Source organism: Rousettus aegyptiacus, unplaced genomic scaffold, assembly GCF_014176215.1.
Source record: "Rousettus aegyptiacus isolate mRouAeg1 unplaced genomic scaffold, mRouAeg1.p scaffold_m13_p_2, whole genome shotgun sequence".
NCBI lineage: Eukaryota > Metazoa > Chordata > Mammalia > Chiroptera > Pteropodidae > Rousettus > Rousettus aegyptiacus.
Genome location: NW_023416295.1, coordinates 15,894,618 through 15,965,063, shown reverse-complemented (window position 1 = coordinate 15,965,063; position 70,446 = coordinate 15,894,618). Strand labels below are relative to the sequence as shown.

General features: G+C 49.6%; 2 protein-coding genes and 1 pseudogene across 2 annotated transcripts in view; 1 reads left to right on the top strand and 2 right to left on the bottom strand.

Moving 5' to 3' along the window:
• Window positions 1-14,395: 14,395 nt before the first annotated feature.
• LOC107516710 lies at window positions 14,396-14,679 on the bottom strand (annotated as a pseudogene).
• A 22,403-nt stretch (window positions 14,680-37,082) lies between these two features.
• On the top strand, window positions 37,083-61,231 carry IGFBP2 (insulin like growth factor binding protein 2). The gene is made up of 4 exons (XM_016156836.2): window positions 37,083-37,558; window positions 57,657-57,880; window positions 58,618-58,758; window positions 60,735-61,231. The coding sequence occupies exons 1-4, from the start codon at window positions 37,174-37,176 to the stop codon at window positions 60,882-60,884; spliced, it is 900 nt and encodes a 299-aa protein (XP_016012322.1). The 5' UTR covers window positions 37,083-37,173; the 3' UTR covers window positions 60,885-61,231.
• Window positions 61,232-64,669: 3,438 nt separating this feature from the next.
• The window catches only part of IGFBP5 (insulin like growth factor binding protein 5), a 19,433-nt gene continuing 13,656 nt past the window's right edge, over window positions 64,670-70,446 (bottom strand). The window contains exons 3-4 of the mRNA XM_016156833.2: window positions 70,187-70,306; window positions 64,670-69,346 (exon numbers count right to left, since the gene is read on the bottom strand). Coding sequence (XP_016012319.1) covers window positions 69,215-69,346; window positions 70,187-70,306 — 252 coding nt within the window. The 3' untranslated portion in view covers window positions 64,670-69,214. The remainder of the gene's footprint in view (window positions 69,347-70,186; window positions 70,307-70,446) is intronic.

The following is a 70,446-nucleotide window of genomic DNA, read 5'->3' as shown; positions in this document are numbered from 1 at the left end:
CACCCACCCTCAATCCAGGGACCCAGGGTACCCTGGCCTCAAGGTTACAATCTCTGGGACAGCTGGCCCAAGAGAAGCGGAGCCTTCCTTCCCCACTCCCTGCCAGGCCTCACGCATTATAAAGCCAGCCTTGAGTACTGAATAAGTAAGTGTGAGGTCTAACTGAATGTGTGTGCTGCCCATGTGAAAAAGCAAGAACCCAAAGGAGAAAATCAGAGTGTAGGGAAGCCTCGGGGCAGGAAAATCCACGCAGTTCTGGCAGGGTCACATGACCCACTCTCTGTGGGTCTCCATTTCTGCATTCATGAAATGAGGAGGATAAACCAAAGGAGGGGCCTGAGCCACTATCCCATCTGGTCTCTGGGAATAGAACCTATGGACTCTCTCCTCAGAAAAGTGCCCAGACCGTCGACATTTTGAACGGCACTTCAGAGCATCACAGCTTCTGCAGAAGCACAAGGATGCGTGGTGAGGACATCCTGGACGGGAAGTTCTCTGAAGCTCCTTCCGGCACCCCGGCCAGCGGGAAGGGCATGCACCCCACCTACAAAGGCTTGGGGGGGGGGTGGCAGGCTGCCAGAAATTTTCAAGCACCAAATGAGACCAAGAAGGAAAACTTTAAAAATGGTCAAGAGAGATCTATGAGTGAAGAAGATGGAGAATGCTTGGAGGCTACAGAAGCTTCCTGGGAAACCAGGCAGTCAATTTTAAAAAAGGAAAAGTGGAAATTAAACAAAGAGTCCATCCTCCTAGAGTAGAAATTGATGACTTAACAGAGAAAGACAAGGACGAGGCTTGAGGAGCCTGCAGGAAGCAGGAGGATCCGCGAAGCAGAGCTGACTCAGGAACTGTTTGCCCTAACGGGCCTCCGGGGGGCTTACCTACATTCCATGGTGGGAGTGACAGCTGCTAGCCTGGTCTCTGATGGGCCATTGATTGATTTCTAGGGCCAGCTGGCCAAAGCTCTGGAAAGAAAGAGTGGGTACACACTGTCTCCAAAGAAAGCAGCTCCAGAGCCTTGGGGAAAAGTTAAGAGGGAGGAGGAGAACAGACACTGGAAGTGAGCGAGGCAGCAAACGGCGTGGCAAAAGTGCTCCCGTTCCAAAAGGAAGACCGGTGTCCGGAGAAATGAGCAGAGAAATGACGCGTACAGCGGGGAAGAGGGCAGCCAAGGAAAGGGCAGAAACGAAAATGGGAATTTCTGATGTTCACGAGAGATGCGCTCGACGGTTTTGTTTGTGGGGGAAAACACGAATACTTGAGTTACACATTTCACAATTTAATTGCATCATTTGTAAAAAATTAACAACCCGTACAAAATAAGACCAAATGTTATTCATGGACACCTGGATCACAAAAGAAGACTCTTTGAGGAGTTGACCTGGCCGGACACATGGGCGGAGTTATTTCTCTAGCGTGTAGACCCCCTGGGAGTGAGAGCTATAGGTCAGGAAGGGCATTTAAAATCAGAACTGGGTTTAAATCTATCCTCTGCCACTATTAGCTCTGTGATTGTAGTTAAGTTATTTAAATTCCAGGTTCATTATTTGTCAATGGAAAAAGTAATATTTGTCATGCCTGGGCACAGGGTGGTTTATGGGCTCTATGGAAAAAAATGTGTGTGTAGTAGTTTCGTAAATTGTAAATCACTTCCAATGCAGGACTCTATTTCTCTGCTCGTTAATTTGTTTATTACCCATCCAAGTACACCCATTATCCCAGATAAACAAAAAGTTTTTGCACAAAGTTAATAACAGTCAAAATACTGTAATAATTCAGGCCACTTTGTCCTTCACTTTATTACTGTTATCAGTGAAATGCGGGCTGGAATGGGACGTTAAGCATTCTTTCACGTCTTTATTCTTGTATTGGATCCTTCGTTCATTCTACACGTGATGGTGAGACCCTGCTGAGGGCCAGACGTCTTACAGGTCAGCAGGGGATCGAATGTGACATTTTCTGCCTCTGGGAAGCTCATTTGACTAGTAGAGGTTTTAGGTCCCTGCCTCCCTTTACTTCCATTCACGTTGGAGCTCATCTATGTTTAACTTTTGACGAGCTAGAGACTCATTTGACTTCCGCTAGGGCCACTGCTGGCTTTTCTCATTTTCATTTTCCTGAGACCCTTCTCAGTTTTCTGCTTAAGGTGTCAATTAACCTCATCCTTGGAAAGCCCACTTTTTTGTTGTTTTTATCAATTTGTCACAGCTATAGAATACGACACCCTCTCTCCTCGAGCTACAAAATTCCTTAAGGACAAAAGGTTCTTTCTGCCACGGCTCAAAATCTGTTGAAGCTCTGGCCGCAGGGGGCTCCCATTGCTCTAGGGGAGCACAATACACAGGAAGGCGGACTGAGGTTTCTCCTGATCCTGCTCCTTCCTCTGGGTGACTTCCAGAGCCAGGGCTGGGAACGTGAAAAGCTGAGTTAGGACCAAGTTTGTGCCTTTTGGAGGTTGATCACAGCTGGATGGGGACGATCCCCAGGGCTGTGAAAGCGTCTGTCCCTGTGAGACGTGGGTACTGTCCCGTGGGAGGAAATGCCCCACACTGTAGAGACAACACTAAATTGTCAAGTCTCAATGTCCCTTCCAAATCTGGGAACTATTTGCTTAAAATGAGAATCAGTTGGTAACACGCCCCTCCACCAATAGCCCGCTCATCCCCAGTGTGTATCTCATCCAACTCAGCTCTTCCACACTCGTGCACACATGTACTCACCCGTACACACACACACACACACACACACACACACACACGTACACACACGTACACACACTCACACACAATGTTCCTTCATGTGGTTCTTCCTCCTCTCTAATCTTTCCATTATACCATGCTGAGATTTTGATTTCTTTTTTTTTTTTTAAGCAAAAACTCTCTTGCATCTGGTACTTTTTCCAGGCATGCTCAGGCCCATCTACACCTCAGCCTAACCCAAACGAATTTGTCTCAGATGCTCTTTTTACCCCGCAGATGACACCGTTATTCTCTCCTGAGAAAGGGGGACAGCTGATGTCTGGCTCCTCTGTGCTCTCAATCCTGTATTATTATTTCGCTGCCATGAACTAAATGTCTTTTCCTTGTTCTTGTTGTTGTTTATTGTGGTAAAATACATATAATATAAAAATGTACAATTTTGTCTATTTTTTCCCTTTATTTATGAGGATATAATTGACATATAACATTATATTCGTTTCAGGCATACCACAATGGTTTGATGTTTGTATATATTGAGAAACAATCACCACAATAAGTCTCGTTAATACCCGTTACCATATATGGTTACAAAAATATGTTTTTCTTGTGATGAGAGCTTTTAGGGTCCCTATCTATTTTAACTGAGTTGTTTGTTTGTTTTTGTTGAGTTGTAGGAGGTTTTTACATAAACTGAATATTAATTTCTTATCAGATATATGCCTTGAAAATATACCCCCCCATTCCGTGAGTTTCTTTTCCACTCTCTTCATAGTGTCTTATGATGCACAAAAGTTTTTAATTTTGATGTACAATTTATCTAGTTTTTCTTTTGTTTCCTGTGCTTTTAATGTCATATTCAAGAAATCATCACCAAATCTAACGTTCTGTAGATTTCTCTCCATATTCTCTTCTAAGAGTTTTATAGATTTTGCTTACTTTTAGTTCTTTGATTAATTTTGAGTTAATTTTGTAAGTTAATTAATTAATTTTTTTTTATGGTGACATTGGTTAACGAAATCCGGTAAGTTTCAGCTGTATCTTTGCGTTAATTCTTTATTATGGTATAAACTCAGGGTCCAGCTTCACTCTTTTACATGTGACCGCCCAGTTGTCCCAATAGCATTTGTTGAAAAGATGTCCCTCCCCCCGCCCCCCGAATGGTCTTAGAACCCCCATTAGAACCGCCCATATTAAACACCTCTTCTCCTGAAGTCTTGTTGCACCCACCTTTCCCACTTTGGTGCCTCATCATGTCACTAGCATCACCCCAAGGCAGCACCTCGGGGTCCCACTTTGGTCAAAGACTCTGCTGTCCACTTCAGATACCATTGCTGATGTAGGTGACGCCAATCAACTCAGACGACGCCTTCCAATACCGTTGAAGTGGGGCCTCTGAAAATCCCAGATAATAAGTCGCAATAGCCTTTAAAATTGAGTTAGTAGATGTCGCAGAGGCCACAAGTAGGACACCAACGGTGCGGGACCAGGACCGAGGTTCTCCACCCGCAGTGTGCAGACCAGGTCGATGCATCATTTCTGAGCGTGGCCGTCATGTGATCCCTCGTGTGTAATTCCTCACCCTGACCCCATGCCTAAATACTCCCCCAACCCCAAGCGAGGCACAAACCTATTAGAGAGTCAGACTTGTATCTTCTTGTCATGTCTTAACAGTGCAGGAAGTTGTAGAAAAGTCGCGTGGGTTTCTGGGGTCCTATGAAACTGAGCAGGTCAGTTTTCAAGACTCATGGGCTGTAGGTTTATTCTCAAAAGTATGACCTGCATCTTCACTGTGTCTAACCAAATTCCTCATTCCTTAGGGTTAAATTATCAAAAGCAAACATTTCTTCCACACACCATCTCTGCAACATCCATTCTGATGATCTATCTATTGTTTCGATCTACGACGGCACCAAGGAGTCATTTGCTGAAGGTGGAGTGTGGCCTTTAGATCATTCTCTGCAGTCTTCATCAATCTCCCCCACCCCAAATCTAAGGGGGAAAAAAACGTTGCTTTCTTTGCAAACACAGCTGCAAGATACATCGACAAGACGCCCCTCCCAGCCTCCACGCTCCCACGTGAGAGTGCCGGAGCCACTTCTACCCTGATGGCAGAGCCACACCACCTCCTTCTGCTTAAGGCCATAGCTTGGTTCCACGGTCACCCGCCAGGCAGCTGCTCCAGCTTCGGTCATGTTCTGATTACACTCCCTTAACCCTCTCGCTTCCCCCCATCTGCCGTTTCGACCTTTCATAACTGCTGGGATCTGTCCCAAGGGAAAACAGCCGAAGGCAATGGTGGGGCATGTGGGTTGTAATTCTGGCACTGCAATCCACTAGCCGGGCCACGTCGTCCAAGTCACTTGCCCTCTCTGTTCTCTCAGCTCCTTCATCGATTGAATGCGGGCAGTAGAACCAACAATCTTCCATTGCCAGCTTTCACGGTCCATGGTGCTATTAACATTTGCATCCCCATGTCATGTCTAGATGCTGCAGCGGCCAACCTATTGCTGGGTCTCCAGCACTCAGAATGTTTTCATCCCCTGACTTTCTGATGACTTTCCTCTTTTATTGCCTATCCTGGCCAGAGCTGATCCCGACCATCTGCATTCCTTGGTCTCATCTCTCAGATGGTGAAATGTTTCTAGAATCTGATCAGCAGCAATTTTGCTTGGTTAGATCATTACAGATTCGTACTCTTTAATCTGGGCTGACTTTCACTGTTGCTAAGGACTACCTTTATGTATCCCTGAAGAACCGTTATTACACACTTCACCTTGTCTGTTTCACACATTTTTCCTCGACACAAGTTCTTGTCTCTAGCAGATGCTCTTGGTGCTGGAACCATATCTTCTCAGCTGGTATCCTCTCCATGCATGCTTCCGGATGCCCCGCACGCAGCTGCCGGAGCCTGCTATGCCCTCTCTGCCAGTGTGCATGGCACTGTTCACTAATGTGTCGGCAGGATGTGTCTCTTGGAAGCATCCCTAAACCAATGACCGAAAGGAGCTGGTAGATAAATTCCCTAGCTCCCTCACTTTTCTTGCAGGTTCTGAGAAGTGTATTCTGTGCTGGTTCCCAGAGCTCTCCACTGTTTGAGGCTCCCACAGTGACCACTGGCCTGAGAGTGCATCCATTACTGGCTGCCTTCCCTCCCTGTCTCACTCATCTGCTCCCTTACTGCTGCTTTCTGGAATCGGCTCCCAAATAAGCTTCTTGTCTCATATCCTTGTCTCAGAGTCTGCTTCTAGGGACACTCAAACCAAAACACAAAAAAATCTCTCCTTCCATCTCCCTCACAGCCAATAACCTCAAATCCTCTTTTGTGGAGGACATTGAGGCCAGCTGAGTTTATGCTGAGAACTGTATAACCTCACCCACTTGCCTTTATAGCCAAACCTTCAAACTTTCAAATATATCCATATGTCTTAGTTTTGGAAGGGAAGGGTGAGGGAAAGGATGGGTAAACCTTGTCTGCCTTTCCCTAGGTGTCCTTCTACCACTGTTCTTCTTCTAGCACCTTCTCTCTCCTGATTTTTTTCTGTCTTTAACCTATTGGGAAAAATAATACAATCTTCCTTGAACCTGCCTGACCATCTATAGACCTTTTCTTCACTCTGAAGCTTCTCACTAGAATTGTAATACTCTTCCTTCTCATTTCAACACTGCCTACCTTTTTCTCCTTCCTTTGTGACTTGGTTTCCACCTAGGTCACTCTAGAACTGCCATTGCAAGGTCATCAATGGTGCTTTATTTTCCAGATCTATTGATTTTTGCTTGTCTTTGTCGTATTTTTTCTTGACTATTCATTTCTTCTCGACTCTAACCTGTTTGTCATTCTTGGCTCCAGGTAATATTGTAAAGCCCTGTTGTGATCCCATTACTCCTCCTCAAAATTCTTTGAGGATAAAAAACAAAACAAAACAAAGCAAAACAAAACAAAACAAAACAAAACGTTTTTCTAATTCTTGTACTTCAAGTCTTCCACAACTGACCTCTGATTTTCCAGATTATCTTGCAAAGCCTCCGCTACAGGCAACTGGTCTAAATAGTTTTGAAATAGGTCCATTCATGCCTATTATTGCCTTCTAGAACTCTCTCAGTCCAGGATGCCTTTATTTCCTCTTCTTTCCTGTTTGAGACATTTCTTTGAGTTCCCATACAGAGCCATTCAATCCTAATTTATAGTCTTTCCCATTTTTCTCCCAGCCCTGCTTCCTTATCTAATAGCCCCATGGGCATTGGTCTATGCTGCTTTTCTTGGCTCTTTCTTTCCTGTGCATGCCATGTCTCCCCAATGAGGCCGGGACTGTGGGTAACTCTAGAGCCAGGTAAGTGGCATTCCACAAATGTTTGCTGATGTTGACAAAGATGAAATAGGATCTCTGAGTCAGTCCCGAGGAAGTCAGACACTTGCCATCCTGCAGCTCTATCTCTGGCAGGTGAGAGGACTGGAGACTCCTTTCCCATAGAGAGGGCTGGCACACAGTTGTGGGACCTCCTCCTTCTTCACTTCTTGGGCACCATCCTAGGCTGCCACCCTAGCTTTATTCCAGCAGAATCTGGTCTCAGCCTATTTTGTATGACATTCCTCGGGGGACTCCTGGAAATTTTGAGCCCTATATAATCTCTTGATGGGTAAGAGCAGGAAGGCCTCAAGAGGAAAAATAATTTGTCCAAAACCACTATGCTTATAAATGACAGAGTCAGGATGAGAATTCATGTCTCTCACATCCCCATTCAGGATGCTCTCTTGAAGGCCTGGGTGAAAGTTCAAAGTGTAACCCACGCAAGAGGAAATGCGAGACCCACGGTATCTAGGAAAAGACCACGGCTTTGGAGACACCTGGATCTGTTGCTACTAACTCTTTGACCTTGGACAAATCATTTATTTTTTTTGAACATCAGTTTCCTCATGTATAAAAATAGGCATAATAGCATCTCCCTCGAAGAGTTACCATGAGAATTAAATTAGATGACATATAGAACATTACACTGAGAAGAGTGTTGAGAGCACAAGCTTGATTTCGAATCCTGACTATAATTTTTTGGTGGTACAGCTGAAGGGGAGTTACTTGACCTCTGAGCTAAGAACCTAGATTTTCCTACTTGTAAAACGAGGATAATAACCATCCTTGCTTCACAGAATTAAAGGAGCATATGCGGAGATGGCGTGGAGCCTTCTGCTATTATAGACAATCACCCCCGTGTCTGGCGCACACCAAACATCCCAGGAACGTTAGTTTCCTTCTTTCCTTCACAGGCAAATACTGTAAACATGATAATGGGAACCACATTTTAACTATTAGAGAGAGAAAGAGAGAGAGAAGCATTTTCTGGGACTGTGGAACATTTTAGGCAACACTGTTACTAATTACCAGCCTCGCTCCATTTCCGGTGTCTCCTGTACTAACCTGCGAGTGGCTCCAGGGTGGGGTCATGTGTCTGCCTCTTTACGTTCCCAAAACAGAGGACAGTATTGGACACCCAGCAGGTGATCAAAAACATTTGCTCACTCGCTGCCATAAATCGGCTGGTTAAGAAGAAGAAAAATGGTGGGATAGAAATATAAAATAATAAAATCCTAGAGTACATTCTGTATCAGGTAGTTCTGAGTATGTGGTGATGTGTTGCCACAAACCTTATGAGATGTGTACTGTTATTGTGTCCATTTTATGGAGGAAGAAACCAAGGCACAGAGAGGCTAAGAAACTTGCTGGAGGTTATGTAACCATCAGTAGTAGAACTGGGATTAGAATCCAGGCAGCTTGGCTATAGAGTCTTCTATCGACTACCTCCCCTCACAATATGCCCTGAGCAGCGGTGAGGATTGAATGACTATAAAGTACACACAGCAGATGCCCACTATTAGATCTCTGCGAGTCCCACCTACCCATATAACTCAGGCCATCACAGATGTGTACTTGGCAATCTAGTAAAACCAGAGAGATTGCTTTTGTCAGATGTATTTGCACGATAGTAATAGAATTTCCTTTTTTAAAAAGCATTTTTTCCTGACTAGTTAACTGAACTCCCCTTATACCTTCTATTTGCATCTCTGTGCCCGTGACCTGCAAGGTGCGGCTACGTTCTTTGCATCCACATCTGTGTCCCTGGTTGGCGGGACCAGCTACTTGAGAAAAGAGACCTGATCTGTCTCACTGGCGTCTCCATTTCCTGCCGTGCCTAGGACAGTGCCTGGCACAGAACAAGCGTTCCATAAATAGTTGTGGAATCTTTGAACTAAATTAAGTCTTCACGGTGGAAAAACAAAAATGAAATAGTCCATGAAAAAGCAGAGAGTAATCTGTAACATCACAGGACCGATGATTTACAAGATGTTATGCCTCTTTTTCATTAATAATAATACGTGTTCATGGTAGAAAAGTGGGAAAATATATATAAGCAGAGAAAGATCTTGAAATTGTCTATGATGCCATGATTTACATTGTAATTTATTCCGTTTCTCCTGTTGGCTTTGTCTCTTCCCACTCCTAATCTTACATACAATTTGCATAGCAATGACCTATTTTCTGGCCATTTTTCTCCTTAACTCAATTTTATACAAGTTTTACTTTGAGCACACTAGTTTAATGGGGCATCTTTACCATTAACATTTATCATGAAAATTTGGGAAATCAGAAAGCTGGGAATACAAAAAACAGAAATAAAACAAAATCTCAACACCCAGAATTAATGTCTGGGTCTCCTCTCCTCTCTCTCTCTTAATCTCTCCCCACCCCCTTATACACACACATACACAATACATAAAAAAACTGAAATTATAAACATGTCTTTTTATCTCATTTGTTTTTGAAACAGAACTCTTACATTTATTCAGTGAATATTTTCCTACGGTTTCCAGTGTTATTCCATTAGTTGGATGTTACCTTATATATTTTTATATAGTGATAGGCAAATTCTTAAAAACTTTAAGTTCAAAAGATGATTCCTTTATGGGCAAATATTTTTTCTTTTTTAACAACTTTATTGAAATAAGATTTGCATACCATTATGTTCACCCCTTAGTAACTTCGATGACTTTTAGTAAATTTATGAAGTTGTATTACCATCACCACAATTCAGTTTTCAAATATTTCCATCTCCCTTAATGGGAAAATTTAAAGCACTTTAGATAGGCTTAATAGGAGAGAGATCTGGAGACCGGGACCAACTTTCTGCCGATCCAGACCCCACATGGGTAGTCACCTCTCTTCCCCAGCAAAGTAGGGCACCGTGTGCCAAGACTGGGAGTCAGGATGGCTGTCTCTTCCCTTCCTACATCATCTTGGGTTTCCATCAAGGAGACAGAGCTTCCCATGCCCTGACTTGTCAGGTAATTTTAATTTTCGCATGCGGCATTCATTTCTTTTCCCTCTCCTCTTTCTTATCCTTCACCAGTTCCCTCCCCCATCCACCTGAGACAGTTTGCAGCAGCTCATCGATCAGGCATCTCTGAGCATCTTATCATTTAGACGCCAGCTCCATTTTTTTCTACTCTTGCCTCCTTGCAATAGGTCTTCACTGTGGCACCAGAGGGATCCTGGGGCAAAACTAATCAGAGCAGACCACCTCCCTGCTCAAAGCCCTCCCATGGCTCCCTATTCTTCCTAGCACACTGGTCTTGCTGGTCCTAGAATATGCCGTACTTGTTCCCGCCCAAGGGCCTTCGCACTTACTCTTCCTCCTTTCTCATTTCCTTGCTTCCTCATTTCATGTGGTCTCCGTTCAAATGTCACCTCCTCGCAGAGGCCTTTCCTGATTGCTTTATTTTAAGACACCCCTGCTCCCCTCCCTCCATCATTCCCTATCCCTTTCTTTACCTTGCTTGCTGTATTCCTCAGTTTAGCATGGCTTGCAGTTACATTTTAAGCTCAAACATTCATCGAATGAATTAATGCTTAAATAACACACAATTTACTTTGACACCCCCATAAAAAGTGTGATCTAGAGGACTTGAATATGTGATGAAGTGTGTAAGAAGAAATCTGGGAACCCTTGTTGGAGGGAGGTAGTTTTTATGTCTCACTGTCTGGCTTCAAATTCACCACCTATTAGTTATTTTCATCTGTAATTAGGGACTATATATAAAGCCTACTTCTGGGGCAATTGTGAAGACTAAATGCCTTAAGGTATGTAAAGAACCACATGTAGAACTTGTTTTAACAAGTTAGCTGTTATCTTCATTACTGGCATCATCTCATCATCATCATCATCATCATCATCATCATCATCATCATTATCACTCTACTTGTCTAATTAGGGACCTAGAATATTGACAATGCCTCCTGAGAAGATGCTGCAGCATCACCCAGGAGATTGTTAGAAATGCAATTCCTCAGAACCTGGGCAGGACTTCTGGAATAAGAAACCCTGGGGTGGGGCCTGGCAAGCTGTGTTTCATCAAGCAAGCCTGATGCGTGCTTAAGTTTGAGAACCATTGAATGAAATGGAAAACTGGTACCCACAGGCTGGAGTCAGGCTTGCGAATGTTTTTGCTTGGCCTGTATATTGGTAGAAATTTTTGAAATTAGGTACCAGCATCTAAAATTTTGGAGATTTTACGTAAAACTTCAGGTTTCTTTCATTGGCAGGAGTAGAGCAGAACCTGCTCCTTGAGACAGAGTAAGTGTTCTCCCATTTGCCCCATCCCATTCCATCCCGTCCCACTCTCTGCTGTATTATTCCTGGCAACCTTTGCTCATTCCCTTTACCTTTGTCAACCCTGTGTAACACCTGTAACAGAATAGTTTATCTATGAAGGATGTTGGATGTCATTCGATAGACGCCCCACCTTGTACAAATGAGAGACCAACCCCAAACAGAGTGCAAGGTGATTGGACTCTCAGACCTGCTTCCTTGCAGGTACTGAGGCCAAGGGATGAGGCAAAGGGATTGGCTAATAGAATTAGTGTCTCCCAGATCCCTTTGTTCTGCCAGCCCAGCCTAGGACTCTAATGTTAAGCCACTAAGATGCTTTCAAGGATGAGACTCTGGATGATACAGACCATTTCCCTTCTTCTAGGGGTTTGGGTGTGAGGAAGATCTGGGGAGCTGCTGGAGAGGGTCTGTTAATTTCCTCTGTTCTCAACCTGATGACAACACTGGATGGGAGAAGACAGATGGGTAGGGGGCTGTGCCAGAGAGAGCCCTGGACTTATACAGGGGCCCAGTCTGGACATCAGGCTTTGTTGTGCCTAGTGGGCATCCATTAGCACTATCAGAGCTAAAACTGGAATGAACAGAGCCACAGGGGCCAGTGGCTAAAGTCATCATGGGTGCAGGTAAGTTGGATTAACCCTAAGTAATCAGAGGTTATTTACTTCACTTAGCAGAGGGGAGGAGGCAGTGTGGGGGTGGGGTGGGGAACCATGCAAAGTCAGAAATGGTTTTCAGGCCTCCGGGGGAACCCCTTTCTGCAGAGTCAGGGCAGCCTTGCGAAGCTGAGCCCTGTCCGCACAGAGACGCAGTTTTGAGCCTTTTCCAGTGTTCCCTTTGCCTGCCCCACATGTCAACTCTCTCCTCGAGCTGGCCTTTTTTAGAGCACTCTGACCCCTTACTGTTTTAGAGACCCCCCTTCCAGGCATCCCTTACCTTTTTATCTTCCAGATCAACCCTGCTCCCGCAGGAATGTTTTTTTTTTTTCCTTCAGAAGTGACCCTAAACCCTACCTTTACTCTCCTCGTTATTTAACCCAAAGCCAGCTTCCTTCGGTTTCTTCTGCACGTTCTAACTGTAAAATATCAGACTTACTCCCTCTCTGCCCCCTGTCTCGTCCCAGCCCCAGGGACTGCCCGTATGTAGACCACCCCACTGTCTTCCAGTTGTCTACACCCACAAGGGGCGAGGATCCAACAGTGGAAGGGACAGACAATTTAGGCATCAGAGAGGGAGAGTAAGGCAGGGTCTCTGGGGTTCCAAGGAGAAAGAGAAGGGAAAGGAAGGGGTGAATGTGTGTCAGAGGAAGAGAGAAAGTAGTGTTTGTTTGGGGGTCGGAAGGAGTGAAAGCGTTAAGGGTGGAATTTATGAAGAATGGTGATTTAACCTAAAACAGTGATTTCAAACTTTTCGTAAATGTAAGAAATACATTTTACTGATGCTGGGAAAACTGGAAAGCCACCTATAAAAGAATGAAACTAGACTGTTGTCCATCACCACATGCCAAAATTAACTCAAAATGGATTAAAGTCCTGAATATAAGACCTGAAACAATAAAATGCATAGAAGAAAATATAAGAACTAAACACAAGGACCTTGGACTTAAAAAGGATTTTATGAATTTGACCTCAAAGGCAAGGAAAGTAAAAGCAGAAATAAATGAATGGGACTACATCAAACTAACAAGCTTCTGCTCAGCAAAGGAAACCATCAACAAGGTAAAGAGACAATCATCCCAATGGGAAAATAAATTTGCAAGCAATGCCTCCAATAAGGGCCTAATATCCAAAACATACAAAGAACTCGTATGACTCAATAACAACAAAAAAACAAACGATCCAATCAAAAAATGGGCAGAGGACTTGAACAGACAGACACTTCTCCCTTGAGGCCAACAAATATATGAAAAGATGCTCAACATCACTAGCTATTAGGGAAATGCAAATCAAAACCACAATGAGATACCATCTCACACCTGTTAGAATGGCTATAATCAACAGGACAAGCAATAAATGTTAGAGAGGATGTTGAGAAATAGGAACCCTCATACACTGCTGGTGGGACTGCAAATTGGTACAGCCATGATGGAAAACAGTATGGAGGTTCCTCAAAAAACTAAGAATTGATCTACTATATGACCCAGGAATCCCTCTACTGGGCATTTACCCCAAAGACTTGAAAACATATCGGAAAAGATATTTGCACACCGATGTTCATAGCAGTATTATTCACAGTGGCCAGGACATGGAAGCAACCAGAATGTCCTACGATATATGATGTGGTACATATATGTAATGGAATATTACTCAGCCATAAGAAGAGATGAAATACTGCCATTTGCAACAACATGGATGGACCTCGAAATAATCATACTAAGCAAAATAAGCCAGACAGAAATGGTTGAAAATCACATGATATCACTTATATGTAGGATATAAACCCAAAAGCAACAAATGAGCAGGACAAACAAATAGAGACTCATGGACATGGACAATGGACTCGTGGTTACCAGAGGGGAGAGGGGAGGGGGAAAAATAAAAATAAAAATGTTAAAAAATATATATTTTACATCTCAACATTGTATACATACACATACACCCATTCACTCCCTTACACACAACTGAATCTTAGTTTCACAGAGCAATCCTTACCCTTGCTACATACAATACACTAATATTTTCTATTATTTTCCTTTTTTCCTACATACTTGTCTTTTGTTGATTGATTATAATATATATTTAAAGTTCTGTAATATTGTGATTTATAAAAAATATATATTTAATCATTATTTCTCATGTGTATTTAGTCTTTTTTATATAATTTTCTTTTCTTTCTTTTTCTTTTTTTTTTTCTTTTTTTTTTTTTTTAGGTGAGGCAACCCTCAGTTGACCTCACAGATTTCAAGGACCCTTATTTATTTATTTACTTTTTAAATTTTTTCAAATTTATTTTTTATTTATTTTATTTTTTAAAGCTTCACATATTTATTACTGATCCAACCTACTAGTGTAGAAGCATATTACACAAAGAAGAAAATCATTTTTCCAATAATTTCTCAGTAAAACACGCCCAACTCTCCAGATAGTAGTGCTCCTCTCAGTACTTTGGTAAGATCCAAGCAACCCGGATACAGCAGAAATATGTGTGCCATCTCATGTGTGATTTCTTATAGACCCAGTTTGATTCTTCTCCAGTGTCTCCTCTTGGAGTTGTACCTGATTTTGTCATCAACTTTCATCCAAATCCATTGGGGAATGGGCCGATTTTGCTTTTGTTTCTTGGCCAGGAACCACTACTTGATCCTGAAAGTCTTGTGAGAAGACATGGCGAGAAACACTCAACAGCATGTACGGTGATGGTGGAGAAAGACTATTTTTTATGCCTGCAGCACCTGGTCTTCCTAAGTGGTCTCCCATCCAAGTACTAACCAGGTCTGACCCTGCTTAACTTCCGAGATTGGGCTTATTCAAGGTGGCATGGCTATAGACTGTATTTAGTCTTTTTGTCTGTAGTTTCTGGCTCATAGTTCCGGAAACCCTAGGAATTTTGCAAGTGTTGAAAGTGATAAAATGTCTCTTGTTATGCAAATGAGATGACTTTGGGAGCACCCCAGGGCGGGATCTGGTTGCCAGGAGAACCAACATTGTGATTTGAGGGTTGAAACTTTTAGTAACCCCCACACACAGACACACACCTCCAAGGAGGGGAGAAGGGATGGAGATTGAATCATTTGCCAATGGCCAGTGATTAAATCGATCATGTCTATGCAATTGCAGCCTCCATAAAACCCCAAGAGGACGAGTTGTAGAGAACTACTGGGTTGGTGAACGGGTGGAGATGCGGGGAGATGGTGAGCTGGGAGAGGGCCTGAAGCCCCACAACCCTTTGGCACAGGTTGTCCTATGCCTGTCTTCTATCAGGTTGTTCCTGAGTTACATCCTTTTACAATTACAGTGATCTTGTAGGTAACATGATTCTCTGAGTTCTGTGAGCCAGGGCCATTGTAGCAAATTAATCAAACCCAAGAAAGGAATTGTGGGAACCTCTGATTTATTACCAGTTGCTCAGAAATATAGGCAACAACCTGGACTAGTGATTGTCATTCTGAGTGGGAGGGAGTCATCAGAACCTCTAATCTATAGCTGATTAGTCAGAAGCAGAAGCACAGGTAAGAGTGGGCTTGCAGCTGGTGGCTGAAGTGTGGGGGTGTGTAGTGGCAATCTTATAGGACTGAACCCTTAGCTTGTAGAGTCTGATGCTGGCTCTGGGTAGAGTATCAGAATTCAGTTGAATTCTTAGACACCTGGTTGATGTTCAAGAATTGTTTGTTAGTACAGGGGGCCCATATGTTGAAATTGGGTAGGTCTATGGAACCCTTTCTAATTGTATTATACCTATTAAAGTGATTTCATAACACACTAGCTATTCATAACCCAAAGACTGAAAAAACAATGACCTGAAGATAGGTAGTTGAGAGCAAATTTATTATTGGTTTCTAAATCTATGAATGGGATTAATAAATAATGACAGCTAACAGATACAGGTCTAAGCACGTTTATAGGCACTATGCTATTCAGCCTAACAAATCCATGAGATATTATCACTTCCGTTTTACAAATGAAGAAACACTCTAAGAGTTTATACAACTTTATTTGAGCTGGTCATTGGCAGAGCCAGGATTCAACCCCAGCAGCCTGACACCAGAGCCAGTTCGAAGTTTCTGCTCCTCCTACACAGGGCGATGGGTAAACATGCAAGACATTCGTTCATAGCTTTGAGCTTGGTGCTCCAGGGTTATACATGACTAGATGTGGTTCCTACCACTGCTTAGGGGCTGTCAGAAGTAACTAGACATGGAACCAAGAAGTACCAACACAACGGGACAAAAGAAATCACAGAGCACTAGCAGAGAACACTGAGGCCTCAAGACCCACAGAGCTGGAGGCAGAGCTCGTTGGGAGCCCAAGAACTGCGGGCAACTCAATCTGCTCTCTTCCTCCAATGTCCTCCCTCTAGAGTTATGAGAAGCCAAGAAGAGTGAGCAAATATCTGTGGTCTCTGAGGATTCTTATAAGCAACTTCCTGAGCTCCTGGAGAAAGGAGCATGTGTCCAATTCTATTCTGCCGTCCCCAGCGCTGAGTACCAGGCTGGGCACAGTACATACCTATTGTAGGTATCCCCTAGACCACCTATTTCCTATTTATCGTGAGTGAGCTGCCTTGCCATTTCTCTGCTAGTCTCACATTTGTCATTTATGTCTCGTGTTTCAGTTCATTCCCATTGCATTATATAACCCCCAAATGACTAGAACCTTACGTACTCCAAGTATGTGGAATGTGTCTAACTTACTACCATATACTCCATTGCTGTGGATAGTGCCTATCTCATAAGTAGATGTTGCATAAAGGAATGACTAGATCAGGGGCCCAGCTACAAGGTGAGAATCATATCTTTCACGTCCCAACTAAAACCCTCCTAGATTCCTAGCTTGAAGCTGTACACATATGTGCTCTTGTCTGCTGCCTTAGCAGCAAGCAGTAATGCCTCACCTACAGATGGCTCACGGATTGAGAGAGTTGAAACCGAGGGTCCCTATGACTTTGATTAAAATTAGCCTTAAATCCTGGCTCTAGAAATCACCTCCCCCCCCTTCTCTCCCCATCACAGAACTAGCCTTTCCCCTGGGTAATCAGCAACCCCGAGGCAGCAGAAGATGGTAGTCTGGACATCACTAATGGTCACAGGGTCCCACCTCTGCAGGCTAAAGATAACATCTTGACCTAAGTTATGTTTCCACTCCTGAGCCCTCCTGGGCTACTTTCCCATGAAACCAGACAGAGGGACGTCAAAGGAGACCTTAGAGCTGTCCTCAATACCTAAAGAAGTGATTTATTACCCTCACCTCACCTGCGACCAATCAGCTCCCCAGCTCCTAGCATGACCCCAAAGCCCCTAACCCAGGTGTCTTGTGAGTTTGTGCTATATAATCTGTAACCTAACACCATTGTGTGGAGTTTGGCTTTTGAGCATTAATGGATGGTGCTGTTCATCAGTGAAATAGCCAGTCTTTCTCCACTGCGGTTCTCAGTGTTTAGTGTTTGGCTCTGCTAGCATCAGGTGGGTGAACACTTTCTGATGGATAGCAGAGTGGGAGTGAAGGGTTCAGAACAGGCCTCCCTAAGAGGTGCCATCCTGGATTGTTTTGAGCTAAAGACAATGAAGACCCTTTGAGTTCAAGAAATTTTTACCTCCCCCTTAAAGAATTCAAATTGAGGGCTTTGCCCATAAGAGTTACTACCAAAAATAACTTTTTATGACCTATGTCTGCAAGGCAAGCATCTAATTACTGAACATCTGCTCTTATTATCCTCCTACAAATGACCCCCCTCCCCTCTGAAGTCTCAGGTGTCTTACCTCATCCTTAGCTCAGAATGCCATATATACCTCATTTTACCTTTCTGTCTCTGAACCTCTCGTGGTGTGGTTCCTGTACCTATACCTGTAAGTAAATTAGGTTATTTTGTCTTGTCAACCTGTCTCATTTAGATTTAATCAATAGACCAGCTGAAAGACCCTATAAGGGTAGAGGGAAATTCCTCCCCTGAAGGAGCAAAGACCTGGATGACCTGACTGAGGCATGGGCTTCATTTCAGCCGTGGGTAAGACAAAATTGTGGTCACTGGGCCTGGCAAGTCTGACCTCCGGGGTCATTTAAAATAACTTCACGTCTGCTCTTTGATCCTTTGCCTGCCCCTGCATTTCTGAGGCTCCTTTGCCCTCAGGCTTCTCTGGAGCTCTGGCTGCTGGGAGGAGCAGGAGGGTCTTTGGAGGGAGGGGAGGAGGGGCGGAGCCAGACGTTTCTCCCGCATTCTCTCCACTTCCTGCTGTGTCTCGGGCAGCACCAGCAGGAGCAGGAGCAGCTGGCTCCTCTGTGGCCCCGTGTCCTCCTGGGGAGCCACCCCCTCCTCCGCCACCCCCCAGCTCCTGCTGGGTGTAGGGTGGCCAGATGCAATAAATAAAACACAGGGCACTAGTTAAATGTAAATTTCATACAAACAGAATACAATTTTATAATTTAATCGTTTTATTATGGTAAAATACATGTAACAGAACCTACCACTTAAATCATTTTAAAATGCACAATTTTGTGGCATGTGCTACATTACACATGAAATATTTTATACCGAAAATTATTTATGAATCCGAAATTCAAATTTAACCAGTGTCTTGTGTTTAACATGGCAACACTCGCTGAAGAATCTTAGCTCCTCAGAACTTCATGCTCTCTCTAACCCCAGGAAGTTTTCTGTTGTCTCTGTAATCAATTTCCCTCTTTCGAGTCTCTGACAAAAAATAAATAAAAAGACCTAGAGAGCATCCCATCCCCGGCCGGGCCTTACTGATAGACTGTGATAAATATCCACCTCCCAATCATCCAGGGATCAAAAGAAAGTCCCCAAGCAAGTTCCCTGAGCGTTTCTCAGAGTCCCACCATCTCACTCAGCCCTGCTCTGTCATCAGCCCCATTTTCCTCGGCAGCTCTTAATCCTCCTCTGTTCCAGAAACTGCCAGGTGTTCTTTAATTCTCAGGTGCACCCCCGCCGCACTGCCTGGGGTAATTGGTTCCATGTGTCAGTCTGCCTTTGTCACACGGCCCCTTCCCCCGCCCCTCCGCCCGGCGCCGCCTGCCATCCGCCCACCTGCCTTCCTTCCTCACAGCCCTCTTCTCGCTGAGCCCTTCCTGTTGCACGTCTGGCACGTCCCCTGCGTCTGCAGGCTCTCCTGCTCCCTCCCTGCCCCCTTTCAGGACATGACAAAGGAAAGAGAAGGGTGGCTATTGTTGCATTTGCTACTTTTATTAATGAGCGCAGGAACGAAAACAGCTGGCCCTGCAAACGCTTCCGGCCGAGCGGAGGCTTTGCAAAAGGAGATGGAATTCCAGGTTTTGGTTTCGGGGGGACCTTCGGAGCTAAGTAATCTCAAAACACAGGGGACTTCACTCTCCCTAAGTCATCCAAAACAGGAACGCAGAGCCAGAGTCCCTCACGAATCCTAAATATTGCGGTGAGAGGTGGAGGTTAGCAGTTCAGTCTTTGGAATTCATGGAAGTCATCTTTTTCGGTGTCCAGCTCAGCCCTTCACATCCTCAGGCTGGAGCGAGTGTACTGTGAGGTGGATTAGCCCTACGCAGAGCGGGTTTGGCCTGACGCTGCTCCGCACCAGACAAGAGAGGCGTGGAAGCAAACAGTAAGCATTCAGAAACATTTAGAGCCATTTGCCACTGCTGTGCCATCCAAGCGCATGATCGTCTTTTTCTAGCCATTCGCTTTATTTTCCTATTTTCTGAAAGCGGCAGTCCGTGATGAGTTGGGGGTAAACTGGTCTTTCCCCAGGGTAATTTGAGAAGCACTATTTTAGAACACCAATTCTGGAGCTGAGTTTGGATTGGAAAAGAGGCTACGTGTCCTGAGCCACCTAACTTAAGTTCTCCATCTATATATCTCAGTTTCTGCTCTGTAAATGGGGACAATATTGGCTCCTACCTGGTTGACTTGCTGGAGGAATTCTGTGAGTTCACAGCAGGGGCACCAAGGAGTGCCTGGCGCAGTGAGGGATGTGTGTAGAAACTGCCCTTATTCTTGGACGCTTCTGGATTTGAGCTGATGAAACCACCAAGGTCCCTGTCCACTGACCCTCCTTCTGGAGAGCTCCGAGGACATATCTTCTCTTCGTTTGCTGTTATAGTAATTACTGATCTTAAAGTTCTCTTTCTAAATGTGGAAACATTTCAGTTCCCATCTCTTATCTTAAATCACAGGGCTACAAGGTCAGACCTGAGCGGGGGGTCAACCCTGGAGACGGCCTGGGAGGTCAGAATGGAGTGAAAAAGAAAAGCCAAGGGCAGTAACTGGAGTCTGAAGAGAAGGGATCAAGCTGGGGGCATGGGAGGTGTCACAGAACCAGTTACAGAATAGGAACAGAAATGGGCACTCTGCAAGAGCAGCACGGGTGGGGGGGCATAATTCCAGCAGGCAGCCCACACGCAGCTACCTTTAGTGCTGACCACGTAACTCCCGGTGAGAGCTTCTGGAATGCCAAAGGAGTTCTCAAAGTCTGACAAGTCTTGTGCACATGGCAGCAGGCTTCCCTCACTCCAGAAGGGGATGACCTGGCAGATCCCGTCCCTCGGTGGAGGGGAAACCACACCTGTTCTGTCCTTCTCCAAATGATACTTTTTTTGTCTATCAGCACGCTGGCAAGCCTCCAGGACCCCAGGCAGCCCCTCTCGTCCTGGTTGCCCTTCTGTGCTCCAGCCTGATTCTCCTTTGCCTTCGTTCAAATACACTGCCGGAAGAAGTGGTCTACACCAGAGGACTCACGTCGCCTTCAACCCACGTCTAGCTCATAGGCATGACGTGTGAGCTTTTTGGACCATGTTCTTCTTTCCTACATTTTAAATGAGCTTTTTGGACCATGTTCTTCTTTCCTACATTTTAAATTAGTTACTGACCTTTTCAAATCGGGAGAATTCATGCAAAAGCCTACAGAACTGGTTGCACTTTGAAAATCATCCAGTTTGGCTACATCGAGCCTTCATTCCTGGAAGGCCACGGTCATTTGGAGCAGAGCAGAGGCTGACTTGTTTCGATGGCACGTGAGCTCTCCCCTTTGTCACAGTCCCCACCACAACTGGTTGTCTGGCTTTTTGCCTACGTCAATTATTTACGTTAGCTTTCTGGCATACATAAGCATCGGAGTATGCAAACCTTCACAGGAACTTTGGACTCTCGCAAAGTCCTCGATAAAATTCTTCCCTGAACAAATCGCTGGGACAGGCTCTTTTTCATTTCCACTCTGTCCTTGATCCCCAACTCCTTTTCCCTCCCCCTGCTCTCAGCTCAGTTGCTGTTAGCATCTGCACACCATTTCTAAGCGGTTTAGACCCCACATCGAGGATCCCAGCACCTGGAAGCCTCCATTCATCTTGGGTTCCCTATCTACTTGGATAAATATTAAAATCTTCAGAGTGTCTGGCATGTAGACGGAGTTCAGAAAATGGACACTGCTTTGATCGTACCCTAGCTTTTCCAAGAACAGATTCCTGCATCTTCCTTGAACCCTTCCCCTTTCATGCCTCCCCTATGACTCAAGACCAAGCTCTTTTCTTTTCTCCACAGACACGGCCGTAACTTTCTAACTGGCTTCTCTGCCCCAACTTGGTCTCCTTCAAACCCCCTTTCCCCACCTTAGAAACTACCTCAAATGCAGTTTTGTCTGTGTTACTCTTCTGATTAAACAACCCTCAACGCTGCTCCATTGTTTGACATGGTGGAGTTCAAGATTCTTCCTAGGATTTAAAAGTTGCTCCAAGGCCCGGCCCCTCCCTCCTGCTCCAGCTCCATTCTCACCATTCCCAGTCTCACACTTGACTTCTCAGCAACACCAAAGCACCAGCAGTTCCCACAGTACCCTAGGCTGTGTCTACCTCCCTGCCTTGAGGCATCCCGACCCAAGCAACTCTTATCTGTCTCTCGACTCAGTTCCTCAGTTTTTCCAAGGCCATGAGTCCTTCCCATGCTGGGGTTGGCACCCTGCTACATCGCCCTGCAGCTCTTTGGCAGTGCCCCACCCCCTCACCCCACGACCTGCCCGCTTTGTGGGTGTGGCAGGACTCCGAGGACAAAAGCTGCATGAGTCGAGTTCATTTTTACGTCCCCACAGCACACAGGGGCTTAATCAATATATGTCACGTGAACGCATGAGTGAAGGAATGCCTCGTATGTCTCTAATTAGAAAGTAACTTCTGCAGCCCAGTCCTGCATTTTTCTAATGAGAAGGTGAGTAGTGATGTGGACCAGAGCTCTCTGGAGTGCGGCTCCAAGCTTTGGTAAAAAGCTTTCACCGAGCTTTTAGAGAATTTCTGGAAATAAGCTTCGCTAATAATCCATTTCACCCCATTCCTTCTCCAGGATTTCATACTGCGGTGGTTTCTATTTTCCAACACAGGTACAGTGACCACATGATCTAGACTGTCTGAGGTCGAACATTCTGTCATTTTTCCCTATTATAGGCACCTATGCTATGAGACCACAGGTCCCAATTTGAGATTTAGGTGCCAAGAGCATCATCCTACCCACAGCTCTCAATCTCCTGCCCTTTCACTTTTTAGGAAAGGGAAGTTCACACAGATTGGGTGAGAAGATCACTGGAAGTATGGAGTGCAGAATGGTGGTGCGAAAGAGTCATTCACTCAGCAAATCGTGTGGGACCAGGCCCTGGTGAGGCTCTGGACACACAGTGCTGAGTGCAAGTCAATCCTGTGTGCAAGGAACTTGCAGTCCAGGGTAGGAGACAGGCATTCATTAGACATTGCACAACGAAATATGAAGCTGCAATTGTGAGAAGAGCGACTGAGAGGTTCAGGGTCCTCGGGGAGTTTGTAAGGAGGGATTTGACGATGGGAAGACAAGACTTCCTTGGAGAAGCTGAGACGATTGAGAAGACAGATGGAAGGGGAACTGAATGCTCAGAAGAGAAAGGACTAGAAGGGCTGGTTAGAGATGGAATGAGGCAGGAGAGGCACAGGGACCCCATGCAGGGACTTGAAGGCTTTGAGTCTTTCTGCTAAGAGCACAGGGAAGCCACTGAAAGATTTTAAAAAGTAGCATCCGAGTTGATCTTGTTTGTGTTTGTAAAGAATCCTCTCTGGCTGCAGCGTGGAAAGCAGGCTGGACCTGGGTCGAGCTTTCTTGGTATCTGCCAGCCATTCCTGTGCCCCCTCTCACGTAAGCTCCACCGGGGCAGGGAGAGTTGTCTGCCTTCTTCACTGAGCCATCCCAAACAAAGAAAACAGTGCCTGGCATGTGGCAGATGCCCCTGGAATTCATGAATGCCTCCAAACTTCCCAAGTGCTTCAGGGCAGGTTTATGTCAATCTCAGATCTTTGGTTGGCTAAGGAAAGCACTCGTCATCTGGATTTATTTGATGACCTTGTCCCAGGGGCCTGGCCTGTGCTCATGCCAGGGACACAAAGGATCCTGTCATCTCAAAGGGGAAAAAGATGAGGTGTCAAGGAAATGACTAAAGAAGGGTAATAAGGGCCCGGCTGTCTACAGTACACGAGGATGATTTTCTCAAATGTGGATCTGTTGGAAGTCCCTTGATCAAGGTCGGCACAATCTCATTTGGTACCTGCTTTCTGCAAGCCGTATGAGCTTGGGCAAATCACTTTAATCTCTCAGAGCCTCGCTTTCCTCCAAAAGGTTGCTGCGAGAATTATATCAGATGATTAAATGAGGTGGTTTTTGTCAGTCCTTTTGCTAAGAGCCTGGTCCATAGCAGACCACTTGGCCGTGCTGCTCTCCTGTGTCTCCTCCTTTCTCTTCTCCTTTCTATTCTTCCTCTTCTCGCATTGTTGTTGCCGTTGTTATTGGCGGGCCAGCCTCCCTTGTGTCTCTCCAGAAAACCATTAACCATGGTTAAATAAGTCGGTCCCTGCTTCGACAGGGATTCATTATAATTATAGAGAGTTGCCCACTTGAGAAGTGGCTCAGTTGCGACTCTGACGACAGGTCCTCATGGCTTTGGTTTGGGGCTTTATTCGAAACGCATTTGATTTCTCTGTCCTTGATGGATGAGTATGTGTAGCATGTCCCTCCTAATAAGAGGTCACTCCAGCCTTCCACTGCATCCCATGCATCGTCGTAGAGGAGAATCGCTGCTCACCCAGGCCCTGGGAGTGCCCTCCCCTCCAGGCCACTGCAAAGGGAATTTTGCACCCCCTCAAAAACTATATCTTAAGTCAAATCCTTTGAAATACGTCCTCCAGATCAGGTGGAAAATCCCTCCAGGCATTTTTATGTGAAGCGGAAACAGGAGATCTTATTTTTATAGAAAAGACCATTCTGAGGCCTCGCAATCTCATGGAAAAGGCCAGGATCAGCCTGAGATATGTTACAGAAAAGATTGGGACGGACAGGAGTCCAGGCTGCCAGCTTTCTGCAAAGTCACGTTACGTTCTCGTCTGGCGTTCCCGTCCGAGTGGGCTGAGCACGTCTGTGGGAACAAGCACAGACTGATTCCAGCCCCTCTTCCACGTCCTCGCCAAGGCAGTTTGGGTGAGTAACGGGACTGACCACTGTTGAAAATCACACCCTCACCTCACACTGTGGCCCAGAAGAGACCAGGACCCAATGGGATGGGGGCAGAGTCATAAACAACTCTGCTGGCTACATAGTACTGTGCTTATCTCTGCAAATATTGACTCTGGAGGATCAAAGAGGTGGCCAAAAAAACAATAATATTTTCCCCCAGAGAGAAGGTCCTGTTCCAGACAGCCAGGACCAAGCAGGTGGACAGGTAGCGGCAGGTGGCACACCTGCCAGGTGAAGGTCTCATCAAGGGCACTGCTCTAGTTCAGGGGATCTCTGTGGAATCTTTACCTCCAGGGAAGGAGAGATGTGGCTGAGTGCCAACAGGTGGCCCTGAAGAATCCTAAGCACCCCATATTCTGAACCGGAATTTTCAAAGTCAGAGGACTGGTCCCAGAAGCAAGCACCCCCCCCCACCCCCCAGAAAATACCACACTGGGGTTCGGCAGACACTGAGCTGAACCTGCTCTCTGTACCAGAGATCCTTCCGCAGACCTTAATGAGTGATTTCTCTTGATCCGCACAGAAGCCCTGTGAGCTAGGTGTTCTTATCCCATTTTGCAGGTGAGGAAAATGAAGCTCCAAGCAGTTTGGTGACTTTCAAAGGGTCACCACGTGGGTTAGCTGGCAGAGCTGGCATTGGGACCCCAAAATAACTGCCTTTAAAATATGTTGTGTTCATTCTGGTTGTTTCAAGTCCTTGGCGTTACAACTCAATGCTCCTTTACACATTGGAGGTCCAGAGACCAGGATTCTGGACAAAGAACGGGAGCTGAGGTCATTGACTTGGCTGAGCCTCCAGGTTATTTACTATTTTGTAAAGATGTGGATGGAAATAAGTATTGATTTGCCATTCTGGCTCATGAGCAGGAGGCACAACTTGGAACGTATTGGCAAGGTGCCCAATGCTGCACTGCAGCCATACAGCCCGTAAGGGTGGGTGCGTGCGTCTGTGCGTGCGTGCGTGCATGCGTGCGTGTGTGTGTGTGTGTCATGGTAGGGGATTCTTTGTGACTCCAAACTTCCCCTTCTGCCCAAAGCCCAGACAATGCTACCTTAGAGTTCTGTGCACCGATTACTCTAACAATATGGCAGAGACCCCAGGACTCTTCTGTGGAAGAAAAGAGATGGGTCAAAGAAAGAGGCTTCTAGCTGTGGGTGGGTATGGAGATGAAAAATCATATCCTTAATGAAGTTAACGATGATGGAGGGGGAAAGGCAGAGAACGCAGAGAGGAAGCAAGAAAGAGGCCAACCCCAAGATAAGCTCCAGTGCGACAGAGAGGAACAACGAAACAGGAGATGGAAATAGTTGAACCGTGATGAGTTGCAGAGAGGAGGGAGAAACACTTTGCAGAAGGTGAGGAAGACAGGTTTCAATGGAGGTGGCAGTCAGGAAGGTTTTCAGTGAGGAGGTACACACGAAGGCTGCGGCTGACAGAGGGTGAGTGGGGGGCTATGGAAGGGACTCAGAGGAGCAGAGGGCGCTGAGCGCTGAGAGACACCTCAGAGACACAGGTGCTCCTGCCTCTGATGGCCCTGATGTCCCGCCACCACCAGTCCCCAGAAAAGCAGTTTCCACCAGGCACCCACTGCCCGCAGCCGAAACTCAATGGGAATGTGGAGATGAGGTGCAGGAGAGGAGAAAAGGGTTCCAGAAACACCCTCAGAACTCAGAACTCTGGTTTCTCACAGCACCAGGAAGCCTTCCCAGCCCACTGTGTAGGCCGCAGAGCTCCCCACGATCCATCCAGAGGCTTCTCGTCCCCTCGCTCTGCATTCACAGCTCAATAGAGTTATAATTGGAGCCATAATTCCCTATAGGCTCTTTTATTTGCGTTTTTCATGTGGGTGGGCATTGTTTCTTTTAATAGTCAGTACGTTTCTCTCCCATTTCTGTTATATCTTTGCAGTATCCGTTGCAGGGCTTCTATTCTTTTGCGTATGTACAGCATTCTCTACTCCTTCCTTTTTCAGCAATTTATACTCAAACAGAATTCTCATGCCCATCAAACTTTGTGCCATTCTCCTGGCCATGTCTCCTATTAAAAATTTCCTTTCGACTGGATAGTCTTTTATACTGCCCATTGCCTTTCATGGTGTGCTCATCATCTCGTGAAGGAAGAACAGGCATTTTGTTCCCGTTTTTTTTAGATGAGGGTACGGAACCTCAGAGACTTGCGTAAAATGCTGAACCCGGCCTGAAGATGAAAAGAGCTTGTACGTTTTGTACCAACGCATGGCACGTGAGCCAATTTTAGGTGGTATACCGGAGGTCATTTGTACTTGACCAGTTAAGTATTTTGTTTTCATGTATAAAGAAAAAGTAGTATATTAAACGGGCGTTCTCAGGTTCATCATTGTTTGTGGCATTTTAATTAAATGAAATAAGTGTGTTGGTTTGAAGGTAAATATTAAGGAGATAATAATAACCGAGCTGGTTCAAAGATATGGCGCAAATTAGAAGCAGGTCCCTGAATGACCGACGTCCAGAAAATGCTGCTTGGCGTCAGCTCTGTACACAATAGCACTCCGTCCACGGGGTTTTGCTGCAGGCCCACAGCCCAGAGTAAGTGGAGTGACCAGTGCCCTGGGAGCGGAAGCTCGGACTCTGCCGCTGCCCTTGAGCGAAGAGGAATCACTGAAGCTGCCCACTTGGAGGTGTGCAGGGAGGGTGGGCAATCTCTGGCTGCTGTGGGTCAAGCCAGGCAGAAGGCGGATATGCGCCGGGGGTACGGGGAAGCCGGGTGCACGGGAATCAGAGAACACGGGTCCCTGCCCTCACCCAGCTTTGGGAGTCACGGGAGGTGGAGGAGAGGGATGAGAGACACAAAAAGAAACACAAAGTAATATAAGGACATCTTGCCCAGAGCGCCATGCCTGAATGGCAGTGTTAAGAGCCATAAGCGGGGACAGGAGGTTTGCCTCACCTCCGGGAGGAGGCTGCTCTAGCGAGCGTGGTATTAGAAGAGAGGCTTCCTCCTGCAGGGGCTTCCTCCATCCTTACACTGGGCCGTAAAGAATCCCCCAATTGAGGGGGCCCCTCTCCCTTTGGGGAAGGATCCTTTGCTAGCCCCCTCCTCCATGGCTCTTAATTTCCAAACTGGATGATTTCATCACTTTTTTCCAAACTCCAGTCTCCCTCCCTTCCCCCTCAGTCTCTGCTGAGCAGCTGCCCTCTCCCCAGCTGGCTTCCCATTGCAGAAGGGGCTCCGAGGAGAAATGGGTCTGCCTGTGAAACTGCAGCGTGTTGTCCTCCCAGCCCTCCTCCAGGTGGGAGAGAGGAGGGGAGGCGGAAGGGGGCCTTGCAAAGCCAGTTTTTACTACCACTGACTGGCAGCAATTTAGTAAGAGAGCAAACTGCCTACGTGCTGGTGGTAACCTCTTGCTCCCCCGGACTCTCCACCGAGACGACAGATTTCCCGGAAAGGGGAGTTGGGGCCATGAAGTATGTGTGGCATCGAGGGGAGGGAAAGGACTGGGGAAGGGGGAGGGAGGTCTGTGTGCTCAGCTGGACACACAGATTCTGGAGCCTGCATTGCAACACGCTGTTGCAGTGGACCTGGGTGTCACCTGTAGGTTCAGCTTTTTTTTGTTGTTGTTGGGACTTTAGGGGAAGCTGGTGCCCGTGGGGAGTAGAAGACAAGATGAGCGAGTGAGCTCGCTATTTCACACTGCCGGGGCCTTGCAAAAGCCGGCTGGGTCCCTTCCCGTCCTTTATTTGTTTGTCTTTGCCTGCTTCTCAGAGGCCTCGAGGGGGTGAGGGTGGAGGGACTGGGAAGATGAGATAATTGTAGGGGCCCGAACAAGCTTGCTCAGACTCTATTGTGTGGCCGAGATCCATTGAGCGAGAGGAGGGGGGGAGGAGAGAGAGAGAGAGAGAGAGAGAGAGAGAGAGAGAGAGAGAGAGCGAGCCCCCTGGGAGGAGAGAGGAGAAGAAGAAAAGGAAACACGACACTTTTAAAAGTGAACTAAAAGTTACTAAAAGTAAAGTGAAGACTCAAAACCAAGCGTCTGTTAGAATCGAGGGGGGCTGGCGGCGGTGGTGGTGAATGTGAGCAGTCTTTCCTCCAGCCGAGGGTCAGGGAGCAGGGGCTGCAGGGACTTCCTGGGTGGGGAGGGGCGCCTGTGGACAGATTTGGGATCAAGAAGTCTGTGCATTTCTGGAGCTTCCCCCATCAGAATAAGATGGGCTGTCGTTTGCCAGGGCCTGAAAGGTTTAGTTATCGATTCCAGAGTATCAGAGTGTCGCCAAACAGATGTAGTTTTGTTCCTAGAAAGAAAGCCTGCAGCAGGGAGGAGGGGGGTGGGCAGCAGGGAGGAGGGGCCCACCCGATGGAGGCAGCACCCCACTCCAACTTTTCACAGATGCTGCCCCGGCATGAAACCTTTTCAGAAAAGTCAGTTCTCTCCCGCTCTGAGCTGTGGCATCTGCCTGGCTTCCTTGTGCCTGCTGCCTATCCTGTCCTGACTTCCTTCTCCAAGAAGTCTCAGGGAGCAGCACCCTGTCTGCCTCTGTGTCTTGTCCTAGACGACCAGGAGGGTCTATCAGGTTCTGTCCAGACGCCGGATTGAGACTCTCTACTGGTGACACGGGGGACCCAGACGCCTCACTGCGGGATTCTGGGAGGGAGTGAGGATCCTGACAATGAGGACCAGGGGAGAAGCTGTGGGAGCTGAGACACTGGTAACAAACCTGGCATGCGTGGAGCGGACTCTCCCACAGGCATCCTGTGGCTCCTTTGAGGTCGCTGTGGGAACGTCACAACGGGCAGCCAGTTGGATCTCAGCTGGGAAGTAATGCTCGAGGGTCTATATCATCTCCTGGGCCTGACGGTCTTTGCCAGCCTGCTCTCTGTAATCGACGAGGCCCTAGCGCAGGGGTCAGCACGCTGCGGACCTCGGGCTGATTCTGGCCTCCATCTAGTCTCGTAAATAAAATGTTATTGGAGCATAGCCACGCTCGTTGGTTTGAATATTGTCTTTGGCTGCTCTGAAGCTGTAACGACAGAATTTAGTTGTGACAGACCAGGGAAAGCTCACAATGCCTAAAACATTTGCCAGAGGGTCTTTTACTGAAAAAGCTCGTTGACCCCTGATCTAGAGAATCCCAGTGGAGGGATGCTTTGCTTAACACCCCTCCTTCATATGCACTGGGTCCCCGAGGTCCTGAACCCATCCAGGCTTTCCACAACACCTAGATCTGAACAGCCCTTCAAAAGAGGAGGGGAAAAACGTAATTTGTTTAACGAGTAGCACCTCCACCCAAGGCTTGGCGCTCTGCCCTGCTGTGAGCTTTGTAAAACCCAGCCTCAGGGGCTGGGAAGGAGGGAGAGACCCAGTGGAGGAAAAGCGCTGATTCATTTCGTTTCTGCCCCCCTGCCTCTGGAGAGCAGCAGCTGCCCCTCGCTTCCCAGGGAACGACCAGCAGTTTGAGAAGAGAAGGCCTGGCTTACATCCGGAGGTTCTCATCGGCGACGAGGGAGTGGAGCCAGGGCCTATTGTGCTTTCCAGAGATGGCCTCCGCAACATCTCTCTGTCCCACGGGCCATTTCGCCATCCCCTTGAAGATGGCTGGCTTGGCGACTGACAATAGAAGGTAGGGGAAGCAATGCTGTGGGACTTCTGGATGCCAAGAAACCTTGCAACTTCCACCTGGCCTCCTGGAGCACTCACTTTTAGGGGATTCCCTCCCGAAACCCATCACCTAGTTCAGCTGCCAGCCGGCTAGCTGAACTCAACTGCTGGCCAAGTGAGTCAGCAAAGCTTTTGGATGTTGAATTGTCAGGCCTTGAGATGACCCAAGTCGTTGTATACTGTGACCACAAAAGAGCCTATGTGGCAATTACCCAGATGAGCCCAGTCAGTCCACAGAACCACGAGAGATGATACGAATGGTTGTTTGAAGACCTAAGCTTTGGGGGTGGTTCGTTACCTATTAAGAGGTAACCAGAACAAGAGCGAAGGCAGTGTAGGTTGCGAGGGACCCAGGGGGAAACTGTGGCCACACGCCTGGAAGTTCGCAGCAGATCTTTAATTAGAATTCTGTTTTCTCGGCTCCCCTGGGGTAGTGGAAAGGGGAGGCCTTGACATCCGCCTCTAGGATATTCTGGTGGCTAACTCTGGACGGGTCACTTAACCTCTCTGGCCTCATTTGACACTTATGAGAAGTAAACAAAATAACTGTGAGAACGTTTGCATAGACTTACCGCTCTTAGTTCTGTTCCTTTTTCCTTCTTATCACTGATCTTGCCTGCCTGTTGCCATGGCTATCAGACCAGCCGGACCCCCCGCTGAGAGGAGGCAGAGGTCCTGCGTCCTGTGGCTGGTTGCGTGCCTTCTACTCGGTCTCTGACAGCCACCATGCTCTGATGTCTCCCCCTATATCTTTCTCGTTGCTCTTCAGTGTACTTCCTGGGGGTTCTGTGCACCCAGTTATCCCTTTCCTGCGTCACTATATTTGGGGAACCACTCCCACGCCTTCCCACCAAGCTCGGCGAAGTCTTCCTCAGTGAACCTGCAAACATGCTCCCAGCTTCACTAGAGGAAGGGGTGTGCGTGGTGCTTTCCCGACCTTGACCTTAGGAACTCGACCTCATTCTCCACTTCCGCACTTGTCAAAGGACACGGTTCCCCTCCCCATGAGTGCACGGTAAGAATAATAGCACGACCATCCAGACCGTCCACTGTCGAGGACTGCGTGCCGGCGGAGTGCTAAGGACTTCATCTCGACCATTTCATTTACTCTTTGCAGTAACCCCCTAAATAAGGTACCATTATTATCATCTCCATGTTACAGATGAGAAAACTGAGGCTCAGCGAGGTGAAGTAACTTGCCCCAAATGACACAGGCAGTGAGTGCAGGAGCTGGACAGCTGGCCGCCAGGCCCTGTCTCTCAGCTCCTCCGCCAGCCTCCGGCACTCACATTCTCATTCTGAGCGTTTTCTTTTGTGTTCTCTTCATCTGGTCACTTTAGAGTCATTAACTCAGTTCAGAAACTTTTAGAGGGCAAGGCCACAAAAATGCCTAGGCTAGCATCTAGGAAGAGGCATTGGTGAAGAAGTTCTGAAGATAAGGGTGATCACGGTGATCAAAAATGATGACGGATCGAGTTGCTGGCCTAGTACTTGTTCAGGAAATCACCACAAAGCATGCAGCCCTGGCCCCTTAGTGAACCCAGAGCACATTTTCCATCTTTTCCACAGTGATACTCCTCAGATTTTCATTCTGAGGTTTCCAACCAAGGAATTGGATCAGAAAAGATCCTTATGCTGTGTATTTTGGCTCAGGAATCACCAAGGAGGAGCTGGCACTGGCTGGGGGCGATCCCAAGGGTGTGGATAGAGAGCAGAGGCAACACTCGAATTCGTTTCTGCTCCTTTCTGAAACAGTAACAAAATTCAGACAAAACCCTCTATAGTAAATTTCAGGTGTTACTTAAGATGTTTAATCATGGTACATGGGCATGACATTTATAACATTATGTGACATGATTCCCTTCTAAAATTCCTCTTCTTCTATCATTAAAAAGGGGTTCACCTTCGCCAGTCATTAGGAAACTAAAAAATAAAACCATAATAAAATAGAATAGAAAATACATATCCACCAGAATGGGCACATTTAAAAAGGATGGAAAAGGCCAAGTGTTGGCAAGAATGGAGAGTAAGTTGGATCCTCTCTGGAGGTTCTGGATTAGTTGCCCCAAGATGTGTCTCTGTGGCGTATGGATTATTTTGAGCTAAACTTTTGAGCTCAAGAGAAACCTTTGCTCCACACCCCCAACTACCTAGGAAAATTTAAATTAGGGGCCTTGTCCATAGTAAGAGTTATTATCAGAAATAACTTTTTATGAACTATCTACAGGGCAGGGCAAACATCTAATTACTGAACATCTGCTCTTCTTATTGTTCTGTGCATTACCTCATTCTAATTATTCAGTCAGCTAAAAGAACCAGAAGAGGGAGCGGGGACATTTCCCCCTCCTCCACACCACGAATATTGCAATAGGAGTATAGACTTATACATCAACTTGGCAAAACTTTCTGGCTTTATCTACTAAAGCTGAAACATGTATACCCCATGACCCAGAAATTCCACACCTAAGTATAGGCCCAACAGAAATGAGCACACATGCTCAGAGAATGACTTGTTCTGAGACATTCATGGCACCTGTGTCCATAAGAGTCCAAACTCGAAAACTACCCAAATGCCCATCAACAGAAGAACAAACACAGATCGTGGTGACTTCCTACCATGAAACACTGCCCAGCAATGAGAAGGAACCAATAATTACGTGCAAGGACATGGACAAATTTCACAAGCATAATGGTGAGCAAAAGAAGCCAGAGAGGACAAGATGGCATGGTGTACGTTTTCATTCTTATGTAATGCAAAGACAGGCAAAATTCGTCGATGGTAGAAAAAGCCAGGATCGGGGTTGCTCATGGAGAGAGGCGGGTAACAACTGGAGGTGGGCAAAGAGGGGGCTTCTGAGCACTCTTACTCTTTCTCCATCTGGTTACTGGTTATGCGAGATGACCAATTGTGAAAGTTTATCAAGTTTATGATGTGTGTACTTTTTTACGCGTATATGACATTTCAATGACATGTCTTTAAAAATATTTCTCTCCTTCTGATGATTTATGGAGAAAATCTCGGGTTGGGTCTGGCTGGTCTTAATACTTCTCTTAGGCTGGCTCATCTTTTGTTAAACCAGGGCTCGAATTAAATACCACTGTTTTGTTTCACTGTGTTTGTTTTTATGGTTGCTACCTATATATGGCCATGAATACAGGTTTTCCATTTACGGTAATGATATAAAGTTTCTTTTTAAAAACAGCTTTAAGTAAAAAGAAAAAAAAGTGAATTGACTTACATTAAAAAAATATTATGTAAATAATAGTATAGGTGGTACTTAGTTACAGTAAACCTTGAGAGGGTGGAGTTGGTGAAATACGTTTCAAATGGAAAAAGGCAAAAAGGCCGGGATTAAGGGGACTGGAGAAAACCAGTTTGAGCCTGTCCCCATCTCTCCACAGGAGTCCTCACTGCCTGGCACGGACAGGCTCTCAGGCTTAAGGACATATCCTTAGCAGAGGACCTGTGAGAAATGAAAGGTGTGCTTCAGAAGCAGTGGGCAAAGCAGGGACTGGGGGCAGAGGGCCTGGGCTCACTGGACAAATAAGCATCTAGCCTTTGTGTTCCAGGCACTGTTCTAGGCCCTGGGCCTTCAGTAATGAGTAAAATGGAGACTCTCTTCACTTCTCTAGGCTTCAGCTGATGGAGGATGTTCTGTGAGTGAAGCCTTTCTGGAGGGGAGATCTGAAACTCACGGTGGTTAGGAAAGGACTTAAGAAGATGGGGCTGTTGGTGGTGGTGATGGTGATGATGATGATAACGATGCGTGTGTGTGTGTGTGTGTGTGTGTGTGTGTGTGTGTGTCTCCATGTCACAGGCAGGGGGTGTCAAAATTTACTATTAATCAGGGAACCAGGAGAAGGGAATTGGGGAGTGGTCCTCAGACTCATTAGAAAGAGAAATCTCATTGAATACTTTGCATTGGTCAAGTTAGCCTCACTTTGCCTGCTCGTCTCCAGGGTTCTTGGCTCAGAGATCAAGAACTTTAAACAGAGGCAGAGAGAATGAATCTCAAAAGGTAGGGGAGTAGCTGAATGAATGAAAAAAATGCCTTTCCTGTGCTCTCAATACATTCATCCCAACCTTTCATCCCCAGCAAGCCGGGCATTGCAATGGAGACAGAGAATGAGGGGCCCTGCCAGGAGTATTTTTAGAGATGGCACTTTTCATTCATTCATTCACTCAGTATATTTACTGAGTGCCTACTGGGTATCGGGCACTATATTATAGACCCATGTCCTGACCAATATGGTAGCTACTAGCCATAAGTGGCATTGAGCATTTGAATGTTGGCTAGTTCAAATTGAAATGTGCTGTAAGCATAAAATACCTATCAAAGCTTGAGGATTTAGTATACATTAAAAAAAGGAATATTAAATCTCTCAGTAATTTTAACATTCATTGCACATTGAAATGATAATTTGAATCTACTGGGTTAAATAAAGTATATAATTAAAATGGGTTCCATCCGTTTATTTTTACTATATTTTAATGTAGAAAACTGAGAATCGCACATGAGGCTCACATTTGCGGTTTGCATCAGATTTCCATCGGTCAGTGTCACCGTGGACACTGTCCTTACTCTGAAGGAGCTCATACTCTAGTGAGGCCAAGCGAAACAGATGGTATCAGGCAGGAACAAGTTGCCAGGGCACACCCAGGAGGAGTGACCAGCCACATCCCCATGCCTGTCACATCTGCACTGGACACAGTTCTCGTGGTCGCCAGAGGACCAGCTCTGTCTATTTCATTTGTCTTCTCAAACATGGGCGCCGTACCCCGCTGCCCACCAAATGAAGCCAAACCTAAACACGAGTCAGCTGGATTTCCTGCCAGTCTCGTCTCTCCCCTCCCTCACCGCCCGCCCCCCGCCCCCGAGCATTCTGCTGGCCAAGAGGACTTTCTATCTCCAACCTCACCTTCCCATTTCCTTGTCCTTGCTTTCTTTGCTCTCTCTGTTCTGGGTGTCCTTGCCATCACGACATATCCCTTGGTAGACTTCCAAGATTTCATTTCAAGTCTCGTTTACCCATGAAACCCCCACCATATCTCCATCTAAATACTTCTCCTCTTCGAAGCCCCTGACCACCAGTTATTTGTTCATCTTACCAAACTCTCCCTTACAACATTGTTAGTTTTTTAAGATCAGGAACTTGCCTTCCTGGGCATCTAGTTCATCTTCAGGGACAGGTAGCCACTGGGTACGTAGCTGTTGAGTTGACTCAAATGGCTCTGATCCTAAAGGTAGGCAGAGCTGGAGTGGAGAGCTCTGGTGGGAGGAAGGATGCCACAGAGGCAGAGTAAAGCACCACCTAACGGCGGGGATATATTCTGAGAAACGTGCCGTTAGGCTGTTTCTTAGTTGTGGGAACAGCATAGAATGTACTTAACCTCTTGCTCTTAGGCTACAAACTTGTACAGCATGTTACTGTATAAAAACAACATGAGACATAAAAGAAAATGAGACAAGAGAAAATGATGCAATCAAGACACTCGGTAAACACGAGATGGATGAGGCTGCTGCCCTGTAACACCATATACTGTCTTATGGTGCATTAATAATGATACAAAATATGGCATAGCAAATACATAAACTGGTAACATAGCTGTTCACCATCATTATCAAGTATGTACTACACAGAATTGTGCTTGCTTTCCTTTTGCAGGACTGGCAGCACAGGTATGTTTACACCGGCATCACCACAAACATGTGAGTAATGTGTTGGCCTAAGACATTATTACAATGGCTGTTAAGCCTCTAGGTGATAGGAATGTTTCAGCTCCACTATAACCTCATGGGACCACCGTTGTACATGCAGTCCCTTGTTGACAAAAATGTCCTTATGTGGCACATGACTGTACTGAGAAATTACACTTGTACTGGAGGCAGCTTAATGGTCCACCCCTCACCAAGAGAATCTCTCTGACAAGGGTCTTTGTTTGGTTCACAACCCAGGGTGATGGGTGATAATTAAGGCAAGTCCAGCCTGGAATGCTGGGGGGTTGGGGACAGCTTGGACACATGACTCAGTAAATTGAACAGAACAATAGAGGGAGGCCATCCTTGTCCATCTGCATTATTGGAGAGAGCTACACATGATTTTACTCCAGGGTATTCTTGAACAACTGACAGGTTGATCTGACCTCTGCAAGCCTGGTGAAGCAGGGTGTTCTGGGCTCTCTCCTGCAGCAAATGCCTCCAGGTCTGCGGGTAGAGAGCCCAGTTCGCTAAAAGATTACTTTTTTTTTTTTTTTTTTTTTTTGCGGGGGTCAGGGGAGGGCAGAGTAGGTGGAGAGGAAGGGAGCAGGTTTCTCAGTGCCCAGAAATTGCATTTCTGGTACTTAGTATCACCAGATGCTCTCAGGGTTGGGAAACTGCATTGGTCACTAAGGGAAGGGTGGGGGGCTGTTGGGGCTAGGTGGGTCTGTAGGACATGAACCTCCTCCAGACGCTCTCGACACTAAAGTCACTGTCCCAGGCAACGTGTGTAGGGGTGGGGGCGGGGAAACCCGAGGATGGTGAGAGTCCCGTGGAAGTGAAATCTACTTGAAGGTCAAGATCATGCCTTTCCTACTTTGCATTCCCCCAGCAGTTAGCCCAGTGCCGGCCACAGGGGAAGCGCGCAAAGTAGGTCCTTGAGAACGGAACAGAACGGGGGACAAAAGCACCCACTCTCCTTCACTCCCGCGCCGGTCCCACTCCCGCGAGTGATTCTTATTCTCCGGGAGTCAGGGAGCCCGGGGTAGAAGGGTGTGGACCGACCGAGGCCAGGGGGAGTAGACCTACAGGGCCAGTGACCGAGTGGGAGTGGGCGTGCACGCACGCAAAGGCGGGAGCGCGGGAGTGTCGGGGGAAGGGGGTGGTCTCCAAAAGGGGAGGGAAGAAGGCAGGGGGCGGGGAGAAGCAGGGCTTTTTAGGACCGGCTACGGCCGCAGGGGAGGAGAAAGAAGCCGAGGAGGCGGCTCCCGCGCTCTCTAGGCTGAGCCACCTGCCCGTTCGCTCGCTGCGGTTGCGCTCGCCATCGCCAACATGCTGCCGAGACTGGGCGGCCCCGCGCTGCCGCGGCTTCTGCCGCCGCTGCTGCTGCTGCTGCTGGGCGCAGGCGTGAGCGCCGAGGTGCTGTTCCGCTGCCCGCCCTGCACGGCGGGGCGCGTGGCCGCCTGCGAGACCACGCCGGCCGGGGCCGGGACGCCCTGCGCCGAGCTGGTGCGCGAGCCGGGCTGCGGCTGCTGCTCCGTGTGCGCCCGGCTGGAGGGCGAGGCGTGCGGCGTCTACACCCCGCGCTGCGCCCAGGGGCTGCGCTGCTATCCCCACCCGGACTCCGAGCTGCCTCTGCAGGCGCTTGTCCAGGGCGCCGGCACTTGCGAGAAGCGCCGCGACGCCGACTATGGCGCCAGCTCCGAGCAGGTTGCAGGTAACGCGGGGCCGGGACAATTATTTGGGAGAAACTTGGAGCGCAGCGGGGGATGGTGGGGCGGGGCGGGGCGGGTGGGGGCGCTAGGCTGGCGGGCCTTCTGCAGGCAAGGAGGGTGCGGCAGGCCCCCAGAAACCGTTTAGAACGGAGTCATTTGACCAAGTCCGGGTGGACTGTTGGGAGGGGAACCCGAAAGTCAGGCCCGGGAGGGGACTTGGAGTTCGAGCGCGCGGAGGAGGCTGGCTACTAATTTGTGGGGATAAATGGGGAGAGGAAAGGCGCCCTTGTTACCATGGTTTTCCCGGGTGGACCATATCCTGACTTCTATTTTGGAGGGGGAGGGTACTGGGGAAGGAGGGGGGTTTGCTTAAATCTGTGGGAGTAGGAACCGAAGAGTCCCGGAAAGGTCCTGGTGGGGGACGCCGCCTGGGGGCGGAGGTGGCGGGTGCCGGTGACTCTGGGGACCTCCGGTGAGAGGGGGCGCTAGGAGAAGGCAGCGCCGCGCCGAGGGACCCTTCCTGCTACTGGGATGGTGAGGTGGGGAGAAGGGACTTGTTGGTACTTGGCAGGGTGGGTTGCTTAGGGGAAAATAAAAACCGACGCTGCTGTTTTACACAGGGAACGAAGAAGGCTCTTGCTACTCTGTTGGATGGAGAATAAAAAAGTTCATTGGGGAGCGAGGAGGAGACCTCAGCAGTTGAGTCAATGTAACTTAAAGCCGGGTCGCCGGCTGCAGCCCCTGGGCGGGGGCAGCGGCGCCGCTCAGTGTAGCCTCCGGGCGGCGGGGCAGAAGCTGGAGGATGCCGGGGCGGAGGATGCTGGGGCGGTGGGCGCAGCTGCTCTTGCCAGAGCGAGGCTCCAGCCCCGTTCCCCATCCTAATTGTGGGACCTTCTTCCTATCCGATAGAATGGGGACCCTGAGTTTTTTGTAAGGGGCCCTCATCCCCCCCAAAAAGTTTTTTTTTTTTTGAGGGACACCACTAAACGATAACCTTCCCCCCCCCCATGTTTATATGTTTTTAAAATTACAAAAGGCTCCTGCCCCAGTGGTCTGGAGGAAGCTTTAATTATTTTCTTTATTCTTGGAGACAGTGGCGAAATATGCCCACTGCCTGCAGCTGTTTAAAAAGCAGGAGAATCTAAGTTTCTTAAACTTGGACGGGGGGAAAGAAAGAAAAGAAAAAGTGAAAACATTCTTGCTTGCTTCTGCGGTCATTGTCCAACTGCCTTCTCCCTTCAGGACCACCCCCTCCTTCCTCTACCCTTCTATTGTTTTTTTCCCTGTTCTTCTTGGGGGGCAGAGTTAAAACATTTTTCTATTTCCCTGGTGCATTTTGACCTTGAGTGCAGAGCAGGTTAGGGCTTCCTCCAGGCGCAACCCCTCAGTCCCTTTCTTCTCCCTCCAGCTTGCTTCCCTCCCCAGCCTCCCTTCCCTCCTGCTCCTCTTAGAAAATAAGAATAAAAGGGAAAGACTCCGCCAAGGCCCTTTGCTGAGGGGCGCCCGTCCCCCCGACCCGCGTTCCTCTCCCTTCACGCCTCCGCACCCCTGTGGTCCACCGGGGAGGTACTGTGGTTTCTGAGCTGAACTCTGACAAACTAAACATCTTCCTCAGCGGGGTGAACTCTTCAAGAGGCCTCCAAGTTCATAGAGTCGTTTAGAATGTTTCAATAAAGTGCAGGGGACATGTCCTTCCTCAGCATTTCACTACCCCCCCCCCCCCCCCCCCCCGCCCCCCACCTTCAGACTTCTCACTCTCAGCCCCAAGACCAGCTTTCCTGTTTGCCAACCCCCAGAAGCAGGTCAGGGTCTTCAGAAGGGAACAGAGCTGGAGATTCCCCATTCACTCCTCCTAGGAGCCTGGAGGGGGGGTGAGTTGTCTGGGGAGCCTGGGGACAATGGGGTGAGTTCATGGGAAGAATATCACTCTGAATTTTCTGCCTGGTTATGGGACTCCTCTCCACTAGCTAGCTTTCTCCCAGTGCCCAGACGGATGCCCTTCCACATATTTCTCTCGTGCTCCAGACTGGGAAGAGGTGACACCCAGGTGGGGGGTGGGGTGGAAGTTAGATGTGGAAGCCTAGTGGGCGCACTGGAAAAGTGACCTAGAGCTGGGTGCCTGAGGCAGGAGTAGGGTTGGTGGGGGAGGGGGACCAAGGGGAGAAGCCTGGGCTTGCAAGGGTTCATGGAAGATGGAGGGGAGAGTTTTCGAGGCTTCTGCGCAGAAGACGATCTTGGGCTGGAGCAGGGAGGCGGTGTTGCATGGCCAGTGCTGGTCTGAGTGGGGCCAGAGGGGCAGGGACTGAGACCGGCCTAGATGAGACCTTAGCACTGAATGCTGCTGCCTCCTACTCTTCACCTCCCACCCCTTCTCCCCACCCCCCAAGCGTGGGCCTCCCCCCACCACCCATCCCAGCCTGCATTCCTCTTTGAGCAGGTTGCTTTTGAGAATTTTAAACACACCCTCTCATTTTGAGGCAGCAAACCCCAGCAGTTCCGGCTTCGCTGTTAGCTCTTTTGTCTTTGTTCCCAGGACTCAGGGGCCGTGTGTCGCTGGCTTCCTGGGGATGGCTGGGATGCAGGGGGTGGGGGCGGGCGCTGCCGCCCGTGCTGAGCCTGCATCCCCTGGGGGTGATGGGCTGGGACTGGTTGGTTCAAATAAACCCAGGAGTCAGACTGGGGTGGAGGGTGGAGTGAGGGAGCCCAGAAGAAAAATGGGAGGGGGACCCCGGGATTTTCAGGAAGTCTGGACCTTAAAAGCGTGTGACTGTGTTTGGCGGTGGAGTGGGAAAAGTGCCTAGAAATATGAGGGAAGAGGTTTGGGGGCAGTTTGGTCCTTTCAGAATTTAGGGCCTTCCTCAGCACCTCCCTGCCTCCTTCCCTGCGGGTGTACAATGCCGGGGATTATGCTGAGGGGCGGAGCCGCCCAAGTGGCCGTCTGGCCCGCTGCACGTATAAAGGTGCTATAGAAATGTGCAGTCATTCAGAGTCTCAGGGCAGGCAGGCAGGCAGGCTGGCCGGCCGGCGGGCGGGCTGGGGAGGCTTTGCATCCGCAGTTGCTGGGGGAGGATAAGGGGGGCAGCGACGAGCACTGATTTACAGTGGTTCAGTGCAGTTTCAAAAAAAGAGGGGAGGAAAGCAATGGGACTTCTGGCTCAAAGCACTGCTTTGCATCTTGCCTTGCATAAATTTGCATACTGAGTTCAAAGTCATAAAATAGACTTGGGGAATGAGTGGGACCCACTGTCACTGATTGCTAACACCACCACCTTCTCCCCCCCCCCCCCCCCCCCCGCCCCTCTTCTGGACAGAATGCTCAGAACTCTGCTCAGCTAAGCTGCTCCGCCTGAGTCACCACCACTTTGGAAGGAGGAGATGGGGGAGCTGAGGGCTGCTGCTCCTGGGTCCCTTTGTGGGAGACATTTGCTTCCTTGGCTACGGTGTCCCATGGCCTGGGAGGCAGGGAGGCTGTGCAGGTTGTGGCTCTACAGGCCTTGAACCTGCTAGGCAAGCAGGAGCCAGGGGGCTGCCATTGTGCTGGAGAGCTGGGATGGGAGGAAGCCCCCAAATCAGCGTCTTTGCCTGCAGTCTCCCTACTCACTTTTCACCTGAGTCAAGTGTTCACTGAAGTCGGTTCCCTTTGGTACCAGTGGTTCCATCCATTCCTTTGGCAAGATATTTGAGGAAGCTTTGGTAAAAACAAAAAACAAAAAAACAAATATTGTATAACAATGTCAAAGGATCTCACAAAAACAAAAACAGGACTAAGGACTCTGAATTAGAATAGGTGGGAGAGTCTAGAGAGGAAGAACACACCTGATTTGGTCATGAGGATCTACCTATATAGTGGTTCTCGGTCTAATTTGATGATTGAGTTTCCTGGCAGGCAAAGGGAAAAGGGAGGCTTATAAAGTTCTCATTATTACCTTACCTTAGGCATTGAGCTTTAACATAAACTCTTCACGGAGATCGGTCCTTTGGATTAGGGGGGCTATATGGAAATTAGCCTTATAAAAAAGCCCATGAGTTGCTCGAGAATAGGGCGCATTTGGTCACCCGCTGCCAGGCATTCGAGGGTATCTGAGAGAATCACTGCTCTCTAGCGCGACTGTCAGGTTAGCTCCTCGTTGGTTCTCGAATTAGCTGTTCTCTGCCATAGAAAATGGGACACGCAATTAAGATTTGATGTGAGGAAGTTCTGAAAATTCTCGGCTCTAATGAAATGTAGAATCAGAGCTTTTTTCGCAGCCTGTTGGGGGTGGAGGTAGGGCAGGGCAGGGGCTGCTCAAAGGAAGGAGGGAGAAGCAGAAAATAAATAGTTATGCCCACATTTGGTTTTGCCGTTGGGTTTCACATCCTACAATACTGTAACAACAACAACAACAAAAGTCTTGGTTACTGTTATTATTTTAAAAATACTTTTATAGCCAGGGAATGCATTTAACTTCAGTCTCTCTTCTGTGTTCTCAGCTGCCCCCTTCCTCCTCCGCGTTCTCCATCCTGTCTTCTCAACACCCTCTAGACCCTTTTGTCCCCTGCTTTCTCACTGTGGCCTGGTCTGGGACACCTGGCTGGACGCTAAGTTGGTGGACAGGCATTGAGAAAGTGTCATGGAAAATGTATCGACCCCAGCGTTTCTCGGGGATGCAGTTGGACGGAGACCACGGAGGTGAATGGCGACGGGAATGTCTGAATCAAATCTATTCCTTACATGAGGCAGGAGGTTGGCTGGCGGTGCAGGGTCTGGGCCTAGTGGGTGGGGGAAGTCGCTGTTTCTCCCCAGGAAGGCTCATGCTTGGGCCGCTTCTGCTGACACCAAGGCACAGGGTTCCACTTTCAGTTTACCAGGGGAGCGAGTGTTCTGGCTGGCAGAAGTTCTAGGCCCCTCCGCTGCTCCTTGCTATCTCTGGCCAGCGTTTTGCTGAGGTGGCAGGTCCTCTCCCATCTGTCCTTATCCTGTTGTGAACGGGCTTCTTTGCCTGCTTTGTCTTCTGTGCATGACCTCCCTGTGTGACGTAGGTTTTTCGCCTCTATTCTGCAGGTGCGGACTCGGCCTTAGTCAAGGGGCACCTTAGCAGGTCATTAATAGAATGAGAAACTAACCTGGCTGCCTTTCCTCTGGCCAAGCCAGGGAGTGGAACGTGGCAGAAAAAGCCTTTGGCTCTGTCAGCCAGAAGGTTTGTTCGTGGACACCTGCCAGGTGCAGATGCTGCCCAGGTCTCTGGTGTATCACTGCTGGCTTCGGGTTCAGTTATTTGCATTTTCTCGCCTCCTTTGAGAGGCCCAAGTCCTGGAGCTTGGGGACTTCAGAAATGGAAGTGGCCGTCATGAAGCAGTTAGGAGAGGCAAAAGGGTCCCAGGGTGGGCTTCTGGAGAGGAGAACTGGGGGGCACGAGGGGTTTGAGAAGAGACGATGGTGGAAGCAGCCTGGCCTTTGCTGTCAGTGGACCTCGGCTTCAATGCTGACTTGTTTCAGAACCTGAGTGGTGATGGGCTGAGGCCTTCTTGTTGGTGAAATGGGGATGATGGTACCTCCTCAACGGGGTGTGTATGAGGGCAGCTGTAGCAGTGATGAGAGTCTGCCACATAGTAGGTTCTCACACACCTTAGTTGCCTTAATCTTGGCAAACAATGTCTCCTGTCCTTTAAAATGAATGCCCAACTCTCTGTGCCAGGCTGGCCGATCGTCTCCAGGGTTTTATCACAGCATGTAGGGGCCTCATCAGAGATGTGTTCTCCCTGAGCCGAAGCTCCCTTATCTGCCAGTCAAGAATTGATAGGACCAGCTCCATTGACTTGTGTCTGCATGCATGTTACGTGTGTGCAAACATGTGTGTGCAAAGATAATACATATAAACCTAAACACTTGGGTTTTTTTTTTTTTATAACGAGTCACTTGATTTTTATCTCTTCACCTATGAAAAGGAGATATTCATACCTCTGACCTACTTTCACAAACAGTAGTGAAACTGTTTCTTAGAAAGGATAATGAAACTGTATTTAAATGCAGTATAAACCCCGTTGGCAATAAACAATGGCTGAGGTCAACAGGCCTCACGCTGTTTATGGACGAGGTAGGCAGTGTTCTCTGGGGCCTGTGTCCGAATGTCTGGGACTGACCGTTCTCAGGAGCGTCACTCTGCAGTGCCCAGATTTGGGGTGGAGGAACTATGCGGGACAAAGGCGGCCCCAGAATTTAGACACTGGGTACTTGTGCTGGCCTCGCTGCTCATGAACAGGTGGCACAGGGCTGAGTACTGCTTTCACCTGGACAGCCAACCTGTCCAGCCCTCCAGCTGCTTGTGTTCGGTGGGGCTGGAAGATCTCCGAGGCCACGTCTCAGGCAGAGAGCTCCCTCCAGGACGGATGGCCCTGCATGGGAAACTTGCGAGGACCCAGGCTTCGGAACAATGGGGGTCAAGCATGCACTGGCCCTAACACAGTTAGGACGTAAGACGTTGCGAGCGGGTGCAGTCGTTGAGTTGTCAGAGCCAGCGAAGACCCCGCGGTGCCTGTTTCCTGCTGCAGGAAAATGGGCTTTCAGATCCATCCTGTCTGAGCCGAGGGTGCCAGAAAGTTGAACGTGATCCTGGCAAAGAAACTGGATGTTCCATCCAAAAAAAAAGTGACGTTTCCTTACTATGAGTCTCCAGAGTTTACCTCATCCTGAGGGGGGAGCAGCGTTGCTTTTCACAGGGGGCTGAAGGGTCCCAGCGGGGATGCTGGGTGCAGGACTGTTTTGGGGTGCTGGAGTTTTCTCTAATGTCTGATGTGATCCCAGAAAGCCCTTGGGGTGGTGGCCTGTCGGGGCTCAGTGATGACAGTTCTCAGGTATCTGATGGAGTTGAGGCCACAGGGAACAGAGAAGATGGATGCTTGAGCTTTCGGGGTTCAGCATATGCTTGTGGTGAGACCCAGGACAGTAGGGACAGCGTGCAGTATTTGCCCCTGGGAATCTGGGGTGGACTCTGGGCCTTCAGGCTGCGTGTGGTGGGAAGTCAAAGCCCACGTTAGAGGTGGGGATTCGGTCCAGAGAAATTTCTTGGCTATCAGGTTCCAGAGTAACTGCCCCCACCCTCACCTCAGCCGTGCAACGAGTAGAGTCTCTATGGGCTATAGGAGGCCTTTTTCTCTCCTGGAAAATGGACCATCCCCCTGTGCCTCTCGCTACTTGGCTCCTAACCCTGGGCCCGACCCTCCCCCTCCTCGCCACTCCTGGTCCTTAACAAAGCCAGGACGATCTGGGCTGGCTCAGCTCCTGGGTGTCAGTCAGGACGCAGAGGGAGACCTTGCTCAGAAAGCAGCTCCCCCGGAAAGAAGTACAGAGTGGACTGTAGTCGGGAATTGTTTCCCTTCTCCCCCTTTTTTTTGGTAAGGGGGGGCATTTGGCAGCCCTCGGGTCCCCTTCTGGCCGCCAGCCCCACATCTCTTCCTGGCTTTTGGGAGGCAGAGCAGGAGTGAAGATTGGGGAGAGGGGACAGGAGCCGGGGGGGGCGGGGGGCTGGCAGGCCTCTGGCTGCCAGGCAGGAGAATTGGCCCACAGGCTCTGATTAAGTTGGCCTGAGCAGAGCCTGGGGAGGTTTCTAATTAGTGGACTGGTATAGGTGTGTCAGCCTGTGTTCATTCAAGGAACTGAGAGCTCTGGGAGCCAGGGAGCCGAGGATGGGAGGGCACTGAGCCCAGGAAGGCCTGGGGAAGTGGGGGTGTGGGGGTGTGGGGGTGAGGCAAGAGGAGCATGCTTAGCCTATTCCATCCTGATAGGAGTGAAAAGATTGGGACCTTCCGGCTGGAGGGATCCAAGTAGCATTATGGGGTACAGTGAGCAAAGGGGCAGCCTCAAAGGGCAAATTACAAAATAATGACACCTAAAACTGCTTTTTTCCTAGACATTACTTACTTCCACCAAAGTGCCTTTAGATTTATTTTTTTTTCCATCTGTTTTAGCCTTAGGATGCTCCCCACTTCACAGATAAGGAAATCAAGGCTGCTTTCAGGTTCAAATGCAAAGGCAAGCATGGACCAGAATGGAAGGACCAGAATGGAGTCGGAGTCTCCAGCTTCTCATTCCAGGGCTCATTCCATCCGACGCACACATGCAGAGAGGCAATGAATTATATACTGCTGTTTAGAAAAGCTCCTTTTCCCTGGGAGGTAGTAATTAAGGCATAACTTCTCAAAAACGTTCCTTTATGCAACTCTCCAGGAAATTTTTTTTAGGTCTATTGTCTTGACTTCTCGATGGTGGTTCCAAGTTGCCTCTGGATGGTGAATTTACTTTCTAAGTGCCTGAGACCAAGATAAAATTCAAATGGCAATTCTCTGTTCCCTGCCCCTGCCACAGCCTGATAAGGCTGGGTAGTTTCTATAGCAACAGCGGCAGGGGGTGTGTCAGGCAGGGTAACACGGAATGGGTGTGGGGTGGTTTTACTGGATCTTGAAGGCTTTTGAGGTTGGGTGAGGCCAGCTGGCACATGACTGATGACTTCCTTTGCTGGGAAGACCGGGGTCCTGTGGAGATGGGGAGGGGGCGAGGAGATGGGAAACAGAAGAAATGAAGTGGTCTGATTGAGAGTCTCCTTAGTTGATACCAAGTGACCACATGCCATTCTGGTTGGCTAAAAGCTATGACGCTTAACAACCTGGGTTTGGTTTTGGCTCTGCCATTGCCTACGTGACTTTGTACAGTTGGTCTCAAACCTAGTGGCTTTTTTTTTTTGTCAAACCCAAGAGAGGATAAGAAATTATCAGCCTCATGCGATTGATGATAGAACAAAGTTATGTACATGACCCACTTAATACAGAAACTCAGACAGTCAGATGCGGTCATGCAGGTTCTGACCCCCTCCTTCCTTCTTCCTTGGATATCAACTTCATAGAAGGAAAATGGCAAATGCCTGTTGTAGGGTGTTTTGTGATTGGCCAGGTTTAGTAAGAAGAGATACTTAAGAATCCTGTTAGGAGATGTGGCTTCTTCCATGGAGTACAGCTTCCCCAGATAGCTGCCCTTTGCTAAGTCCAGAGTGGCCTTTGATGCATTGTCCCTCACTATGGTTCTGCCAATGGCTGGTGGCTGATCATGGCCCATGTGTGCCCCTGAGCTGAGGGTTCTCACTTGGCACTGCTGGTTGTCTCTGGTTTGGTTTCCTGCCTCTAAATCAAGAGCGTATAACCAACGGAGAGAGATGACGTGATGCAGTAATATATCAGACAACATTCGTCAACTTTTGGTTACAGAAAAAGAAAAGCATGGTGACCCATTTAAAGACACTTATTTATATTCAGGACACTTCTCATGCTGGTTTGAGAGTGTGGCCGGCAATCCTAGACATCTTCGCATGATTTTAGTTTCTTTTTGCCTCCTACGGGTTCAGTTTGCCAGGCTTGGAGTATCTGGGAACAGTCTTATGAGGATGGAGAAGAGGCAGGTGGAAGGGGAGGGTGGGAGCAGAGAACTGGGTAGGACCTGGTCTCTCTCCCTCTAGGGGAGCAGGTATGTAGTGTCACGTCATCAAAAGTGAGTGTAGGGACAGTTGTTTGAATGTGGATCCTGGGAGAGGACCCATCTCATGCTTCCTTTCCCGTCTTACACTTCCATTTGCTTGCTGCCTAGATGGTGAGGAAGAGGCCAATAAAGTGAGAAAAAGAAGAGTAATAAAAATAAATAATATAATGTGGTATACTAGGCCAGAGCGTGGTGAGACGCTCTTTGGATAGTTAGCTTTCCTGATGCTGAAAGGTTGAGCACATGTCGTGTGCAAGCTATGAGACGGACTCTATAAAAATGCAGCCGTCACGCCTCCTGTAGCACATACTTTTTGATCCTGGTGAGGGGAGCAAGAGAAGCATTTTGAAATGTTGAATATTATGTCAGAAGAAACCAAGTCGGTAGAGACATATATCATATATCTCTAAGTAAGTAGGCTCCTCTTTTAACATTTTGACCAAGGCCCTTTGGGAAGATCATGATGTGAAATAATGAGAGTCCTTTCTGGTGAATAAAGTCATAGAAGCAAGAAAATCAAGTTTAACAGATAATCTACTTTTTCAGTCTCGGAAGAAGAAAGCACAATCTTTTCCTTCCAAAAAAGTAAATTGAGCACACAGAATGTGTTCTTTCCTGACCTTCTTTTATTACGTCTAGAGCTTTTTAAAAAAGCTCTCTGAAAGTGAAGTCCAAGTTTATGTCTTCAGGAAGCCTCCATTCTTTGGAGGAGAAAGGAGGAGCATGGACCCATGGCTTTTTGCCGGTGCACTCCGGCTAGAGAGCTGCGAAGGCAGTTGAGAGCTTTGCACAGGGGGGACCCTTCATCAGTTCAGCCAAGTAGACTTTGAACACTTGAAATTCATATAGTCCATCTTCCTTCATCCTCCAAAAGTTCCTCCTAGATGGTACCAGAGGAAGTATGTGCAATTTGTCACTTGTTTTGGTTCTTTCTTGTGAAACTCTTGATGGGACTTCTAACCTGGATCTCTCCTGTTTCTCTTTAAGGCTGTTTCCTCTCTGGTCCTCAAGGAACCAGAACAGGTGCCTCCCTCCTATTAGGCAGACTGGCCGTGGGGCAACTCCACCACTGTGCACCTGTAGGTGCCCCCAGAGCTCTCTGCACTGTACTGGATGAGACCGTCCTTTGGTTTTCCATTCCTAGGGCTGAGCATTTTGATTCTTTCATCTTCCCCTCCTTGACCCTGTGACTTCCCTCCATTACCTTCTGGTCTTTTCTCCGACTCATTTCCCAGTTCTTCCTGTCACAGAGCCCTGACCAGGAGGAGCCCATGGTCAGTCTCCAACTTGTGGGCAGGTAACCCTAGCAACACTGCACTGGCCTCTGAGATCTGAGGGAAACAGTCACCTTGGCCATGCCACTGTTGTTTGGTCGTCTTCTAGCCAGTGGGGTTCCCAGGGCACCCCAAGTTTACGAATATCCTCGCTTGACAAGGAGGGTGAGTAGTGAGAGAAGTGAATTTTTAAAGAGAGAATATTTTTAAAAATGCAGAAAAGTACTAAGAATAACATAATAACACCAATTTACCACCCAGAACTGGGAGTGGTTGATATTTTGCTGTCATAGTTGATTCAAGTCTTTTCTTCAGCTTCCCCTGATGGCCCTTGTCACTGGCCTCCTGTTCCCTGTCCTGCCTCCTCAGAGGCAACCCCCAGCATGCATTATTTAATGTTTCTCTTTCTTATCGAAACAGATTTGCTAATGAATAACCATTATCTAGAGTTGTTCTCTGAAAAGAAATAAAAAATGTGCATAAAAGGTTTCATTCTGTAACTTTTCTCCCTCGTCAGTCTTAGGTTTTTGAGATCAGCTTATGAAACTCTCTTCTGTATGTTATTCCATTGTATTATTCTACTGATTTATTTATCCATCCACCTATTGAAGGACTTTCAGGTCAGTTTGCTAATAGTAGTACGAATAACACAGTAATGAACACTGTATATGTGTCCTTTTGCACATGCGTCAGAGAACTAGAATTGCTGGGGTAGGCACATTCTCTCCGTTCCTGTAGCCTCTGGTCATTTGCACCAAAACACACTCTCTGCTCACTTGGGCCTTCAGCAAATAGGCCACCTTGCAGGTTCTTGGGTGGCTTTAGTTGAACCAGAGGAGAAATGTTTGGGACCCACGGAAAGGAGAGAAAGCTGATAGGGCTATTTGCCATCTTGATATCAAGTTCTCTGGCTCCTCAAGGACAGACAGCCTGGCTCACAGAGTCCCAGAGGACCTTGGCTGAATTCGAGCATGCTTTTGTTTTCTCAAACTGTCTGCCTCTGCCCTGACCCTCCCCAGGTCTCTGGCATTCCAGGAATGACCCTTGTGAGTGCGAAGGCAGGGAGGCTCTATAGAGGCAGTGCTGTTTCTGCTCGCTCAGGAGATGGCGACGTGAGGGCGTGCTCTAGAAGGCTCCATGATGCCTGGCCAAGAAGGGCTCCTTCTTGTGCATCCAAGCACACATGCTTGTCTGTTTACGAACTTATGAGTCAGTGGATGGAAACTGCTTACATGACTATATCTTTGCAAAGTGTGTATGTGAAACCATCTCTCTTGAAAAGAGGAGGCATCTTTCTCTCATCACCAAGAAGTTCTTCAGGAAACTGAGGTAACAGAGAGAAAGAACCACCAAACAATGGGACCCTGGAAATGCCAGAGCTTGAAGAGGGTTGTGAAAAACCCAATTCTTTGACCTTTGTCCAGGCTGTTATCTTTGAACTTCTGGGGCTGGAGTCCAGGTCTCTATTTTTAGAAAGCTTTTAATTTCTGTTAAACAGCTATGTTTGGGAACCAGTCACCTAGTCTAACTCCCTGAACACCGAAGCCTGCACACCTTAAACACCCTGCTGGCGTTGCTCAGAGCCCAGGAATGGCAGTAATACCGGGATCAGAACCTTGGGCCTCCAGTGTCTTCCTTCCACACTAGAACTGGTAGGCCGAGGCTGTGAGCCCAAGAGCCCTGGTGTTCCCACGGAACTCCAGAAAGGGTCCGTGGTGGCCTGGCAGGTGGCTGGCTCTCTGCCCTTCCTTTTGTAGGCCATCATCTCAAGCAGCGGCATCTTTCCCTGGACAAGGGTGGGGCCATTCCTCTCACAGACTACACTGAGCTCTTCATCGCTTAGCTGGGTGACAGGCCTGTAGTGGCTGGGGTGCAGAGGAGATGGTCCCCAGATGAGAAAGGCCCGTTCCTGTGCTCGTGTGATATAACCTGGATGACTTGGGGGATTTTAGAACATCTGAACAAGCTGCTTGCAGCCTTTTCCTCTCACAAAGGGAATGCAGAGGGGAGGAAAGACTTCCTTTTGTTCGAAAGTCACGCTGAGGAGCTACCGGTCTGTTCCCAAGGGATTTCTCCCAGAATATGGTGGCATCTGAGAAATGTCAGGTTTGCTTAGCTGGCTCCCTTGCAGGGAGCATGAGCTCAGAGTGGGAAAGAATGAGAGAGGAGTGTGGGACGAAGCTGGCTGTCGGCAGGGGCTGGATGGACTGGCCAGGAGCACATCACTGAGTAAGCTGGAATGCGTCCTGGGTGCCAGCCTACACCACAGCAGACCTCCGTGTGTGTACCACTATTCATGCACTGCTACCTGCTGCCTCTGACCTTTTGAAAAAAAGGTAGAGGAAGACACATACACAGCGTTAGTCACCCGGAGAGACTAGGACTGCAGGTTAAACTTTAACCGAAAGATAACAAATAGACCCCCCTTCCCACCACTTTCTAATTTCTGCTTCCCTACCCACCTCCCAGCATGGCCTGAATTATCCACCCAACCTCTTGGTGAGCTGTGTTATTGAACACAGTGGCCACATGCTAGAGAGAGTTAGGTGACTACAATCAGCCATCCAAAGGGACTGGCTTCAAATTCTTTCCAACAAAAGCTGTTTCCCCTGCATGTTCCCTATTTAAGTAGCAGCCTTTACTTTAGTAGGATTATTATTTCCATTTTTCAGACTTGTGAAATTAGAGCTCAGGAAAGTTAAACGGTTTGGCCAAAATCACGGGTGAATCATAAGTGGCAAAGCCAGGATTAGAATTCAGGGTGCTTGACTCCCAGAGTCCTTTGCCCATTAGGGTTTCTTAATGAATTGTCCACTGCTATGGCTATTAATGGAGAAGTTGTCCAGGAGGGAGGAGGAAGATAGCAATTAGTTCTTTATTCTTTTGTCCAGCATGTATTAAGGTTAAGTGCATTTGGGGAGAAATCAACAAAGGAGCCACGTGAGTTCTGTGCCCAGCTAGAGAGGAACTAGGAAGTCCGCCAGCGTCACCTTGGTCTGTTACCTGTTGAAAGGTGAATTCACTGGAGGAAATGCCGTTGTGGTTGGGTTAGATCATCACGTGGTGCCCCAGATCTTAGCTTTTTAAATAATCAGGAGATAGACTAAGGAGAAGGTTGGAAAATGACTAGGGTCTCTTCAGAAGCAAGAAAGGAGACATACTAACCTGCTATGAAGATGGGTGATGCTTCTGAAAAAACATCTCCTTTTCTTACCAGGCCTAAGAAAGCACAGGTGCCTCTCCCTCAAACCAGGAAGGAATAGGGGGTTGCTTTTAGATCCTCTGAGCGTGTTTTCCTAAGAGTGCTTTAAGGTGTCCCAGAGATCAGGAATGGCCAACTGTCCAATGGAACATTGAGGTCAGAGCATCGCACTAGGAGAAAATGAGGTTTCATAAGTGCAAGCGTCTGCCGGGCACAAGGATTTTTTTCATTCATTGAGTAAGGCTGTCAGCGCTACAATCAAACAAGATTACATGGGGGAAAAAGGACTATGCCAAAACGAAGTTTTAAAATGAGGATGTGAATGCATAGAAGTAGATAAAGCTCTTTTTCCTGGAGTATCATCTTCTGGCTGCCCTCCTCTGCTAGATTAGTGAGGCTGGGTCGGAGGACAGTGTGGGGACCCCACGCCAGTTATGAAGCATCAGCGATTATGGGAGAGAGGTCGTTTGCTGCTGTAGACCCAGATGGTAGTCCTTGTGGGCTTCGGGCTTACTATCTGTAAAATGGGACAATTTGTCCATTTCTTCTCATTGCACTGGCCTTTCTCATCTCCAGCTCTCCTCCAGCTGCGTCAGGTGGAAAAGGGTGGCCATACACCTGAAGCTGTTCTTCCAGCCCTCCCCAGATGAGATCGGGACTCTCTACTCTCCCCCACCTCTCTTTGGAGAAGCTTTACCTTCTGTATGTAATTGGGAAACTCCCTGCTTCATTGTTGACCCATTTCCTGGGTCGCTTTGTAAGGGGGAACCACTAATGCTTATTTATTTTGGGGGAGAATCTCTTCATGGGCCGTGGAGGTCCCTATTCGTCATCTTCAAGCCTGAAGCCTTTTCCGGCTACACGATTTGGGTTGCTAAGAACTGTTTCTCAAAGTGACCTTTGCACTGCAGCCCACGGAGCTGCGTACATAAGTGGTTGCTTAATAAATATTATTCTGAACCTAACTCTCTTCGGCAGAAAAAAAAATGTAACTTGGTATTTTCGTTTTGAGGGCAAATTCCATCTCTAGCTGGAGTTCTACATCTGGAATGTTTTCCCGTGGACTGCTCCTGTCACCTCTGAGAGAATGTATGGGAAGAACTTGGTAACGTGTGATAATGGCCTTGTCTGACTGAGTGTGGGAGGCTGTGTGGGTACTTCCTTTCCCTGGGGGAGCGGAGTTGAGGTCGGGGAGAAAAGGGAGCCGCTAAAAGCTAGCCTCGCGTGTCCAGCACCATGAATACATATAGCGTCTCTCGACATCCTCCCGGCAGCTCATTGGAGGTGCCTGCTGTTTGTCCGTGTTTTATGGATGAGCAGCGGAGGCACAGAGAGCTTACGTAACTTACCTAGGGCTGCACAGCTAGGTGGTTGAGCTGAGGTTCCGTCAGGCAGTTAGACTTGGGAGCCTGAATTCTTGAGCCTCTTCGGCTGAGAATGGTAACAGTCAGCGGGTATCAAGGCTTTTCACAGCCTCGAATCCTTTCCGATCGCCCAGCCAGCTACTCCCTTTTCCTTCTCGGGGCTTCTACTTCAGGACGGGGAGTGTCAACCTGTGCGTCAGCCGACTAGGCTCGTGGATTTCCTCATCTAATTGGCATGTTCGTTGGCAGTGATGAGATCAATAAAGGCATGGAATGAGACATACCCTTGAATCCAGGTGACCTCCGTGAGAGTGGACAAACTGACCTTCACCTCAGAGGGGTCATGGATATCTCAGGATAGGAAACTAACTCTGTCCCTTGTCTTTTGGGACCTGGAGCACAGCATTAGACATTTTCGCCTTTGTAGGCCCCTTTTTCCATTAAAAAGTATTCTAAAATCATATTTTATAACTGCGCCTCATAATTGCAAATACATCAGTATTGTATATAAAGACGTTTTCTTGGACTTAAAAGCTTATCGTCCCTTCTGATTTTAAAGAAATTGAAACATTTTCTAGGTCCCCGGGTGCTGTGGCTGCTGTGCCTAAGGAACTCATCTGTGCGCCCCTCTACCTTGTCAAGCATGTTCCCAGGGCTTACAGAGGGCTTTTCCCTGAGCCCTGACTTCTTGGACTTAGCCAAGCGATGTATCTTTGGCTCCATCAGTAGTACAAGTGCCCAGGAAAGGTCAGAGGAGAGGGAGCAGCAGGCTGAGTCCTCTGGGATGCCCAGGGAAGACCCCTCCACTCCCAGAAGGTGGACAAGTAGGCTGGAAGTATGGCTGGGGATGGAAGGAATGGTGGGGTCTTGGCCTTGGGGCGGGGGAGGATATAGTAGAGCTCAGATCTGCTTTATGTGGGGCAGAGGTCTTCAGCGCTGGGATGGGGAATTTTTAGGCCTCTGGATAATGACTAACTCCTCTGAACAGTGGTTTTCAAATGGGGCAGTTTTGCCTCCCAGGGGCCATTTGGCAATGTATGAAGACATTTTCGATTGCCATGACTTGGGGAGGGTGCTACTGGCATCTAGTGGATAGAGGCCCGGGATGCTGCTCAGCATCCACAATGCTCAGGACAAGCCCCTATGAAGAGTCACCTGGTCCCAGTGTCAGTGGTGCTGGGGTTAGGAGACCCTGGTCCAGAGGGTGTTTCAGGTGTGGGGTTCAGGTGAGCGGAGCCTTCCCTTCTTCAGCCAGAGAATGTAATTACAGCCACATTGGAGACCACTGCCTTTACTGAGCCTAGGGGCCAGCAGGCAGGCCTCCTCCCAGGAGAGGGGCCAGTTGAGCTTCTGAGAGTCAGGCTTCTGACAGCAGAGTGGTTGGTTCCAGAAGCTGGTGACAGTGTGCTACGTCAGCAGATTCCCAGAGCCCTCGTCTTGTCTAATTCTCACGTCGACAGAACACAGTCTTGAGCGTTGGACGTGGTGTCGAGATCTCTGGAAATCCTCCCTGCCACTTTCCACAGGAAGCCAGCAGCTGGGCAGGGTGCGGTGAGGAGGGGGTTGTGCCAGGGGTGACCTCGGGAACGGGGTTTGAACAAGGACAACTGGGCTGTTCTCATTTGCTCCTGGGTAGTTCCCAGGGAGCAGGGTACAGGACTTTGCTAGGCATCTTGCTCTCCTCCTGTGATCCCTGGGCCAGCGTCTGCGGGGATGGGGACAGGGAGCCTGCGCCTGTCCCACCAGTTCTAATGCGGAGAAGTCTGTAGAGATGGAAATGGCAGGAGCACTGAGGCGGTGAGAAGGGGGATGAGCCCAGCTCCACCTGTGCCATCTGCCTCATGAACTTCAAAGGTTACTATGAAGGAGATGGAGAGCTACTGAATCAGAGCATCCTATGTATTTTCCAGGTTTTCTCAGACTCTCCCAAGCCTCTCTCCTCCAGCCTCCTGCCCTCCACCTGTTATCTGAAGAGGGAAAGGGGGAGATCTCCTTCACAGCCGGCCCCACCTGCCTTACCAGTCCCGAAGGGCAACCCTGAGTGGACATGAAAGGACAGAGAAGGGACCTGTGCAGCCAGACAGGGCTGCCCTGTGTCTCCATCCTGGGGGCCTGGCGGGCGGCTGAGCTGAGAAACTGCGACTGCTTCTCCCGGGGCTTCTGGATTTTGGCTGTGTCTGCCTCAAGGAGCATATCCCGGAGGGCAGGGTGGGAGAGGGAAATGGGGACCAATTGATAGGTCTGGTCAAACGGGGTGGAATAGGACTCTCCTACCCCGTTTGGTGGCAGTTGCTTCAAATCAGCCTTTCCTGCAGGTGGTGTTGGGGCTTCTGGAACCGGATTTAATCTGCGCTTGGTTTATTTATGGTAAAACCCAAGCTACCCAGAGCCCCTGGGGAAGGAGCCATTCTCTAGAGAGAATTTTCCGGGTTTTAGGAGGCTTACTCATTTAAATATTTCAAGTTTTATTTTTTTTTAATTTAACAATTTTGAATAGAAATCTTTTTTTTTTTTTTAAATGTTAAATACTTGACATGTTAGCCCCCTCCCCTTTTTGGATAGCTTAAGGTCATCATCATTATCAACACAACGCATCTTTTGGGCTTTCAGATGTGGAAGTCATCGATGGGTGTACAGCTGTTTTCCATGACTAAATGTCCTCTTTACCCCCTGCCATTTAATACTGCTTGCGTCTATCTACCTGTCTGCCTTCTTTCTCCTTTTAATTTTGTTGATTTTATTCTGTGGTGGCCTCGGGAACTAGACGTCCCAGAAGCAGGCTTAGTGGAGTAATGGGGCTGTGAACTGCCAGGGTTCTTTCATGTACTGGGGAGTAAGGCACCCCAACTTGACAATGCATGGACGTGATGACAGCTCTTCTGATGCTCGGTGGCTTGTCCTTCTGTTTCCTGGTTCTTAGTGTCAGGTTCCACGTTGCTGAGGTAGCATTTCACTGAGGCAACCATCCATCATCATCATCATCATCATCACCATCACCAAAGTAATCACCACCACCACCATGACATAGAGTTTCTGTGTTCCAGGCCATATCTTAAGTGCTTTACCTATAACATATGCTCAACAGTTCTGTGAAATAGGCTATATTGTTGTCCGTTTACAGTTAACCAGACGGAGACAGAGAGAGGTTATGCAACTACCATAAATAAAAAGTGGCAGAGCTGGGATTTAACCTGAGTCGCTCTCTGGCCCAGTGCTTGCTCGTCTGGAGATAATGCACTGAGTTCTACAGGGATGCTTAGTGAGAACTGACCAGGCATCAGGCCCCGTGGGCAGGGGAGGGGTGGGAGCAAACCTCTGCCGAACGCTTCTGTTCGCCGGAACTGTGCTGGTGGCTTGTCACCTGGAGCATGCTCTGTGAAAGTACTCACCAGCGCCAATGGCACAGAGTGCCGTGTTGCTTAGGTGGTGAGTGAGTGAATGCCATAGCTCACAACAACCCAGAGAGGGTGTGGGTACCACAGCCCCACTCTCAGAGGTAAGGACCAGCTCTTTCCACCATACAGCACTGCCCAGGACAGCGGCCATCTGGGCCACCATGCTGTGCCTAACTTCTGAAGGGACTGCCAGACACTAGGCGCTTAGCCTGAAACTTGTGTGTAGAAATATTTTAAGAGCCATTCAGTTGTGTTTGGGCTGTAAGTTTTTGAACGTGTATTAAGAGGGAAGAGAAAATGTGCATGATCTGTTTAGAAACACTCCCGCCGTGTCCCCAGGTCTTGTTGGGACCTGCAGACGAGCCGCTCTGGGCAGTGTGGTCTGCGGCCCGGTTTGCTCTGTTGTGTCTGCACCGGGCTGTTTGAGCCCCTTGACCCCCGCCTAGAGCTCCAGGGCCCTTGTCTACCTGGTTCCCACTCTTCCACACCATTCTATGCCTCTGGCCTGTTCCTGGCTGGATGTGCCTAAGCCAGTGTGAGACCGCGGTAGTCGGGGACTGCTCCCAAGGCCCCCCTCCTCCTGAGCTGTGCACACGATAGGAGCTTTTCCCTGTCGTTGACTAACTGGCAGTTGAAGAAAGCCAGAAGAGACATCATGGGCGCTCCTTGGACGAAAGGCGGGATGCGATCAGATGAAGTTTCAAAGTTGAGGTCATCGTTCCTGCTCTCGGGGCTCTCGTCGTCATGGGGGATGGCAGCGGTGTGCCTGGACAGACGGGGGGGGGGACAAAGCAGGGTCACCGGGGTGCCGCTGTGGCAGCCACGGGAGTGTACCGCCCTAGGGGAACACGAGGAGGGGCAGACGCGCAGATGCGGAGTCAGGCAGGGGTGTCGGGAACGCGGTTCTGGTGGAGCCGAGACCCCGCCGTCTCACCTCGCCGGACTGGGCCCGGTGGCCGGCGCATCCACGCCCTTTCACACCGTGAAAGGTGGATCCCTTAGGTGGGGGGTTGGTGGAAGGTGACTCTGGGAGGTCTTCCTAGGGAGAACGACAGACGCCAGAAGGGACTGAATCGGATTCCATGGCGAGGGCCCGGAAGGCACGATCGTCCGTGCTGTGCCCGGGCTTCCTGGGACGCAAGCGGGACGGGCGGGCATCGCAGGCGTTTAAGGAGGGGTGGTGCTGGCAGGGCCCACGTGGGAGCTGCGGGGGCGACCGAAATCGGTAACCCACGTGAATGGCTCCGCACAGTGGCTCGGACAGTCAGTTCTCTCCGGTCCCGTCATCGCCCGGTCCAGGCAGCCCCGGAGGGCCCGACTCTGGAAACTGGACCTGGAACCCCGCTTCACTTCCTCTCTGCAGACAATGGCGATGACCACGCGGACGGAGGCCTGGTCGAGAACCACGTGACCACGAGCGTGTTTGGAGGTGGCGGCAATACTGGCCGGAAGCCCTTCACGTCGGGCATGAAGGAGCTGGCTGTGTTACGCGAGAAGGTCACCGAGCAGCACCGCCAGCTGGGCAAAGGCGGCAAGCAGCACCCTGGCCCGGAGGAGCCCAAGAAGCTTCGGCCGCCACCTGCCAGGGTCAGCGGGGGTCGGGTCTGCTCGGAAGGGTGGGAGGACCTACGGAGGGAGTCTCACAGTGGGGGAGGGCACGTCCTGTGTTGCCTGCAGGTAAAGCACCTTCCGGTTCTGCGCCTCACGTAGTCACTGACCTTCAGGCCAATCAGCCAATTGGTATCTCTTGGCGGCCTCAGTATCTTTGGCTGTGAAATGACTGGGCCTGTGGATTCTTCAAGTCCCTTCCTTCTAAAATGTCCACATTTCTACTTGGCTTTGGGACACAGGCAAAGAAAACAGATGCTGGAGATGAGGGTGATGGGTCCACTTGAACTTGCTCACTTCTCGTTGCAATGTCCTCCCCTTACTCAGCTTGCCCACTTCCTCTTTCCAGCCCAGCTCTGCTGCCTTGGGTCTTGCTTGGCCTCGGTTGGGTTTATGGAAAGGGATGGAGTAGAGATACCTAAAGACAACTTCTTAAATACAGTATTTGCAAGTAGGTCTCATCTTTACTCCTGACAGCCATAGACGCAGCAAGGAGAGGAGTGAAAACTCACATCCGTCTGACTTTCTTTAGAGGGTGGGTGGGCCACAGGGATGTGGTAGTGAGCTCCCTGGGCTGGGAGGCAGAAGCCCATTGTTCTACCAATGACCTGTGTGGTCCGGGAGAAGTCCCTTCCCAAACACGAGCTGCTTTCTGAGGTTGCTCCCAGGGCCTGTGCTTTGTGAACTCATTCTCTAAGCATCGGCTGTGCCCACAGACCCCCTGCCAGCAGGAGTTGGACCAGGTCCTGGAGCGGATCTCCACCATGCGTCTTCCGGATGAGCGGGGTCCTCTGGAGCACCTCTATTCCTTGCACATCCCCAACTGTGACAAGCACGGCCTGTACAACCTCAAACAGGTGAGAGGAGGACCTTGTTCCTGCCCCTCCCGCCTGTAATCCCCTGAGCCCTGGGAGCTAGACCAGACTTCTGTAACAGGTGTGATGGGGATGTCAGCTGGCACGGTGGGCTTCCCTCCTTGGCCTGGGGCCTGGCAGAGGCTGACTCCACTTACCCAGCCACCCACCAGCAGTGCTTGGGGGCCAGGTTGGGAGGGAGCCTCTTGGAGAAGAGATGTGAGCCTACACCGATGCGTCTCAACCTTTATTGAGCATTAGAGTCACCTGGAGGTCATTCCCAGGCCTGACCCTCAGAGACTGCCATTCAGAAGGTTGGGTGGGGACCAAGAGTCTGCATTTCCCACAAGCTCCCAGGGCATGCTGATGGCCCGTGGGCCGCACTTCCAGAATCACCGATTTAAACCATGGACTCAGTAGCCTGTCTGGTTTTCAAGGATCTCAGGGAATGGAGAATCGGGGATGGAGACATGCCACTTAAAATATTCCTAAAAATGGTAATAGAGCAGCATTGTAAGTACTGTAGAGAAAATTAGGAAGGTGTAAGTAAACCACACGGATCACTCCCCCTCTCCCGCCCCGTGCACTCTGTTCCTGTGCCTCCCAGTCTTCTGTGTTCATATGCAGACCTTCTTCTCGACGTTATCGGTATTTTGCACATAGCCACATAGAGTCGTGATAATGTTCAGTGGCTGTTCAGTATCAGTTGGGCGTCCTTTCACCCAGCCCACCCCTCACCTCTTCCAGCTCATCCTCTCTCTAGGGAGAACAAGCATATGCGCCTTTCATTTAAGGCAGAGAGGGAACGGGAGGGAGACGGGGGGCGAGGAGGGTGGGCTGTCCTGGCCGTCCCGTTTCCCATTTCCAAGCAGCGGTTCTGAGCCCTGGCTGCACTGGGACCTGCTAGGCCGCTTGAAAAAAATTACAGATGCCAGGGCTGCACCGCCATAATTTCGGAGTTTTGTGAGTCTGGGGTGCTCACTGGCCACCGGGACTTTCAAAACCCCCTGGCGCTTCTAGCAGCCAGCTAGGACTGCCGTAAAGGGCCGGTGTACGGAGCCAGGAGATGGGGTCTGGGGCTCGCTGATCCCTGGCAGGGGGCGTCTCCCTTCCCTACCTCCTTCAGCGCAGGCACCTTGCCCCGGTAAATGACAGTCTAGTGTTAAGAGCTATTCATTCGTGCATGTGCCCTCTGACTGTAAACCAGCTATCTCGTTTGAAGCTCAGAAGAAGAAATAGTGGTCTCTTCTAATAAAAAAACAAAAACAGGCTGTGTGCTGTACCTGCTGGGGAACCAGAGGCATTTGCAGAGTCATTCTTTGTGGGTACTGCAGGGACCCTGTGAGGAGAATGCCTGGATTTGCGTTCTAGCCATGGCTCTTACTGGCTGCATGACCCTGGGCACCTGTGCCTCTGCAGCAGCATCTGTAAAGTGGTGAAGTGACGGTACCTAACTGACACGGTTGTGAGGATTAAATGGACATATGTTAGATACAAACTCTAAGCGAGCAGCATAAAGATGGCTTCCATGGTGTCTGGCACATAGTAGGACCAATGCTCCGTTGACTTCTGCCATGACGTAAGTTTTTCACCTTACACTATGACTAAACTCCAGCATATCGGGTCCCCCGCTGACAGCTGGGAGGCCACCTGCAACTGGGAGCTGAGCCATTTCATCCTGGGGCGGCTCCAACAGCCTTGCTAATCAGAGCGTGCTTCCTGGGCCAGGAGCACCAGGGTCACATCAGAGTTTGTTAGGTACTGAATTTCGGACCGCCCCCCCACCCCCGCCCCAGACCCACTGATCCGGCATCTGCGTTTTATCCAGATCCCCCGGCTCACGTTCAAGGTTGAGAGGCACCACCCTGCAGTCCTGGCTCAGGGTGCATAGTCAGTCGCTGCTCAGTAAGCCTCGAGAGACGAAGGGAAAGCTGCTGGCTTCAGCACGTTCTCCACAGCCTTCTCTTCTCTCTCCTCAGTGCAAGATGTCTCGGAACGGGCAGCGTGGGGAGTGCTGGTGCGTGAACCCCAACACCGGGAAGCCGATCGAGGGAGCCCCCACCGTCCGTGGGGACCCTGAGTGTCACCGCTTTTACAATGGGCAGCAGGAGGCTCGCGGAGTACAGTAAACCACAGCCAGCCGGTGCCTGGCGCCCCCCACGCCCCAGCCCCTCTCCAGACACCTCTGGCAAGAGCAGAGTGCTTGGGCGGTGGGCGGGGGAGGATTTCCCAGGAGTTTTGAAACATGTATTTATATTTGGAAAGAGACGGGCACCGAGCTTGGCACCCCCCTCCCAGGCCCCCGCCCCTCCCACCGGGAGAGGCCTCCACCTTCCCCTCCCCAGCCCCTGCTGGGGAGGAAGGGGTGGGTGCAGGGGCAGATCTGGGTAAAGGTTTGGGAAGGGGGAAAAAAGAAATTTTTATTTTTGAACCCCTGTGTCTCTTTTGCTTAAGATTAAAGGATGGAAAAAACAAAGCGTGTGTGTCTTTTGCTTGTCTTTCTTTGTCCCCTTCCCCTGCTGGGAATGAGGTCCCAAGGCTTGCCGGCCTCCTTCCATCTGGCTTTGCCCCGTTCCTGGGGAAGTGGGAAAGGCAAGCCTCAGTTTCCCATTCATAGGACGGGAAATAGGATGGGGCAGGAGGAAGGCGGATCTTTTCCCTCGAGTGGCCTTGGTCTGCCGAAACTTGGCAGTTCTGAACCCCAGGGGGACCCTCCTGTGCAGCCCCAGGATCTGGTGTCTCCTGTCTGGACTCCCAGCTGAGGCCCCGGCCTCCCCGCCGCCCCTGGGCGGGCACTGGGTGAGGAGAGGTGGAGCTGGTGTGTCTGCCTTCCCTACGTTCAGATGACACAGCAAAGGGAGAAAGGGAACAAGGAAACAATGGAACTGGGGGCCTCTGGCCCCTGAATTAAAAAGAGCTCCCTTCTGCACAAGGGGAGACGTCAACTCAGCCCCCCAAGGAAAAGGGGGAGCTGCTGTGGGCCCGCGTGCTCAGGAAGGCGCCGCTCTGAGCGGCCAAGGCGCCGGCGACTGAGGCACAGGTGTGGGCCGCGCTTCTGAAGCAGAATTCGATGTGAGCCCTCCACCGCTCTGTTCTGTTGGCTCCTCGACGCGTGGTGAATTCCAGGGGCACCCCCACTTTGCAATGAGCCACGGAGGCAGCTGCGCTCAGCGTTCGAAGCCCCCCCCCCCCCCCCCCCCCCGTCGCCCTCTTTCCCTCCGCGGCATGTGACAGACTCCTCCCTGGAGTCCGAATCCTTCCTGCCACAGAGAAGGGCACGGGAGGCTCAGGAGGGGCAGAGGACACTTGTGCCTTTTCCCGGGTGAGATGAGCCCTTCTGGGAGCAGAAAATGACCAGGTCCCGCGAAGCAGACGGATCCGCAGGCAGCGAGCGCTGGGTTGCGCCAGGCTAAGGCCAGCAGGACAGTTGGTCGGTCCTTCAGCTGGCTGCCCCAGAAGTACATTAATTCGGGTAATCTTCATGACTCCACAAGTGAGGTGCTATTATTAGCTCCACTTTATAGACGAGGAAAAGGTCCCCAGAGGTGCCCAACCCCCACAGCCCTGGGCCTGGGAGCCCCAACTGCGGAGCGGAGAAGCAGCTCAACCTTAAGTTATACCGCCTCCCTGTGGTGGAAGCAGGGTGGGTGCTTGGACCCAGCTCGCAGTGCTGTGGGCACCGGTCGGATCTGCGCCCTGTAGGTCAGCAGTCCCTACTTGGAGCCCGATTTTATTTCATCCACTGATGGGTGCTCCGCCACCCATCTCTTGTCCCTTCAGCTATAGTCAGCGGCTGGTGGTTGCTGTCCCGGGATGGGGCAGCCCCTGCTGGCTCTCCAGGGAAGTGCAGGGGTTCCTAACTTTGGCTAACACTCGAATCGATTGGGGCGCTGAGCAAACAAACAAACAAACACAAATAAACACTCACGCCAGTGCCCCGCCATCAAAGACTGGGATCTGATTGGTTTGGAGTGGAGCCCAGGTAGATATCTTACTTTTTAAAGTTTTTCAAGTGGTTCTAATGCAGAGCCAGGGATGAGGCAAGAATGCTTGAGTCAGGACACCTGGGTTTGAATCCAGTCCCCTCGCCGAATTCCACTGCTTTGGAGCTATGTCACTTGTCTTCTCTGAGCCTCGGTTTCCCTCATTTGTCTAATGAGGGTGATTCCAGCCTCAAATAACAGGGTGGGATGGTGGTTGTGAATGTGCTTTGAGAACTAGGACCGTAGAAAATGGGAGGGATTATCATGGGGCCACTGCTGGGGTCAGCCTTCATGCCAGCCCCAGGCCCCAAGATTGCCAACTTGCTTCCGTCCTTTCTGTAACGTTTTTGTAGAATGCTCTTGAGGACGCCACAATCTCCCTGCCCAGTTTCATGTCCCTTGCCCATAGCTTCTTTGTACACACTCTAAAACCTCTGAAGAGGTAGATTTTATGGGTGAACAGCACTTCTGCTGTGGCTCTAGCTACAAGAACCGCACTGATGTATAATATGACCTAGAATCCTTTGCTAAGGGAGAGCAAAATTGCACCCGTGTGGGAAGATGGGATGGCTAGACAGGGCTCTTGGAGATATGAAACCTATTGCTCACCCTCCGGCAGTTGACAGACGCTGGGGTTATACTGCCACCGTGTGGTGTCACAGGAAACTACAGCTGAGTTTACACCGGGCCTGAAAGTCTATCATGTTTAAGGGGATGATCTCAGGAGTTCAGAATGACTCAACTGTGGACGCTTGTTAAACTCGTGGAATCACGGGGACCTATCCCTGAGCTAGAACCTTAGGAAGGGAGCTGGAAATGTGCATTAAAAACGCCTCCTGAGTGATTCGAATTTGTAGAATCATCTAATTTCTAGGTGACCTGATTTATAGGATTCAGGGCAAAATGAAAATACAGAGCCCCTTGTTCAGAAATTATTAAGAATTTCAGGACAGCGACAGCAGAGCACTGAATCAAGCACGGGGTCTCGTGTGACTGAACAGGTTGCCATGTTCATGAAGCTGGCCCTGTGCTGCTGCCCTCTGAATCCGGGGAATCACCGCTGCAGTGACTGCGTCTCTCAGCTGTGCTGAACGCTAGCTAAGTACGACGCGGTGGTCGGGAGCGTGGGCGTGGAGGTGAGGCCGTCTTCGAACGGAGTTCGGGCAGGACAGAGTGAGAGATGCTGCCAACTCCGTCTCTCCACTGCTGCGCCCATGGAGGGTGTGGCCAGGGGGACGTGAGAAGGGCAGTGTGCGCGGCGGGGGGAGGGGAGGGGGCCCGCGGAAGGCGTGGGGGCGGGGAAGAGGAGGCATGGAGATTGGGAGACCTCGAGAGAAGAAGGGGCGTAGGAGGAAGGAATGACAATAGCGTGAATGAGGCAGAAGGTAAGAAAATGTGGCATCTATGCTCTTTAAGCCCTGAGAAGGTCGAAATCAGTCACTAGCCATTTCATAGCTTGCTTCTTCACTGGGCCGACGCGGCAGTGGGGCTGGGTAGGGGCGGGAAGTAGGATTCCCCTTGGCCAGAGGTTCTCGGGAGTTAAGACCTTCCAGGCACTAAAATAAGTGACTGAAGAACATTCTAGAAATGCCTTCATTATGACTGTCTCCAAGAAGAGACCCATCATTAGCTTAAGGGTAGGTTAAGGCCACTTCATTTAATAGTAGGGGCTGAGATGAAATGACAGTAATAATAATATTACTGGTGGTAACAGTAGCTGAGCTTGCATTGACTACTCCCTGTTCTAAGCGCGTCTTGTACAGTAACTCGCTGAAACAATTTTGAAGGGATCGAGGTGGGGGAACCCAAGTTCTGGATGGGTGTATGGGTCTGGGGGTCCCCTAGGCCCTGCCTCCACCTGGAGTGGGGCCTGAGCAGTGTCCTCACATCTCACCTGCCTTCCCTGGGACCCGGAGGAAGCTGACGCAGGCTAACTGAATGCATAACTTTATTAAATAAATGCTTTGTCATGACAAACGACAAAGATCAAGGAGTAACATAAATTATAAGTTGAATAAATAGTATACAGCAATCTTCACTTTAATAAAACGTGAGATCTTCTGTTGTTTTTTTTGTTTGTTTGTTTTTTATTTCCTTAGGTACAAAATGCTAAACAGGAGGCGAGTTCTTCCGCATTCAGGTGATTTTTTTTTCCCGCTTTTTTTTTTTTGTCACCACAAACTGGTTTTGTTTGTTGCTTTGTTTTTTTTCCCCATCCTTTTCACCAGTAAAGATTATGAGCATTTTTTTTTTTAAAAATGTTGAAAACAAAAAGAAAATAGAGCTATGGTATGTATGTAGGTAAAACTATCAAGAACTACAGTAATATGTGCTGTGGTTATTGCTGTCTTAAAAGAAAAAAAAACAAAAAACAAAAAACCAAAAACACAAACCGGTAGGTAGGCAACTCGGAATCTGAAGGATCTTGTCTGACAACTGTCTATCCGTGTGGGCTACTGTGTGACGGTGGTGGTGGCAAGTGGCACTCAGGCTGGTGTCCGGGGACCAGAGAAGCGCACAGAGGGACGCGGGGTGGCCCCCCCACCCCCCTTTTCCCCATCCAGAAGGAGTTAAGGAGAGGAGGCAAGAGTCTGTGGAGACGGCTAAACTATGTACTCCATTAGAAAACCAAGAAAGCATGTTGTTTTAAAAAAGACACAAAACCTAAGAGAAAAAAAAAAAGTGGAGAAAAGTGCAAAATACACCTTGCACTTTTAGTGGTTTCAAAAATAAAGACAGTACAACGCCCAGGTTGCCGGCTGGTAGAACCCCCACGTCGCACCACTGAGCCGCCTCTCTCTTGGAAGCCACAAATGTCTTCTCTAAGGCCAGAGGGTTCTTGGCCCACTCCTCTCTGAAGTCCCCATTCTGAGCTGGAGCCCTCTGGGGCGGGGGCGGTGCTGAGCAGACGGAGAGGGGGAACACTGCCCCCTCTTGAGGGGGAGCTTGGTGGTGGCCATGGCAGCCTGGTGGCTGCTAATGAGCTAGGTGGTGGGAAAAGGGTGGCCCTGCAGGAGGCTGGCCCTGCAGGGCTACAGTGGAGACCACCGAGGTGGCGATGGGGGATGGGCGAGGGGCGAGGTGGTGGGACCGCGCGGGGCCGCCCCTCCTCCCCGTGTGGGGTGCAGTGTCTCCGGGCCTGCCCGTGCAGGCCTGGCTGTCTGAGAAACTTTCCTGGCTCTTCCTTCCCAGGCGCCCTGCTTCGCCGGGGTGGGTCGGGGGGCTCTGGGGGAAGAAGGGTCTGTCCTGGCTGGGCCTCCCTCAGTCACCTGGCAGCCGCGGGGGATGACTCTGGCATGGTCTGGTCTGCGCTGCTGGAGCGAGGCATGAGTCGAAAGGGGGGGGGGGGTGAGGAGAAACCTCCTGTAGGGGGCAACATTTAGACTAGAGGCCGCAGAAAACCTGGACCCTAAGGCCTCCAGGTGAGCGGTCAGTGGCCAACAGGCAGCCGGAAGGCGAGGCGCCGCCTCCCAGGACTTCTCTGCGGGCAGCACTCCACAGCTGCCTTCCCTCTCCCCCGCCCACGGACCGGACGGGCTCCATCCTCCCCGGTGACTCGTCCCCGTGGTCGACCCACTCTGGGCTCAGCCCAGACCTCCTCTTCTAGCGGTTTAGTGCCACCTGTCATGAAGGTCCAGTGTCCTCTAGGGATTGGCCAGCTGACCAGAATCACCCCCTGCAAGCACGGGAGACTTACAGGTTTGGGTTAGTCTTCACGAACCTTGGCGATTTGAAGGGCTGGTGCAGTTAAATGAGGCCCGAATCCCTGCCTTCCGGTGGACAGCAAAGAGCCAAGGTAAGGGGCAGAGGCCATTCGAAGTCCAGTAAACAGTGAGCGGGAGGAAAGAGAGCCTCTCAGGAACCAAGTCCAGGTCTGGGGAGGGCTCGGGGTGGGATATGCAGTTCCTGGCCCAGTCTTTTCTTAGGGGGAATGGCGCCCCAGTATCCACTTGGCGGATCTCAGACGACTGCTCGAGATCCGAAGGAAGAATGGGCAGAAAGAAGTGGGAAGTGGGAAATACTCAGGATACTGGCCTAAGACACAGAAGTGTGAGTCGGGCCTTTGGGGACAGTTGCACAGAGATGGGGTGCGCTGTCTGGGGGAGGAGGGGGCGTCCCTCAAGTTCCGCAGCTGCAAGTTTCCCCTCTGTGGATGAGATGTGCTTTTTTGCTGTCCGTCTTCATCGCCCCAAGTTCAGTGTCGGAGTGGTCTCCCCGGTGTCAGGGCATCAGGGAAGAGCAGAGAGTGCCGTGTTCACAGCAAGGGAGGGTCTCCTTGCCAGGGTCCGAGCCCCTTTTCCTGGCAGGCTATCTCCGGCCTCAGAAGACAGCCCGAAGGCGCCCCTGTGCGTCGAGGAAGCCAGTGCAGCATGGGGTTTTTCTCGGTTCAGCGTGCGGCTGCCAAGTGACAGCACTTCCCATGTGTCTGTTCGTCTGTTCGCTGGTCGTCCAGGCCTTTCTTCCATCCTCCACCCCAGGGAGGAAGTCTCGACCGACCAGCCTGGACGAAGAGCTTCCAGGACTCTCCGGCCTCCGTCCCCCGTTGCAGGGGTTTGGTGGCCACTGAGCACATAATCTCATCCCTTCGAATGCCAGTCTCTACTGGATCCTTGTGTCCAGCTGCTGAGTCTAGAACCACCTAAATTTACCCACCTTCCCTGGCTCTACGGCCTGGATTCAGCTCGTTTCTCTCTTAGGACCTGCCCCCCCCCATTTTCCTCTCTCCTTTCTCTGGAATCCCAGAGGGCCGATCAGGTGGGGAGCCAGGGAAGTTTCTCTTGCCTTATCCCCCATTCTGTTGCTTTGCTTCAACGCCAGAAAGGGGCCGCCAGCCCCTGTCCCTCCAGCCCTCGGTCCCTTCACTCCACCCACTCTGGCCCGAACAATCAATCGCGGTCACTGCTCCTCTGTATTTACGCCTTTTCGCCTCCATCTCCCCCTTTTGCCACCTCTCATTTCAGTTTCTCTCCTGCTCTGCCACCGTGAAGAGCGAGAGAGGCTTTCGAAATGCAGGTTCTGCCCAGATAGAATGCAAAGGCTGGGCAGGACCAGTAGGTCAAACTTGGACTTGGTGGGCGTGTTCAGGAAGGGGTCCAGAGACACGTTTCTTCTGGAGGGTCTGAAGGCCAGGTGCACTGGGGAGCACACTGGGTGCAGTGAGTGACCTCAGCCATCTGGCTGGGTGGCACGCAGGAACACACGTGCACATGGAAAATCATGAAAAAGTCCGACACTGTGTGTCCCACCAAGAGCTGAGTTTGCTGCTCACGGGAGGCAGGCAAAACTGATGTTGTGCGTCATGTCACAATAATATGGATTTTCTTGGTTTGCCCAGAATGAGGAAGCTCCTTAATGCCCCCATAGGACCTACGTAGAAAAGTTAATGCAAACTTTTAAAGTAAGAAAGGAAAAAAAAAAAAAGGATAGATTTATATGCCTATATATGACTATACGGAGCCTTGTAGATAAATACAAGCCCACTTTTTTTTTTTTTTTTTTTTTTTCAGCCTATCCTCCCTCACAGAGGCTGTGCTAGCTGGGAATTGAATGACTTGAGGGGCTGAAACAACACACTTCAGTGGTAGTCTTAGTGACCCAAGGAAAAAAAGTCTTTCCACTGTTGGCGTGTGCACTGATTGCTACTGAGTCTCTGCATGGAGAGTGAACTATGCACGTAGACTCCGTGCTCACGTATCTGCGTAGGGAAACCTATCTATGTGATATCGCTCGCTTATTAATTTCTTTTGAGAGGAATGGAATGCATTTTAGTTTTTATAATTTTTTTGGGGGGGGGGGCGGGGAGGCGGTGTTTAGCACACTCTGCTGGGGTGAGAGGAGAGAGAAAGGAAGGTTCGAGCCGCCCGAAATGCTGGCTGGAGGAGGAGACAGATCCAGGAGAGGCCCTGGAACCTTCTTTCTTTTCCTCTCTCCCCGTGACCAGCCTAAACCGGGAAAATTCCAAGTGTGCCACCGAATGCCACACCTTGGGCGACACCTTCTGGTGCCCAACCGTCTCCCCAACGTGGGCCAGGGCTGCTCATGACAGGTGGATCCAGCCACGGCCCCCACGATTTTTATTTCCTGCCCACATTTTTCTTTCCCTTCCCGTAACTCTGTTCATCGTTCCCTCTCTTCCTCACATATGCCTTCTCCCCTTCTCTCTGTCCTTCCTCTCTTCCCTTCCTTGTTCATTCGACTTGCTTCAAAAAGAAAACCATTCAAAAGGGGCGGTGTTGGGGGAGGGGTCCTCCTTAGCGGTTTGCATCTCCGTTGTTGCCATTATCGAAGTTGAGACCTTGCTAGCGATTCCGAGGTCCTCGGTTTCCTCAAATAGATAGATATATGTATTTTCGTTTTTTTTTTTTTTTCCCCTTAAATGAGATGAAATGAGTGGCGTCCTGGGGTGGAGGGAGGCGCTGGCTGGAGTCGGGGCTGGGGGTGGGATGGGGTGAGGAAAGGGTGGGGGAGGGGACGCATCACTCAGTGTTGCTGCCGTCGAAGGTGTGGCACTGAAAGTCCCCGTCGACATACTCCATGCCTGGCAGCTTCATCCCATACTTGTCCACACACCAGCAGATGCCACGTTTGCGGCCACGGGAAGGCTTGCACTGGGGGCGGGGAGGGCGACAGGCAGTGAGGATGGCCGTGCCCCAAGGCTCTGTTCCTGCCTGGCCCTTCTTCCCACCCCAAGACAGGCTCTCTCTCACCCCTAGAGAGCTGAGGGGGCTGCATCCAATCCTTGGGGTTCTGTGGTCCCCATGGCATGGGTAGGGCCCAGGGAAAATGCTAAGTTAGGCGGGCTGCCCTTGGCTACCTCCTCTAACCTCTTTTTTACGTCATCCTTTCAGGGTCTTCCTATTTGGTATTCTCCAGAGAGCTACATGATTTGATAATATGATGATGATGATAATAAAATAGCAAAAGGAGGCCTCACTTGTACCATCGTCATGCACCAGCAGGACTACTTAGTACCAAATAGTAGGTACTGTCCTAAGTGCTTTACAGAGATTGTTCCTCATAACAGTATGTACGACTCTTCTCCATTTTACATGAGAAACTGGAGGCAGAGATGTTAAATGACTCGGGTAAGAGGATACAGCTACTTGGTGAGAGAGCCAAGAATTGAACCAAGGCTGTCTGGCCCTGGACCCCTAACTTACATGAGGGGTACCATTATAGAGCGTCAGGGTCACATGGGAGAGACTGGTTAAAAATGCAAAGTTCTCAGTGTCTACCCCAGACCTCTGGGTCAGACACTGTGGGGAAGGCGGTGGGTAGCCGTCAGTTGTAACAAGGCTGCCAGGTGATTCTGATGCCCTGAGACGCCCGAGAACCATCACCTTATGATAATGTGGACCCGATTTAATAAGCTAAGTACCACGCAGAGGTTTCCTGGCGAGTGCGCTTACCGAAGCCCCTGAACTGAGGGGCTCGGGGTGGGGGCGTACCTGCTTTCTCTTGTAGAATCCTTTGCGGTCACAGTTGGGCAGGTACACGGCCCGGGGCACCATGCGTGGGCTGGCTTTGAGCTCCTGCAGGGACGCCTCCATGTGTCTGCGGCAGGGGCCCTGTGTGAGGACGGAGGGATCGGAGGGATGAGAGGTGTGGCAGGGCCGAGGTGGACACCACCCAGAGGTGCAGAACGCGGGGCCGGGGTGTGGGGGATAAAGTGTCTGCGGGGGAAGTCACCACCTTTTGTTCCTATTCG

Excerpts from the sequence above, each read along its gene's own strand:
- IGFBP2 (XM_016156836.2), top strand. The coding sequence starts at position 37,174 with ATGCTGCCGAGACTGGGCGGCCCCGCGCTGCCGCGGCTTCTGCCGCCG. Across the intron at positions 57,881-58,617 it reads TTCGGCCGCCACCTGCCAGG|ACCCCCTGCCAGCAGGAGTT; the intron begins GTCAGCGGGGGT and ends CTGTGCCCACAG. Across the intron at positions 58,759-60,734 it reads GCCTGTACAACCTCAAACAG|TGCAAGATGTCTCGGAACGG; the intron begins GTGAGAGGAGGA and ends CTCTCTCCTCAG.